Below are 72,089 nucleotides of genomic sequence, written 5' to 3'. Positions count from 1 at the left end.
GTAGTCTGTATCCGGGGAACAGACGTAGTCATAGCTGTTGAAGGTACACATCCTACTACTTGGAAACACTTCTCCACTAATTCATGTGGCATGCATCACTTTAATACAGCATGGAAAAATTCTGTGTTCAAAGCTTAGCTGTATTCTGTTTTTTAATTATTCTCAATCTTTTATTAATGTGCTGAAGCGAGTGGGAAAATGCAAATATGAAATTACTGACAGCACATTTGCAAGTATTTAGTGGTTCATTTTGTTAAACAATAGTTTAAGACGTAAAATTTATAGGGTTTGGTAGTCCACAAAATATCTGTGTAGCAGTAGTAATGTTTTTGTATTCGACTTCTTTGTAACATTGCAGATGATAGGAAAATTTTGCAATGAAACTAAGGATCTAATCTCTCTGGTAAAATAAAGGGATGTTCCTCACAAACTAAGATTACAGGTATTAAAGAAATTTACAATTATTTTATCCTCTCACCACCCTCCCCCCCACCATTCTCTTCTCGATTTAGAGTGAAGACTTGAGTGCTGGGTGCAAAAAGCTTCATTTGAACTAGCCTGAGTAACTTCTGTGTTCATCATTTTCTTAATTGCTTTCCACTGTCTTGTCCAAGGAAGACTTTGCAAGGCATAACTGTGTGGGCTATGATGTAATGAGATCTTATTAGTTAAACAAGACCAGACCTCAAGCTTAAGCAAAATAAATTCAGATAAAGTCTCTGCCCCTTGACCCAGCTATTTTGCAGTCTTTGAACAGTAAAGAAACTTGGAATCTGGTCACAGGTACCAGTGTGAAAATTCCCCTGGCTGAAGGGAGACTGTCGAATGGTGTAAAACCAGAGTAGCTGGTTCTCACTGCTTCCTGCCTTGTCCAAAAAAAGCTTCTTAAGGGAAAAAAAAAGCTGAGAAATTCAAAGGGAAGATGAAGTATATCTTTATTGTGGTGATTTCTGGCCAGAATGTGGTCCCGTAGGAGCCAAAGCCAGCATCATAAATTACAAGCATATCAAGTTAACAAACTTACTTTATATTGTAACTTCAGCTGAGGAGCCAAACAAGGCAGGACAGACCAGACCAAGAAAGAAGAAACTGTAACTAGTTCTGAAAGACCATCCAGCATTTCCTCTGAGCATATTTTTTAAGAGGAGCAAATTTGCCCTTCTATGAAGCTTTTTGCAAAATCTGCATTGTTGGTCCCCAAAAAACCTACAATAATAAATATATTTACATATATGCAATACAGATATATACAATATACATATATATATGCAAATATACATAATAACATGTATCATAAATAAATCTGAATAACACTGAAGAAAATAAGGGGTACAAAATAGAAATAAAGCCGCACATGTCATGTATGCAGTATTTTTAGTAAGAAGTACAATTAACCTATCCTTTTCTGCCTGCTGAAGGTTTCTTTCTCTTCTCATTACTTAATGCTTTATTTGAGACAAGTTGGAGGGATAGTGAATCAGTGGTATCTTGAGATTATCTACAGCCTCCTTACTTTAAAGATGGTACAGGATATTCCTACTCAATATACCTGTAAAATCTGTAATTTTGTGCACCACTAGCTCAAATAGCATTATTGTCTAAATACTTCACTTTCAACCAAATCTTACAGCTTAAGAGGTTTTTTGACAGAACTTTAAATTTTACATCTACTTTTCAATTAAAACTTATCATATTATTAACCTCTATGGCTAAGAGATGAGAAAGGATGTTCTAACCAATAGCTGGGATTCAGGAGGATTAATGTTTACTCTCACATTGTTGGTTTGACACCTACTTTGCAGAAAAAAACATAGTTTGAGGAGATTTAATTGGAATTTTTAGAATTGCAAGGATAATTTAAAGCTATTTAACCCAGTCTTTGTATATGCTCTCATAATACATGTATTATTACAGTATCAGTGGTGGGTTAATGTAGAACAAAGGAAAGAAAATTCATCTTACATAGCAAGTTCTTGAACTGTGGTGTTCAATACCAAAAGATTATATTGACTACCTTTACTTTGAAAGGTCTTTCTTATCAACAGTAATGTGCAAACTTATAACTGGTTGAAGGAAAGCGACAACCTTCCTTACTTACCTCTGTGGTATTTCCTGTTTGTTTTCCATCTTACCAAGCTGTGCCTGAGAATAATATCATTCTTATGGGAATATGTTTTGGAAGAACCTTCCTCCACTAACTGAGCATTAGGGCCCAGGTGATTCACCAGAGCCAGGCTATCAGTGCTCCTATTTGAAAACAAAACAGTGACTGGAGGAATGATCATTACCAACATCAGGTAACCAAATCCCTTGTAAACAGTACTGAGCTTACTGTGGCAGATACGTTTAACATAACTTAAAATCTAAGAACTAGCATTTCAGCCTGTAGTTAAGAGAGTTCTGGGAACCAATGCTTCTCAAAAAGAGTTGAAGATCAGAGTTCATAGTCATCTGGGTATAATTTCCCAATGTGACACAGTGCACAAAATGAGCTTAATAAATAGGCATCAGAGGAGTAATGAATGAAGATAGGTGTCGAAAGTTATTATGCGACTATTGTATTTAGCACTGATGAAATCATTACTGTAATATTTTGTCCAGTTCTGGGGTCCATGGTTCAGGAATATTGTTGAAAAAGTTCAGAGAGGAGTCACAAGACTGACTTGGGGACTGTTAATCATGATTCAGGGTAAAAGACTCAAAGAGCTCAATCTGCTTAGTTTATCAGCTGAGAATACTAAAGATTGATTTGGACCTAACCTCTAAGCTGTTACCATGGGGAATTATACAGATTTGATTATGGACTCTTAAATCTATCAAATACATGAAATTAGCAATATAAGGAGGTAAAATAGTAGGAAAATCTGGACAAAATCATGCTAGAAATAAAGATGAGTATTTTTGCCAACTGAAATGAGCAACTTCCTATGGTCTGTGGCAGATACCTTCTCAATAGCAATCTTTAAATATTTTTCTAAAAGATAGTTTGTAGCTCAAACAAGAATTAATGTAGGCAGCTCTAACAGCTTGCTTTATACCATAGTACTTCTGGTTTTATCATCTGCAAAATTTTGAAAAGACAAGGTTGAAATACTGAGCTTTGGGACCTTGCAGCCATCAAAATAGAAGCCTTCAAATGTATCTGTACAAAACCTATGAGTCTAAAGAATAGAAAGAAAACCTCTCACTGGTCGTATATTGTTCTTAGAACAAGACTTTTAGGAGATACTACTCTATTAATAAAAAAAAAAATTAAAAATCCCAAATTAAAAAAAAAAACAAAACCAGAAAAAATTCCAAGAAACTCCAAAGAAGTTATAGGTATGGCACTGGAAGTTGTTTTACAAACATTAGACTAGTTTGTCAAGTGTATACTACTGTATAAAGTACTAATAACTCTGTAAGTAAAACCTGGGACTTTCATATGACTTTCCAGCAAAGAAAACCCATAGACAACAATTAATGAGTCACATCACTCAGGAATGCTGAGAAGTTAGTAACTATTATTATTTATATTACATAGAGGACAAATTGAGGGACAAAGAGAGACCAAGATCAAAGAGGAATTCTGGAAAGGAAACAAAAGATTTTTGAGACCTGATCCTGGGCTGTAACTAATTTTTTTTTTTTAACCAGGCAAACTGTAAAGATCCTGGCAGGTGACATTCCTGTTCTTGTGTCAGTATCAACCCAGTGCTGTGTCCGGTGCAAGAAGACACACTGATGCTGAAAGTACCATCTCTTTCCAATGACACATAGGAAGAAAAGTCCTGAGCATTTACCCTGTAATTTATCCTCACTGCACTCATGCAAGGGAGAGGTGATACTCATTTTGGTGTCTTTTCAAAACTCCAGTTTAGGGCATTAGTTTATTCTTACTTAAACTCATTGAATTTCTCTATGGATGATACTTTTCATAAACCTCCTTACATAAAAAAAAATCTGTACTAAAATTTTGTAGTATTAAATGAACCAAACTGCATAGCTATATAATATATTTTACACAATTTTTGTAAAGAACCCTGCAGGAAATCAATTAATGGTGCATCATTGATTTGAAAGGGGTACAAATAAAAATAAATTATTAAATTATATTTTTATGCAAGACTGTTCCGTGCCACCAAATCTAAAATACATTTTTATGCCTTTTTTTACAAAATTTAGGAATTGCCTTCATGTTACCAATGTCCATTCCTCTGGTTATGTTATAGGTGGAAGACAAATTCAAAGATAAGTGGTGAAAAGGACACAACAAATTAAGCAACAATCAGCTTACTGCACTTAAAGCAACAAAAAAATGGACTTTGCAAGAAAAAAACCAAGTCCCATCTGTTACTAGCATTGAACAAAATCATCATAAAATGAACCAACAGTATTTTGGCCTTTGATCTCTTGGATGCTTTATGACAGAGGTTATAAAGCACGTAATTATTATTTGATATCAAGACAGCTCGAACTAACCTCATATTCCTAAGGCAGTGAGAGCCTTCATCACAAGTCAAAATCTGCTTGTGTGGAATAAATTACCTTACTGATGGAAACAAATCCCTTTCCTCTCAGTTTAATCCAGGCTTTTGAAAAGTTTTTGGTGGTTCAGAGATAGAAAACGTCATACTGAAATTCACCAGATCATAGGCATTTTCTGTTTGTTTCTGAAAGCTGTAGTTGTGATTTGTAAATCATGTCATCACTGAGGTTCCAGCTACTTTTAATTGTAGACTTCTTCCTTCCTTTTGCTCCTCTTCATCAATGGAGCTCAGCTCAAGATGGCTCTATGTTTTGGCTGCTGAGGTCCAGGAAAATTTGTAAGGCCTTTAATTCTGACATTTCATTCCTGACATTGATATGAAACAGCCTACATTTGATGAGCTTCAGAAAACACGGAAGAGAAAAGTACACACTTGGATTTTATTTTCTCCAATAGGCAGTATTGAATAAGACTGGGCTTTGGTTTTTTACCTCCTTGAATAGAAAATTTTCAGGAATATCAGTGCTGCTTTTTTTTCTTTTAAACATTTTAAAAGTTTTTACTGTAAATTGCCCAGAAGGAATGATGGGCACATCATGATTAAAACACCTTATTTTTATGTATACAGCAGACAATCATTTGCAGCAGGCACTGTACATATATATTGTGAAAAACAGGCACACAATAGAAGTTCTTTCACAAAAGAAATGTACTTTTCCAAAAGAGTAATGTACCTGTAACAAAAATATAGCAGCTAGACTAAGAACATCAGATCCAGGTCACACAGAACCATGACCAATATTTCAGAATTTCGAGTACAAGAACAAGAAAAGAAGACAATACATAAGCTTCATAATGAAAAACATAACAGAATAAACAGAGAAGATTCTTTTACTGGCAACACTTGGAGCTGAAAGGCAGCTCAAAGGGAGATGGGATGGGTTTTGTGCACGCCCTCACAGGATTAGGTAGCTCATAGAATGTTCTGTGTTTGAAAAAGTTATGTGTAACTGCTGCCCAGGTAGATGGCAGGTCCTGTTTTCAGGCAGCCCTTGCCCTGGTTTTCCCACTACCAAAATGAAAAGCTAACAATAAATACAAATTTGAGAATCAGGAGTTTTTTTCTAGTAGCATGCCACTTTCACTCTGATCAGTGTCTTCATGTGGCCAAAGACTTCTTTGCTGCACTCTGCTTTTTGCTCTATTTATCACTATGCCTTAATGGTGCACAATTATTATTCCACGGCTTTTTAAATTCTGGACTTACAATAATAAAGATGACTGTTCAGATTTCTGAGTACTTAGCCAGAATTTTATAGACAGATATTGTATTAGGTACTCCCATGATGGGCACAATCAGCTCCATGGTCTTGTGTCCAGCTGGATGCTACAAACTAGACCTGGAGCTCAAGGGAGCATGTAAGCTGTGCTTCCACTCAGACCAGAGCTTTGAGCTCTGGCAGCAACAGGTGTACCCAGCAGCTGAGGTGCTGTGCAGTCAGAGCCACACTGAAACAACCCTTCTGTTTTCTGCAAATTGCGCATTTGTCACTGTCTTGGCATTTGCAAGAGATTCTTAGGATTTGAGGAAGGTTTCTATTGCCCTTTCATTCTGCATACACACACAAAAGGTAGGGACAGACACATCTAGTTCACAAAAATCCAGGCTACAAGGCACTGACTGTGAATTGTACATCTAATAACTTGTCTAGTGCATGGGAAATGAAGTCCTAACAAGTGAGCAAGCACAGTTCACCATTTTCATAACTGAGACAGCAAAAAGTTAGGAGATTTTCTGTAATATTGAAAGCTTAGTTCCACTGATTTAGATGGGTAATTCTGCACTGGGATCATCATCACTACTTCATGAGTCAGTGTTTCTTCCTCATAACAAAGAAAGTGAAAGACAATGTACAGTATGGCACAGGATCAGGTATCAATCTCATGCAGAGATACGAAATTATGAATGAAATTACATAATTGGATATATATATTTCATCATGTAATGAAATTATATAGAAAAGATATGCAAATTATAGTATATTATAAATTTTATTATAACCAAAAGGAATGAAAAAAAAGACGAGATTTCTGAAAAAATCTACCATTACTCTTACCTAGACAAGACAGCTTCCTTTTAAGCAAAGTCCACCTTTGGCATATTAGTATAAATTAGGGTGAAAGCCCCTGAAAGTATTAGACATATTATTAAAATCTGCTGGAAAACACAGTAAAATATGACTTAGAAGTAGAGTCATGGGAGAATGTAGCAATAGCAGTTCTTTCATATGTATTAAATATTCTGAGCAGGCTGACATTTATTGGTATAACTTCTTGAGTTCCCACAAATCTTCAGAGGGGTGTTTGCAAGTTCTTTATTCTGCTATGCAAGCTATGATAGAAAAGAAAAATAACAATAAGAAATGTGTACACAGTCTGTGTTTGAGTCTGTGTAATCGTATATCCCAATGTGGAGTGTGATGCACGAGAACATGGCTTCATGCCAGATTTATGTTCCCTTGGAATTGTGGCTGACCCGAACATCAAGTTAAAATAACGTGTCCTTTATGTAAGTTGCATTTGGTACAAGTAAAAATGAAAGTAAGGGAAGCATTGCTTTCTGAACAAAATATGTTTGGCTCATCTTTATCTATCTCCTCAATAAATACATTTTTTTTGTAAGGTAGGTTGCAAATATTTGAGAATGTCAGATGACCTCAGGCTTCTCAAAGAGATAAATCCTGGGGTAGGCAGTGTCTCATGATTAGAATAAGTAATTGCCTGAAAGACCAATGTAAAGTCCATAGAAATCAAAAGAAATCTATTGACTTCAGGGAATTTTAGATCAGACTCTGGAAGAACTTGGGGGTATAACTCCTCGTGCACATCACTTCATTCATCTGCTCAGCAACTATAACATACCTACACATGTTGTGACAAGTGAGAGTCTGTCAAGTAACTCCCACAGCATTTTCCCCTTTCATCCTGTAAACTCCTTCATCAGTGATAAGCCTCTGTGCCCTGGCATCCATGTACCAGCTGAAGGGAGGAACCTGTTTGTAAACCAGATGCTTTGACATAGCTGGGACTTGGAAGGGAGGCAGCAGTACTTGGCAAACAAACTTGTAATAAGTGCACTTTGCTTGAAATGTTTATAATTTGCTCTTGAAAAATATGCTGAGAAGATGGGCACTAGACATACTGCTCAACTTTGAAGTTCAAGTTTGAAGGTGGGGATCCTGAATACCTCCCAATGAACATTTGAAAAAAACAACCTAGTGCTCTATAAAGTAAAGAATGTGCTTGAGGAGAGGGGGCAGGGAACGCTACTAAGTCCCATTGTCATGCCATCTGCAGAGAAATTACCAAGATCCAGAGAAAGGCAGCTTCATTTATGAAGCAACAGGTTCATATGAAGCCCTCCCAATTTGCTGGCAGATCTTTAATAGGAAGCACACAGGTATACCAAACATCCCTTCCAATCCATTTGAATACTTTCAACTCAGCAACACACTCAAAAATTAGGCAAGGTTGTAAGCAGAAAAAGAGTCTTATTTTTTGCCTCTTGCTCTCTTAAAATTAGACATATAAAGAAGGAGTTAATTTGCTCAGCTGAGATGTATGACGCCTACTTATGATCCACAAAATGCCATTACCAAGGAAAGATCAGCAGCTAGAGGTCCTCCAGTAGACAGGCTGATCAAGGAGGAAAAAAACCCCAGGTGCTCAAAATGTGAAGACTAACCTGAAGGTTTCTTTCCTTTGACAGTCTCATTGTTCTGTGGACAGAGAAGAACTGTCAGGTTACCCTCCATTCTGCAGGTAACCTGAATAATTTTCTGAAATCAGCAAACTTACTGACATTTAGAATTTGGCTAAATAAAAAGGGGGAAAGGCATGGTGCTTTTATAGCTCATATCTTTATGAACAAAGATATTCAGCTCAACATAGATCTCACGCTTGCAGGAGATGCTACCACATGAAGGGAAGTTGAGGGAAGTTCAAAACCCTCAGGAATGTTACATCCAGTTCACCTTCTGTCAACTCCATTTCTTTTCCCTCTGTTCCTACCTTTCCTGCTTTGCTCTCTTTTAATTGGAGAAGTCCTCTCTTTCCTGTAAGTCCGTAACAATTAGTGTGAACCAGAAAGGAGAGAGACATGGAGCTTGTATAGCAAGTGGCTATCCAGACAGCAGATACCTCCTCAACAACAAAGGTGGTTGGTTTGTGCAAGAATCTGTCTTTGAAGATGCTGTGAAGCTCTGGAGGCGGGTGGAAGGCAGGAACCTGGCATGAGCAAGGTGAGTTGGCTGAGGCTGATTTGGTGGGGAAAGCAATAAAGGAGTCCAGACAGCTGCTCTTGGAAGGTGACAGGATCTGGGGTAGGGCAAGGTTGGAAGGCTGGACTGAGGCATGTTAGCTGGACCTTTAAATGACGTTTCCACAAGGAGAAACAGATTCTTGTACTCCAGGCATGGTCAGTGTGGCTGAAAGTTGGGGACCTAAAACCCCACAGAAACTGTAAAGAGCTGAACTGAAGTGACTCAGGAACCATTGCCTTAGAGTCTAAGTCAAAAGATAGATAAGACAGAAAGAGCCAAGAAAAAGGATACCTGGGGATTAACAATTGCATAAAAAGCAAAATAATAATATCACAAAAAATGTCTGTGTTTGTTGGGGTCCCTCCCCTGCCGTGTAGCCCTGGGAGAAGGGCCCTGAGGGCACAGACACGGGGTTCCCTGTCCCTGCTCAGCCTCGTTCCCATTGGTTGGTTTGTGTCCCCTGCGCGGGGAGAAGGACCCTTGGTCCCGTGACTGGAACAGTTCCTGGGCAGAGCTCCGGCCATGCGGCTGGAGAAATAAACATCTCTCTGAAACAGCTAGCAAGAATCTGTCTGTATATATATATTTCCTTTCCACGGGACTCCTGGTTTGATATATGCGTGTTGCAGGATCCCCACTGCAACAAATGGTGGAGATTTGTGAGCAGAACGATCCCCGATCCCTAAGCGACTGATTTGTGTGAGTAAACCCTGGAAACTTTGGATTCCTCTTCTTGGTCTTGCTTTGCTATTCCATATCTAAACTATGGAGGAACCTTGGGAAGACTCTTGGCTCTCAGAGCCGCATATGGACATTTATCTTAAACTTAAAATGATTCTTGAACAACGATTTGTAAATTTTAGCTTGATTCAAGCTCAAAAAGAACTGAAACACTTCCTGGCATGGTTGTTTAAGAACTTTTTCTATGTTTCTTGGGATTTAATTATTACCAAGGGCTTTTGGAAAACCGTTTGGACACAGTTAATACTAGAGTCAAAATATATGCCGATGGAAGAATATTTTCGTGAATATTATTTAGTTACTGAGACTGTTGAGCAATGTCAGCTGTGTCCTGGTGAAGGGAAGCGTGGCGCAGGGACCGTGCGGCCCAGGCCACGTGCACCGAGCGCTCTGCGAGCAGCAGCGAGGCAGTTCCCGCGCGCGGGCGGAGCCACGCGAGCCGCAGTGTCGGTGGCGGAGCGGGGAGCGGCGGGACCCGGCGGGACCCGCACGGCGCAGCACAGCGCGTGGTGGAGCGAGCCCTGTGAACGCCCGGCCGAGAGGGGCGGCACGCGGGCAGCGGCTGGTGGCGATGGCGGTGGAACGGAGCCGCGCCCAGCCGAGACGCGCGCTGGAGCAGGGCGCGGGGGAGTCCTCGCTCGGGGGCCCGGCCGAGACGTGGGTGCAGCGCCCGGCAGCGGCAGCGAAGCTGCGACCAGAGGAGGCGACGCACGGAGAACTGAGCGGCGTGGCCCGGCCCGGCCCGCGCAGCCCCGAACGCGACCCCGGGAAGAGCGCGCAAGCCCCAGCAGCCCTGACAATTCCAACACGGGAGCGACCGAAAGAGAGAGCAAAGACGCAGCGAGACAGAAAACAGCAGCCACTCGGAAAAAGGAAAAGATCATAGCAACTAAGACCTTAGGGATAGTAAAATGGTATAATGTTAAGCAAAATTATGGTTTTATAACAAGGTGTGACAACCAGCAAGACATATTCGTGCATAGAACTGCTATTAAAAAGAATAACCCTGAAAAATGCATCCCAAGCTTGGGAGATGGAGAGATGGTGGAATTTAATATTGTACTAGGGAGAAAAGGGTTACAAGCATCGCAGGTCACTGGGCCTGATGGTGTTCCTGTAAAAGGCAGTATATATGCAAAAAATCGTAGTCATGTTAGACAATATCTCTATTGTAAGCCCCCCCTACAGTTTCCCTTTCCTAATCCCACCTTTCCCTTTTACCCTATGTCCTATTACCCCCAGTGTATTCCCAATCCGTTTTTTCACCCATGGTTTCCCTCACAAAACCATGCTCCTGCCTCAGTTTCCCCACAAAGCATGCTCAGAGTTCTGTCTCCCTTCTGTCAGCCCTAAGATGTTCCACAGAATCTGTTTGGACATTTAAAGACTCAGGAGGGTGGCTTGTTTTGTTTTGAAACTGTTCTTGTTATGTTTATCCAGTTGTTTTCATTCTCCTTTTATTAAAATAAAACGGGTGAGGTGTTGGGGTCCCTCCCCTGCCGTGTAGCCCTGGGAGAGGGGCCCTGAGGGCACAGACACGGGGTTCCCTGTCCCTGCTCAGCCTCGTTCCCATTGGTTGGTTTGTGTTTCCTGCGCGGGCAGAAGGACCCTTGGTCCCGTGACTGGGACAGTTCCTGGGCAGAGCTCTGGCCATGCGGCTGGAGAAATAAACATCTCTCTGAAACAGCTATCAAGAATCTGTCTGTCCATATATATTTCCTTTCCACGGGACTCCTGGTTTGATATATGCGTGTTGCAGGATCCCCACTGCAACATGTGTTAAATTAAGCGTGTGAATACTTTCAGTGATACCTAGTGGGACTACATGAGTAAAAATAAATACACAAGATAGAAACCTAAAATAGGAAATGGAGCATAAAACTGGGAAGAATGAATACAGAATAGAAAGGGCTGAGGAAAACAAAAGTGGAGAGAGACAAGAGAAGGGCAAACATAATTTTTAAGGGAAGCAAACTAGATTTCAAAAAAAAGACACTTTATTGATTATTTTCTGTTGATGGTTTAAATACACAAAAACATATTTAATACTGATAACGCTTTTAAAGGCTCAACTTAGAATATATTAAAGAAAGTATATTCAGCTTCCTTGGATTAGTAAGCCAGCAAGATTTGCATTTAAAGTAAGTGTCCAGATCGTGCACCCTCTCAGGCAAGGTTAAACCAAACCAGAAAAAATGGCAGGGTCAGGGCCAAGGCAGCTGCCTGCACGCCTGTTATGTCTGTCATTGTTTGTTTTGTCTTTCTGGACTTGTAAGCCCTTCAGGCCTGGAGCACTCCCCATGGGGCCTGGGCAACCTCCACTGCCTTTGGTGGGCACCGAGGAAGGCTTTGTTTGTCCAGCATTTGGCTCAGGGCTGCCTGGCTAAGACTTGTAAGTTATAGGTTTAATAGCAGCAAAATATCATATACAGTCACTGAGATACGGCTGTGCTTGAATGCTTTCTCTGATATTGGGACTCTGTGCAGCCATGAGGTTGCATCCATGTAGAGCAAGGCAGTTTTGGATTGACACCATTATGATGGGTGTGATTGTGATTTCACCTAGGACAGGTGAAAAGGCAGTTTAAAAGCTGCTTTAAAGGCACGTATTATTGTCTCTCAGTAGTGGTGATAGGAGCTTTGCTGGCACTGGCACCATAGAGCAGTACTCAGAGGAGGAGGGCATCCGGTGACTCTTGGTGGACACAGATGACTTGCTGTCCTGTTTCCACGTGCCAAGAACTAGTATTACAAGGGCAGAGAAGAGCTATAAAAGGTGCTAGAGAAACCTTCCAACACCCACACCCGCACCCTGGCGCTGGTAAACACTCCATTCACACCTGACGGAAGGAGCAGTGAACGCGCCTCGCCCACGGCACCCTTCAGACAGCTCTTCCCTCCGCTCAAAAGACCTGCTGACGGGTTAGGGTTAGCGTGGACCGGGGCCGGGACCCGCAACCGCCGGGGTCTCAGCGCGCTGCCCGGCCTCGCTCCGGAGGGGAGCGCGGGGTGCGCGGGCCGCGCAGGGAACGCGGGGAGCGCAGGGAGCGCGAGCAGCGCAGGGAACGCGGGCAGCGCAGGGGGCGCAGGGAGCGCGGGCCGCGCAGGGAACGGGGGGAGCGCAGGGAACGGGGCGAGCGCAGGGAACGCGGGCAGCGCGGGCAGCGCAGGGGGCGCAGGGAACGGGGGGAGCGCGGGGAACGGGGGGAGCGCGGGCAGCGCGGGGAACGGGGGGAGCGCGGCCAGCGAAGGGAGCGCGGGGAACGGGGGGAGCGCAGGGAGCGCGGGCAGCGCAGGGAGCGCGGGGAACGGGGGGAGCGCAGGGAACGGAGGGAGCGCGGGCAGCGCGGCGCTCTGGTGCCCCCGCGTGGCCGGCGGCGGAGCAGGGAGGGGGGAGCCGCCCGCCCCGGGCCCGTCCCCGGTTAGTTACTCCTCACCCTGCGAGCGCAGCGGCGTGGGGGTGTAGCCAGGTTGGGCGTGTGCGGGGCATACCGGGAAACATTACAGGATTCAACAGCACTTAACAGAAGAGTTCTTATTTGGTTTTTTTGCTTGGTTTAGGTTTGAGTTGCTGCCGTTGTCCGTTCTGTGTAGCTAACAGGGAGCTCCGGGGCGGGGCTCGGCAGCGCCGGCGGACGCGGTGCGCGGGGTGCCGCTCGGGGGCGGTCGCTGTGCCGCCGTTGCGGTCCCCGCGCAGCCCCCGGGAATGCGCCGCTCCCGGAGCAGATGATCCCCGGGCAGAGGAACAGTTTCGCGTGCAGGAGGTTCGGGGCAGCCCGTGGTGCCTGGAGTGCAGCAGGCCGAACTCAGCTTCTTTGTCTACTCTTGGTTTGGTTGTTTGGGTTTTTTTTTTTTTTCAAACTATGTGTTCTCAGGACATATATGTTAGAGTCCTTAGGTGCAAAATTTCTCTTGACATGGTGCCGGAGATCATGAATTGCTTCTAAAATGTTACAAATCTAGAGAATAAATTTCCAGGTAAATTTTTACTTCTGGAGTTGGAAGAGTCTTGATGTGAATCAGGTCTGTGCCACCTTATTGGGTGTTTCATCTAGAAGCCTTGGACATAACGTTGTAATTTGGCCAGTTTCTCTCCATTCTATTAATTGGAGCAAACAGTGTCTGAATAAAGTCTATCAGAGAAACTAGGAGTAAACACAATGCTTGCTGGAAGGGTGACCCCTTATTTATGATGTATCTGCAAAAAGAGTAGCCAAATCTCACAGTGCATCCATTCACCTATTTGGCCCAGTTTTTCCCCTTCCTTTGTGGCAATTACCATCTGAGGAGCAGTATCGACCTCCTCTTCACAGTTAGGGCATGCAGAAAATCCTGTGGGCGGGTGGTTAAAAGACCAGAGGGCCCAGAATACTCTTCATTGCAGACTCTATTCTTGGACCTTTAGAGTTGAAACTTAAAGTCTGAGTTCCACTGCTGGAAGTGTATTTCAAGTGTTACTCCCTGTGTGCAAATATGTATAATGTTAAGTGTAATTCAAGGTTGCCTTTACTGGATATTTTTTAGGCTTTTTTTCTTCTTTTTTTTTTAATTGTAATTTTTCTACTTCTAAGGTATACTTTGTGGCTATGCTCTAAATCTATGCTCTGAATTTAAGAAAGCACACTGCAGTGCTAGAACTAACAGTACAAAGTACTGCTTGAGCATTTGGACAGTGGTCTGAGGCACTTGGTGTGATTCTTGGGGTGTTCTGCACAGGGGCAGGAGTCGGGCTCGATCCTGATGTGTCCCTTCCAACTCAGCATGTTCTATGATTCTATGAAAGTAAAACTTGCTGTGAGTTCAGTGATAAATTTCCTCTGTGCCCAGGAAATTCTGATTCCATTGAAGGCAATGGCAGAAATTCTAGTGTTTTCTAGAGTGTGAGAATTTCCTGCTATCCTTTGTTTATATAAAATTGCTCAGAGAGAGTGACAAACATTGCAGAGTTTATAGCTTGTCTTGGAAATAAATTGATCAGAAATCCACAGATATTTTATGTGGTCCTGTGTATTATTTCAACTTATGAATCAGCTTTGGTACTGCAGAAAAAGGCTTTACATGCTTGATCCTAAGGTTAAAGTTGATGTATAGTAGTATAAAGGCCATAAACTGTGTAATCCATATATACATCTAGTTCATGAACAAAGCCACTTTTTCATAGTGGTGGAAAAATGCCTGAGAAGTTTCATATTGGAAAAAAATTCAAAGATTGCAAGCCAAGAGAGAAAGAACCAATACCATGTATTGCCTCCAAGTGGAAGACTAGGACCTGTCACATTCTGGAATTTAGTGATGACCCATCTTGCATATCTGAACATCTTGCACGCTATTTAGAGCTGGCATTAGCTGGGTCACTTGCTACTTTCAGTTATAACTCCCTCACAGAGAAGGTATATTAGAAGAATCAATAGAGAAATCAATACATTTCACCCAAGTTATCAGATGTGCTCCGGATGCTTAAGTTGCTAGATAGTATTTGATTCAAATAAAACGAATCTCACATCCTTTCTATTAAACTGAGAGTTGGCATATATTTCTCTTCCCTCCTTTTTCCATTCCCAGTTGAGAAGCATTTGCACTCTGGCACCAATTTATGTGGAATTCCAATGTGGTTTTGAAATAAAATTGATTAGCATTTTCTCTTCTGAAAAACTGTCTTAACATCATCCCAACAATTATGGGAAATTAGATTGTATAGTATTTTTACTTTTAGTTTATTTCCCAAATAAAGTAATAATGCAGCATAACGAGGGGTTGCACAAGGGATCTCTAGGAGTACTTTGAAAAAGCAACAGTCAGTAAAGTGGAAAAATGAGGGAACAAAGACTGGATTTCACAGCAAACTGTTTCCATTGGATTTCATCTCTAGATATTGCATTGATATTTTATGTGCATACAAATTATGTTCCTTGGGAACACTATGGGGTAAATTAACAATGCATTGCACATGGATTTAGGCATGCAAATAACAAAAATGGGAGATTAGTACGAAGAAATTGCGTCCCTAAACTAGCATGTACTTAACTCATTGACAAACAGGAACATCAGGAAAGAATTTTAGGACATACTACATTTTGCAGGAAGACACACAGCTTTTGGTAAAGGTGCTGGTAATGCTCTTATTTTTGGTAATGCCCTTATTCTTCAATTCTCTTACAACTGCATTAACCTTTAGTGTAAGACTGATCAGCTTTTTTTTTTTTTTTTGGCAAACTAATTCTTATGGTAGATAAATGAAAAAAGCTAAATCCAGGGACTGCATGGTTTCATGGTGATAATGGGACATATTGCATCTCATGTAGGTTAGAATCACACCCTGGCACCCTGTCAGTGAACTTCCAGTGAAATGGGAATTGCAGTTATTTCCAAAGCTTCATAACCATGCCACCAAAGAAATCCACCACTACTATTTGCAAAAAAGACAACCCTTACTGACAGTTCTAAGCAAGTGACCAATGTTTGAAGCAATGGAAGCACTGGCACTGTGAAAATCTGGGGAAAGGATGAGGTTATCACACTGCATGTGCCGTTTCCCCATGAAGTGTGAATTGTATCTGTTTAAACAGACTTGCAAGAGAGCTGGAGAAGGACTGTTTACAAGGATGTGGTGACAGGACAAGGGGTAATAGCTTTAAACTGAAAGAGGGTAGGTTTAGATTGGATATTAGGAAGAAATTCTTTGCTATGAGGGTGGTGAGACACGGGAACAGGTTGCCCAGAGAAGTGGATTCCCCATCCCTGGAAGCATTCAAGACCAGGTTATATGGGGCTTTGAGCAACCTGGTCTAGTGAAAGGTATACCCTCCCCTGACAGGAATGTTGGAATTAAATGATCTTTAAGATTTCTTCCAAATAAAATTGTTCTATGATTCTGGAAGATATTCAGAGTACGCTGTTAGTTAGATTGTTGTTGACACAGACTGCCAGCACCGCCCAGTATCTTGTTTCAGACACAGTCAAGGCACAAAAGGATTTTGTCTTCCATCTCAGTTTCTTGTGTCAGTCTTGTGTCACTTGCCTCTATGAAGAAGACTGATATAAGGCACAACTTGGGATAGCAGGATGCTACTAATTCACTAGACTCAACCAGAACCTCAGAAAGATTGACCTAGCATCCCCCCTTCAGACCCATTGCCAACCAACTTTCTGCCTCTGAAAATATCTCATTTTGAGCTGAGTATCACTGCTGAGAGGACTGAAAAGCATGATTGCACATGCTTTAATTAAAGGTCACAGGTCTGACAGGCTGTGACATTATCTAATATATGGCTTTTCCTTTAGAGTTGCAGATCACCATTTTGTGAGGCTGTACATTTTCTGAGTTCTGAGCACTGCTCCCAGTTCACTGACTAACACCATTGATGTGACGGATCCAAAGTAGTGATGAAACTTTGTGAGAATGCAGTAGCTCAGCTCCTGCTTGTGCCAGGTCACTGCCACTCCTCTTTTATTTACATTTCCTCCTGAGTGAACCAGGTTTTTGAGAGATAGCTGGAGTCTGTGATAAGCCAGACTGAGCAATCTCTCTGATTCAGGAATGAAGAGACTTTATGCCAGAGCCTATCCCTCTTCACCCCTTTGTCTGTCTTCTCCCTATTGAACAAGTAGCCTTGTCCCTTCCACATGCTCAGTGTGGTGGCTTCATCTGTATAAAACCTTGTTTTTCAGAAGTCCTGTTGGTTCCCACAATTCCTCTTACAGTCATGTCAGAACTGCAAAATATTAAAAAAAAAAAAGAAAAAAAGTAGAAGCTTGTGGAGCCTTCCAAATCCAAGTCCAAAGTAAAGAGAATTCTCAAAGATAGCAATTCAAAGACAGAAGAAAGAGGAAGGGCTCTTCCCCTTCTCAGGGCCTCTTTCTGGGCAGGTAGCTGCCAGAGAAAGGATGCAGGACTGGAGTCCTGCCATGGCATAGGAAAATGCCACAAAAGGCCAGAAAGATGCTAAGTCAGATGATGAGATAAAATAACGGAAAACTTTAGTGAGGAACATGTACCCACATGCTGCTGTTGCCTTCTGCATCTCTTCACTGCAGCATCCTTGGAAAGAAACATTAAGCTTGACCCTCACTGGCTCCCATTCTACAAATTTGGGAGCATTTCTTTTGTTATCAGCCTTCAGTAAACATGCTGTTCTTAGTTCTCTTTCCCTCATAACGTGTGTCCTTTTGACTCCTCCAATCAATCAGTGTCATTTGATGCTATTAAAAGATTCTAACCTGATCTGAAATACCTCTAAGAGGCTGGGATAATAAACAATTGCTAGATGATCTGCACTGAACCAGGGCTAACACATTTTGAATTCTTCTTCTATTCAAAAATGTGGTGTTGGCACTTTAGGAACATGGAGATGGTTTATTTCACTTGTCAAATGAAGTATTTGTCAAAAAGCCTGGTGTATTGAATGTTTTGGATAAATTTCTGCCACTTAGTTAAGAAAATAGACAGTTCAACATAGCGGGTGCAGAAAACCCTGTATTTATTCTGTCTCTCTTCTAAGTCACAGAACATAAAAATTCCTAGAAGTGTATTTGAAGTTATTGTCTTCACTCATATAGCCACAGAGGGCCATATTTTGTGTCAGTACTGGCTGGCACTCTTCAGTAAATCCTGGACACCATTATTTTGCAATAGGTGTACATAGGTACTTTGCCTGGAAGAGTCAATCACTAGTCTGGAAAAGTCTTAGGTATTTTGTTATGATACTACAGAGGAGTTTACCATTCTGCAGACAGTTGCTGGAATAGTTTTCTGGAAAAAAGTTACTTTTAAAAAACTTCTGTTTTCCAGCAGAATTAAAGATTTGTTTCTTCTTTCAATATTTGTCTCTTGTAGTGTACTATTGAAATCACAGCATAAATTCACAGTAATATCCACTGACCATGTTAGGGCATATTTCTTCCTTGGTCTTTCAAGTGGCAGTATTCTGTTGAAGCACAGTTAGAGAAATTAGCCATTCCAGTTGCTTTTCATGTGCATACATCAAACTGCCATTCTAGGAAACTGGCATGTTGGATTCTGGAAAGTTGCCTTTGCTTTTGTTTGCTAATAGATTACTTTATTAATTCCAAAGGTTTAGCAGGCACCTTGGTTTTTTCCAGCAGAGTTTAATTCCTCTGTTTTCGCTTTATATGATTAGATGTCTTCTGGTCACTGAAACACAGGACTTCACTTTAACATTCATTCCCCATACTAATTATTTGAAATGTTTGTTACCCCAAATATACAAACTGTCATTGGTCTCTGTGGAGTTTGTCAGATTGCACATTGGTGCTGGATTTTAAAAAAGCATTTGGGCATGTTCTGAGTCTGTAAAACAATATATTTGTTCACTGTTACACATTGTGCCTGTTTTCTACTGCCTTTCACAGTCATTGACATTGGCACGAAAGTTACAGCTGACTTTCGTAAGTTAAGATGCAGGCTATTAAGGAAAAAAATAAACCAAAACCATGTATTTGACAAATGAAATTCCAGTTTGTATTCTAAGAGTTATGATGACCAAAGTGGTTTTTGTTGCCTTTTAAAAAAATTTTCTATTGTTTAGATTCTTTTCTTAACCAGCTACAGTGCTACAGTGCTCAAACATTCAGAAGTCAGGTGCCTAGAAGATCAAGAGATTGTCCTGAATGGTGTACATTTTGACTATATTCTGAAACAAAGAGGAAAGAAAATTGGAGAAAGAAGGGAGTCTGTCTTTGTGAGTTTATGAAACCCCTTTGCGAAGCAGAGGGAGATCTCTTATCTGGCCCCATACCTATCATGTATTTGGAGTGAATAGAGAAGGATGTGCTGCAGTAGGGACTGCATTTTCAGACATCCCTCCTTGCAGGAAGCTGCCCTTTCCTGGGCTGTAGGAACATACAATATCCAGTGTAGCTTTCAGTGACTTTGTGTTCCAAAGCTTTGCAGAGGGAACAGCTTCTGCAGGAAGATAGCATGCCTGGGAAATATCCCATGACCTGTTGGGTGGTGCATCTTCCTCTAAACTGAGGTTTAAATCTTTTGGATATAAAAGGAATACAGTTAAATGCTTTGAAATTGGTGGAAAACAAATTTTGATTTTTAGTTTAAATAAATACACACCAAAAGATAGCACTATTTTTTCATCCTACCTTGAGGTACAACAGGTTTACCAAAGTCTTTATGTCTCTATGCTTGTGATGCACAGTAGTCATCAAGCTGGCTGCTGAATTATTTCCTTATAAGATCATTTAACTTCAAAACTTCATATTATACAGGTCACATGCTCTGGTGATATTCAGAAGGGAATTGTCACTTTTAGACAACTAATATCAGTCATTCTTCTATCTATATTTGGATTGCAGGCTCAGGAAAGTGTGATGGCAGTTATTAACTGCTCTCAAGAAATCCACTTGCAAGATGGATTTATTTCTTGATTAATGATGGAGATTATTCAAGTATTAATTCCAGTTTTTTATATCACAAACTTGATATCATCCTTGTTCTCTCCACCCTTAAAATTACTATGATTACTCTAATTGTTAGAAAGCTATTATTTGATTCCGATTTGCAAAGTAATTATCAGCTAGTAGCACATCTGCCATTTCTCACTAAATTTTGGTATGTATTGTTGTATCTCAATTAACAAAAGATCTACTAACTGAAGCATTGCTGTATGAATTCTAGTAAGGCTTTCAAGCATGACATAAATTTTGTCCTGATTGATTCTGACTCTTACTGTGTGCTCTTTAATTTGTTGCTTTGCATTTCAGAATTGTCTGTGAACCTGGTGCTTGATGTTTTAAACAATGATTTCTTCATCTGCAGCAATCAGATGTACATCTAGAGGTTTTAACTGATGGAGTATCCTTTATGACATTGTTTCTACTTCTGCTTTATGAGTTGTATTCTCATTACCTTTTTACTTTGCTTGTGTCACAGGCTACGGGGATTAAACAGAATTACAGTTTTTAATCTCATTTTTGAGTTAGTACTACTAAGATAATGGGATAATTATCTGTACGTATCTAGCTTTTCTGTCATGAATATGAGGAGCAATGAAGGCAGCCAACATACCAGCTATTAATACTGAAGCATCATTAATGTGCTTTTTACACCCGTTGTACCTCCTATATAGAGTTTTCAAGTTGTTGCAAAGTTACACCATTTAAGGGTGAGATTTTGAGCACTCATAAATATGCGCAAGTGCTTGTGTGCACACCCAAACAAACACACCTACTTCAAATGTCTGAAAAAGTTTCTGCATTAGATAAACAATCTCAACAGCCTACTATTGAGCAGCTTAAAAGGTGTCTTGTACTGAAAATATGCTTAGTTCAGTTCATGTGCAACATTGCTTGGTTAACACTGTAAACTCTTCTGGATTACCAAATTCAGCTGACATATGTTTTCTGTAAAAACACTCCCATGACCTTTTTTAGAAACTCTTGTTGAGTCAAGTTTACTATAGGTTGAGCTAAGAAATCTGTCAGGCACACTGGAAAATTATGATGGTATGGTCTTGTGATAGAAATAAAGTCTGCAAGCCTGAGTTTTACTTACTTTATGGTCTGTTGCTTCCAATGAAATTAGTTATTTTTGATGGTTGTTGGTAGAATCAGAATCAGTAGCTATAGCTTCTTTCTACATTGTTCTTTCAGGAGTTAAAGTCTTACTCCAGTATGTTGACATAAGCTTCATTTTGTCAGTGGTGAGCTGGTAACATTGGGATTCAGGGTTCTTCTCTGACAGTGTTAGCTGAGCCATACATAAGAAAGTAACAGAGTAGGGCCGCAGGAAAGCTTGAAGAGGGAAATTCAGATTGGAACTGAAAGACAGCAAAGGAACACAGATGCAGAAAGACAGAGTAAATGCTGAAGGAGCACGAGGAGAAAGAAAGGGTGAAATAATTAATGCTGATGACCAGATCCTCAGTTGTACTGGGAACAGATAAGACACAGAGGAGTCATTCATGGGCATCATATCTAATGTCCTATTAAACATAGTGTAAATACAGACTAAAAGAGTTTTAAAGGTCTCAGGAGAGTCTGATCTCCAACTTTTTTCAGTCACATCATCTATGCCAACATATCACAGGGACAAGGTGGTCTATGGCTGCTATGGTGGCTTTCAACCACTTCAGTAGGCTCTCCTAGGACATTTCTCACATGCTGGGATGCACCTGGTCAGGAGTCAGTATTGGCAAAGAGGTTCAAAACTTGGTCTGTGGTACAATAATTGTGTAGTTTGACTCATGTCTGCATGATCCATTTGGCATGACATTACCCCTTACAGAGAAAGAATTAAATTTGTAAGTGGTTATCACTATTTTGTGTATAATATAGATCAGGAACATTTTTTACATTTTTTTCACATTTTTAACATACACAGATCAGATTATAACAACCTGGGAAGATCCTAATAAAAATTACATTTCAAAGAAATTAAAAGAATTAGCTACAGGAGGATATATTTAAATCAATCAACCATATCTGTGTCCTTTATTGATCCTGAATCATTTCTGTGTGATTGGGACATTTTCATTTTCAGAATCTCATTTCTGATTACACCAACACTCAAAGAAGCTTTGAGTGTTTCCCCTTTTTTCTTTTTTTCCCTCACGGTGTCACTACAGGCCAAACCTGACAAATCCTTTATGCATCCATGTACATGAGCCACAGCACAATGGATGAGGAATTTCTGTTCTGCTGCCTCCAAAGGTTGTCTTCTATAACCTGTTCAGGGAGTACAAGAAATGGGTAACTGTTGGGTGAGCATAAGTCAGTGTGCGTAAGGCTGAGTGGCTAGAGGCCTTGTAGGCTTCTCTTTCTACAAAGTTTTCATTTGTGCCCCTGGACAGCAGTTATTTTCAATATGAAAGAGGGTAAGTCTCAGAGTCAGAAGTCTTGCTGGGCAGCAAATGTATCAGAAATTAAACTGTATACTAACTTTCTGTGCTTAGCAGGCCAGAGCTACCTTATAAAAGTTTTAGAATAAATATTTGTATAAACTGGTGAAGGTCAACTGCAAAGTTGGTGTTATTATCTGCCTTAAAATTGTTACCTGTATAATGTTACTTGAATAAAATGTTCTCATGTTCAGACCCAGTTCTCTTACTGCTCCTTATTAAGGCATAGTTTATTGAAAGTGTTAGCAAATATATGGTTCAAAATTTTATTTAGTGCAAAAAGAAGGTGAAAGCAATTGACAATTTTTATTTGTGAGAGCATATGTGACCTCCATCCTAGCTATTTATGTCATACACTGGCATTGCATCTGTGGACTCCTAAAGTAGATTTGCTGTGAAAAGATGACCTCTGTCTTATTTATGGGTATAACAGAGGATAATAGTCAAAATGCTAACATTTTGACTTCCTGACATTTTTATCAACCCCAGTAATACATTTCAGCTCGAAAATGCTGAAGCTGTCAATGTGCAGTCTTTAGATATTGTGTTTTTGTTGGATTTTTGTAATTCAGCATCTGTAACTGTTGGTTTTGCTTCTGAGGGAGTCTCTTACACCATAAGTACTGCCTCATAAATTCCTGTACAAGCATGTAATTAATCTGTTTAATTTTCAAGAACATTTCTGTCTTCTCATTAAATGGTAATTTCCTGTATCAGAAATCTAATGTCCTCTCTAATTGGAGGATTATATTTCAAGATCAGATTTTTTTTTTTTCCTATGCTAAGTGTATTTGGGGGTTTAGAATTCAGGTAAAATACACAACTTGATTTTTTTCTTATTGCTTTGAAATTTTTACTTCAAGTTGTTTGCAAATTAGTACTTTGACATTTTCATCACAAAACTAATGAAATGAAAAAAAACATTTTTAAGGTTGCAATGCCAAGCTTTTAGAGACTAGGGCAGGGGAAAATGGCATCTTGTTTAAATAGTGTATTCATAACTTGGCCCTTACCTCAGTTGAAGGCATTAAAATATTGCCTGTAGTTGTATGAAAAAATCTGGTGTTTACCATATTTCATATCCAATGTGGACCTTTTTTCTATGTTAATTAAAATCATGCAGTGAGGAAATTATGGGTATTGTTTGTTAAATAACTTCAAACTCTGTTGGGGTTTACAGGAAGAAATAGTGTTTTCTATATCATGGCAGTTGCAGCTTGCCTTGGAGATACAGATTTGCCTTTTTCATCTGCTGCAGGACAAGTTGTCAAAATAGAACTTATGAAGATGGTCACTTGTTTCCATGTTGCTTTGTGTCTTGGAAATATTCTGAACACTCAGAGCTGAAAGCCAGGACAATGGGAGCTCATCTGCTGAGCTTTGAGAACAAAAAGTGCTACACAGTGATGTCACAAACCTGATGTCCAAAGTGAATGTGTACATTTGACCTCAGACTTTTAGGTCTGTGCTTCAAGGTGTTCCTCATCTCTTATGTTATTTTGCAAGTAAATTATATTATGGCTTTGGAGGATGATAATATAATAGTGATTGAGTAATTTTGTCTTCAGAGTAGTGAACTATGCACAGTTAGAAAGCAATGGATGCCCACTGAATGATGAGGACAAAATAAATAGTTGCTTATTACTTGAAAAGAATCCTCCTCCAATGTGTCATGCAGGTGCTGTACAAACAAACAAAAAGTTAAAACTCATTGAATAAAACAAAAAACATAAGAAAGCACACTGACAGCTACATAATCATAGTGGAAATATCTAAGATGGGAGTTCTCATTCTATGGTACGTGTATCACTAGTGGTATGAAAACTATTTCAAAGTCATCTTCAAATAAAATCTGAGCATCTGAGCAGAAGAATGTCTTCTCCTTTATATGAGTTCCTATTACTGCATTCCCACAGGAAACTGGAACGAAGATCTGGAAGCATGCCTAGGGACTGGTACGTGCCACATTTCCACTGTTGTCACTAGTCTGGTAAAATACAATTCTTTTTCCTGAGCAAACTAAAATGGTTATTTCAGGCTTAAAGGATAACCTAGTAAGTGATAGGTCACATTAGCTCAAGCAGAGTGTCATGTTATACACTTTAATACCCTTCTCCAACTCTTATTTAGCAGGGAGGATGAAGTCAAATGACACTGTGTCATTCTAGGAATATCCTCAGGTGTATTTCACAAGCTTTGCCAAGTAAGCCCAGTGAGAACAAACAGGAGTAACTTGTTATCTTGTATAATTTTAAAGTAATTTGCTGACAGCTAAAGAACTATGAATATTTAATTTTATCCAATACATAAACTATTGCAGGCAGAGACTTTTCCCACATACTGCTCATCAAACCTGCCCTGATTCTTATCCCCAGCTTTCATTCTTCTCTGGTTATAATTGCCTGGCATTCACAATATCTGTTCCTTAGGCTTCTCACAACATGTTGATCTATTTGTCTGAGCTCCTTGTCCAACTCCAGTTATCTCTGTTTCCTCTAGCCAGTCTCCCCATCCAACCAGCCCCTTCATCCCACCTTCCCCACCTGTGTCCAATTCTCTTTGTCCACACACAACGGAATTTCATGACTGAGGCACTGCAGTGCCTTAATCTGCATTTTCTGTGAGCAAGTGTTTCAAAGGAAGTTCTTCTAGTTTTATAGTTTAGCATAGCTGGGTTTTTCACAGTAGTGCGTGTTACACTTCCCCGTGTGAAACTTCAAAAGTTTCTACTACCAGGAGGTTGCTGGATAGATACATAAATTTAAAAAATGTATTTAGGTGAGCACTTTATATCATCATATACTCTGTAGCTATGTACATAACTATGACTATGTAAACTAAAAATAGAGATATAAGCCTAAGCAATAGGGGAAAATATCCAAAAAATGAAAATTTCTTAAATGGATTATACCCAGCTAATGGGTAGACTCATAATTAGTAGTGTTGCCTTTAAGTAATCATTTAAGGGGGTAATTAATATGTGGCCATGCATTTAAAAAGCAGATTTGAACTCAAAAACATATTTTACATAATATTGTAATTCTATTTCACTTGGAATATTTATTAATCTGAACAATTATTCAAACAAGAACAAGTAACTAACAACATTTTAAGATATATAAATGTACAATGATTTTTTTGATCAATACAATGCATCAGAATTAATAGTGCCAAGTGAGTACTAACCAATGTATAATATTAAATGAGTAGAAGAATAATTCAGTATTTTCAGCAGTAGGGGAGGTGACAAGTAGCATTTCAAAGACATTCTCAAATGACAAAGGAAAACTGTATTAATTCTTCCTATTCAATATAATGTAAAAGTAAATATATGGTCATACATGTTTGAATATATAGTTATAAATACACATATATGTGTATTAATTTGAATCCAATAGAGCAGTAGTATACAGTAATATGATTAATACAGAACAATTAAAAAATAATTTCATTGGGCAGTCAGTGTGAATGGATTTACTTTTATACTAAAGTAATCTATGCATGGCCATTGACTAGCAGATTTATTAGAAATTCATTGTTATGGTTTCAAAGCTAAAACACTTAGGTAATAATCATGGAAAATCACTAGCTTATGTAAGTAAGCAAGCACTTCTGCTGTCTTTAAACGTATACGAAAGTTCAAAACTGTGCAACATATATCTTGACGCAGTCCCAAGCTGCCTGTGAAGTTACTGCATTTCAAATACTTTCTAGTACTTACAGATGTGTCTGAATGCTTCACTTTGGTGCTGTTTTTGAGAAAAGAATAAAAGGGAATTAGGGAAACTCGGCTGAATATTTAGGAAAATATTCTGCTGCATAACTGAAGTAGCAGGAGATCCATAAAACCAGTCCCCAGAAGAGCTGTGTGGTTTTTCAGTTTGTAGTTGAGGTGAAAAGTTCCTCATGATTAAATCACTGTCAACATTCCACTTTTGGTATTCATGCACAAACTGTAGTCTGTCAGCATACAGAAGTTTCCACAGTGGGTCCGGAAAATAGTGTGTTTGGTAAAGCCAGCCTGGTGCTGGGCAGGAAGAATAGTGTCTCCATGGCATGAAATAATTCACAGCAAGGCAGTGCTCTACCTCCTTTTGGTGCCCTCGCTTTCGTGACCTTCGATGTTGCCTGAAGTCCCCGTGAACAAAGTCATTTAAGTTTGATGGGTGGATACTCCAGTAGTTTCCTTTGCCATCCTCACATCTTCCCACCTTGATGAAACAATCATTTAGTGAAAGGTTGTGCCTTACACTGTTCCTCCAACCTCGACCTTTATTCCTGTAAAAAGGAAAATTATCTTCAATGTATTTGTAGATAGCAGCTAAATTCAGTTTGTTTGTGGGGGAAGAAAGTATTGCCTTTGCAATCAAAGCTATGTATGACAGAGGTGGTTTATCCAGAAATCTTCCTTCATCTGCAGTCACAGGAAGACCCTTTTTGGCATGTACGTGAGAGCTGGAAATTCGGGGTGTAATCCCTTGAGCCAGTTTTCCTTCTTCTTTTTCTCTTACTGTACAGATGTCTAGACTTCCTTCATTGTTTTCAGAAGAGTCTTCACTCATTATAGCAGCCTGAAACCCAGCATTTATTTTAAGTGTTCTGATATTTTACTGCAAGTAGCCAGTTGAATTATTGGTCCACTGAATATAACCAGCAGGAGAAATGAAAGTTGGACTTTAAATGTGCTGCTCTTATGTACCCAGGTTTCTATTTTATACTCTGTTAAGTCAACATCCTTAACAATGAAAACCGAACTGCCTATGTTTACAAAAGTCAAGGTGCAAGTCCTAGCTGAATGAAAAAAAAAATACAAAATAATTATACTATGTTAAGTATGAAGATAAACAGACCATGACGTTAGCCTCTCACTTCATTATAATCTGAGAAAACACCTTTCGGTGTTCCCCATTGAAACATAATGATTAATGAGAAATTTATGGTGCCTAGATAGAGTAGCGAAAGGATTAGACTCTCCAGTGATATGCAGAACAAACTGAAACCAACATGTTGGTTCCTGTGTTCTACACTTAGTCAAACATGTTGTATTTAGTACAATAAACATTTGTTTTACCTGCTAATAGAAAGTACTGTGTGAAAGGAAACGACCTATCAAATTTTATAGCTGCAATGTAGCTATTCTTGGTGAAATCGAATTAAAGCAAAAAAAAAAAAACCAAACACAAATTGCTCCCCTTTTTTTCTTATCCACTCTCTGATAGCAACCAGCTTTCATGCTGGGTATGCAAGTGACCAGTTCTGCCAACCCAAGAAACCACTTGAAGGAGCAATTACCACTCAGAGTCAGAGAGTTCTGTGCTCTGTCACTCTCAAAGCACAAACTGTCGCTTGAAGTTTGACACGGCCCTCAGCCTCCTGAGGTCTGTCACTGTTAAGGCAAACACAGTCATCTCATCTTGGAAAAGGTTGCCGTGAGAAGTTGTGGATGCTCCATCCCCTTAAGTGTTCAAGGCCAGGTTGGATTGGGCTCTGAGCACCCTAGTCTAGTGGAAGGTGTCTCTGCCCATGACAGTGGGGTTGGAACCCCAAACCTTTCTATGATTCAATGATTCTATGAACTCGTGAGATTAGTCTAGGAAGGTTATTAAATATGTAGAAATATGTTCTAAAGCAAAATAGAACAACATGGTGGAAGCTTTGAAAGAGGATGTATTTTCTTCTTTTGGGTCACTTTTCATGTTCAAAATATGTATTCACAAATGAGGTCTGTGTTTTGAGGCATCAACAATGGCATCAAAGATTTAACTTTACAAGGCTGAAGTGGATGCTGTTTTTCAGGCTCTTATGCATGATGAAAATAACCCTTGGTTGCTCCCTTCAGATTCTAGTTCTGTCAAAGAGAGAGGGACATTAGGATATCCATTAAAATGATTCCTTTCCTTCTGACTTTGAAGTTCATATCCTGACTGATCATCTTGACTGGGCACTTGTAAGCCTTGTCTCAGGGTTTCACATTGACCAACCAATGTTTCAGTTGGTAGCCTGATGTTTTTAGATTAGAAAACAAGGCTCATAATGCAATGCTATAGGTCACATGGGTTATCTAATATTTCCGTGCCGGAGTAGAATTGCTACCTGCTTGCTTGCAAGATTTAATAGAACACTTTTCCAGTAATCATTGTGAATGGGATGTACATGGTATTTTAACAGCCTTGATGGTTCAAAATTCCTAGTGATGACATGATGAGCTGTTTAACTGTTTTTTCTTGGTCTTCAGTCTCAGCAATCACTTCTTTTGAAGGCATTCATTTGACCTGCTCTATCCCTACTAGAAATTGCCTGGAACATCCTAAAGTTGCCATCATCTTTCTGTTTCTGTTACTTCATGACCTTCTGATGACTAATTTACCCAGTTTGTTCTCCTCTTCTCTTATTTGCAGCTGAATGGTTGCCAAATCATAGCAGAAATTATTGAGATAATCTCTATAATGTGTGATCTGGCATGTTAGACTACTTATTACAATCATGCCATTTCTGTTGCAGCAACTTCAAGCAGGTTATACCTAAAGGGGTTCCTACAATAATAGTAATATAAAAAATTCGATTTCAATTCAGAATAGCAATTTTGCTATATTAGGTTATTTCTACTGAAATTTATGTTTTTATGGAACAGTGCAGTTGTAGACTGGAGAACAAACTGCTCATTGTGACAAGGATTGTGTGTTCCTTTCCCCAAAGCTCCAAAAAAGAAATGCAGAATCAACCACATGTTCTGCTATTTCAGTAGTGACTTTGTAAATGGAAGGATTTTAAAGAAGGACAAGGCACAGAACCCAGATTTTGAGTGCCTACAAATACAAAAATTAAATTAAGAATAAGGAAAACAATCTTTTTACAGTTTTCAGTTTTAAGGACAGGTTTTCAGAAACTGAGGAGACTGAAGTCACTAAAAGGAGCCAGTCTGATGAATTAGAAATTTAAATGCAGTACATGCCCAAAAGTCAAAAGCATGATACTTCAACTCAAATCTTAAATAAGAAAAAAAATGGTGTTGAAAGGACTTTATATCTGAACAGATGAACAGTTCTTTCAGTAAGTAAAGAAAGATTCTACAGGGAATGAAAGATAAAAGGATGAGTAAAAAAAACCCTACATTTGGCAGGCTGAAAGTCCTGATCTCCAAGATCATGATTTTTGCTTTTCAAATATACCATAAAAGAAAATATTAATCCCATACTTCTGGGTGTCTTGCTTGTTCCTTCTTTCTCCACATTATTTCTGGAGTTAGCTTTTATTTTCTTCTGAGTCTTATCATTAAAGATGAAAATTCCTCTCTTTGCCCAAAACAAGATTCCTTTTAAAAAAAGTTCTGTGTTTTATCCTTATTCTTTGTGGGAACACTCTTGTCACTGTCTGAAATGTTTGCAAAGCTCTTACATTAGAGGAACAACCTTCACTGGCTCAATGTCCAGTTTTATCTGAAAAGAAGAATGAGAGACAGGGAAAGCATACTGTGTATTCTTACTATGCAGACTTTTTCCAGCCCAGGGAAGCAGATTCCTCTTCAAATGTCTGCACACACCTTATTAAAGCATAATTTTTGTTTCCACATTCTCTACAAAGCTGCTAAAACACTGCATGGTTAGAAATCTGAGATTTCCCACAAAGCACCAGAAAAAGAAGGGACTGGCTTTATCAGCCAGACTAGTTAAATAGTTTATCCTGTAAATTTGTCAATAAATGATGTATTCTTGAAAAGATGAATAAGGATAACAGAGCATTTGGAAATTCTGTTCCAGTAATGTAATCTGTTCTGAATTTTCACTGTACAAGGATTGTTTTTTTCCTCTGTCCTTAATTTAGGTTAAAGAGAGTTTTTTCAGTGTCTTAGCTTTGAATCCAGGCTATCCCTGTATAATAATTCTAATGGTTTTTTTCTATACATATATTTTGAAAGCCTGCAATTTTTCTGCTTGTCACTGTGAAAACAAGCACACATTTTAGGGAGTGGTCTGGTTTCTACTTTGAGTCACAAAGTAGACCAGTTGCAGTCATAGGACAAAGCTTTGTTAAAAAGTCTGACAGTGCAAACAATCCATAACGAAGAGCAGAAAACAATTGAAGGCAGCCTTTGTCCTCACTCAGCCTTTATTACTGATATTTAACTACAGTCATATGGAATTTAGAAGGAAAATGTTGCTTAAGTGTAATAATGTCTTTTCTTCCTTAGCTCTACATACTTTCAGAATTGATTACTCTTTCAAAATACCTCTCAAAATATGCCATCAATATTTCTTTCTAAAGTATATCACCTTTAAAATATTTCTTCTACCTCTGGTTCAGCACTTTTGACCATTCAACAGTCAGCTAGAATCGTGTTCTCTGCAAGGAGAAAATGTATTTATGCCTTATCCTAATAGATTTATTTAATAGCAGTGCAGAAAGTAATACATCTCATACTATTTGCTGAAGAAGTGCAGTTTTCTAGAGCACTGGGGAATACACTGTTAGGAAGCCAAGTGGAACCAGATTTTATACTGCTCATCTTTAGTCCGTGCTTAAGACATAATTGTTTTCCTCTTGATGCAGAAAGGTATAGCCTCTTTTCTTCCAGTTAAGGCAAAGAAAAATCAACTAGTCAGTGCTAATAATAGATGTGACAAAAAATTTGACTGTAGTTTTTGTTGCTCCATTGTGGGTTTATTTAGGTCCAAAGCCTCCTAATTCTGTAATGTTTTTTCCCTCTAATGTTTATTATGCTGTTCGGTAGAGAGGCTAACCCATACAGAGCTGTCTTATTTTCTACACATTCTTAATTCTACTTGTTGTTTCCACTGTTACTTAAACAGTGTTTAAGGACACCTGGAAACTATTTGTCTTGATTCAACTTTTGGTTTTGATGTGTTCAAAACCATTAAGGAATGAGGCTTCAGTAAAGAAGTCATTAAAGAAGTTGTCCCATTAAAATGTTCTAAAATGACCTTCTGCTGTTATACTTTGAAAGGAAGTATTTACTCTGTTGTCTGATTTCAGTATTTTAGGAGACCATTTTGAAAGATGCAGAGAAAAAATGATATTATTTTTCATTATATTTGAACTGAGTGAATGGCAAGATGGATAGAGAGGTACAGAATAATATCCATTAATTAATGTCACTGACAGCACTTGATTTAAACAAAAATATGTCTTTGAATATAACTTTGTTTTCAGAACATTCTGCAACCTATCCTTCCTTCCTAGGTAGTCCTTGTCACAGCATGATGGAATATAGTGATTTGTTTGTTAGCTTGGGCATAATATCTAGTGTAATAGCTGCTGAAGCCAATGGAAGGGTTCTCCCTGACTGAATTGGTGCTGGACTGGGCCAAGACAAATAGATGTTTGGTTTCAGCAAACATTAAGAAAAGAACAATTACAACAAAAGTAATCAATAAATCAAACCCGTCTTTAACCAGTTTTTAAACTATTTTCATGCAGTCTAGAGGCAATACTGGTTTCCATGAGTTTTCTTTTCCTGCTTTTCTCCTTCAGTTTTCAACTAGAAATGAATCCATTCTCAAAGCTTGCCTTGGTCCAAGATGCGCCCAAGCACAGTAGATTGGCAGCCCTCCTCTTGCCCGCACCTCTATTCTCCATGTCCCACCACGCCTGACTGGGGAAGTTATCTTCCCATTTGCATTTTTCTGTGTAGCTTTTTGTAAGAAATATACAGAATACAAAAGAGGAAACAGCTTTTCACAGAAACAGGTGTAACCAATAAGTTAACAGTATCATAAATAAATTCTCCTTGTTTGCATAATTACTACAGTAATATTTTCTTAGATTATGTTGACAGAAGAAATTGACTTCCCGTTAGAGTAAGAAGTCTCATTTTCCAAATTGTGCCTAACTCACACAGTAAAAAGTCAAAATGTGCATGTAGCAAATCAGCTCTGAAGCTCTGTGCAGAGCCATAGGTGGGAGCAGGTAGACATGGTGCTTCTGGGGTCCCACTGAGACAGACTTAGGACTCTTCTGTGGGGGAAGTTCTGGAGATCTCACTGCTTTCTTAGACAGTTATGAACTTAACTGGATAGCACTACCATCTGTATTTAAACAAGAAGTCTTGAATGTTTTTACAGTTGACCCTTGTTAAAAAATACAGCACTGTAAAGCACTAGCTCAAAGTCAGTAACCTCCCTGGAGGGTAGGAGTTACGCACTTTATGGTAGAAAGCTATTTTTAAAATCTCTTCTGATATGCCATTTTCTCAAAGTATGATTAGGGAATTAGGAATGTTTTTACAATAGCAGGTGGGATGGCTATTGAAGGGTTTTGACGGAGCATTGGTAAGACCCGGAGGTGTTCTCATGGTGCGGGGGGGATGCTTCATCAGAAAAAGATGAAGCAGAAAAGGTGATTCATGGTAAGATGCAGTTTACCTTATTGTCTGGAAATAGACATACCCAGATGAGCTTTAAAGTTACCAGTGAGACTATAACAACAAGGGGAAGGATTCAATGTGATGATGCTACTAATGCTGTCAGTCTCTGGCATAGTTAATTTCAAGATAGTCTTGCTATATATCTTAACTTGTACTGTACTATTAGATTACAGTGTAGGCTTACCCTTTGAGATAGGCAAGGGAAATAGGAAATGTTAAATATGTGATGGGAAAAGGTGACATTTTGAGTTCAATATCTTTGTTCTATAAAGACTGAATCTTTCCATGCGTGGAATGCCATAACAGTGAAAGCCAAATCCTAACGGAATAAGTTGATTAAGAAGCCACTGCTTCATTTCTTATCATGGGAAGATGTCCTGCACGAAGGTTGAACTCCCTTTAAGAAGTGTAGTGTCTTTCTTCCTCCTGTTTGTAGCTGTGTGAAACGGGTTTGTGTTTCAGAGTTGGCTTCCTAAGTTAATTCTTTCAGTTGCTTTTCTCTCCATTTGGCTGGATGATGCTCAATGCAATCTAGAACGAGATGATTTCATAATCTAATTAATGGTGAACTCAGCCATATTTACAATGGTACCTTACAAGTTTATTTCCAGTGTACTCACCTGTAGATACAAAAGTGCTGCTAGCGAGGATTTTCTTGCTGTTTTCTGAGTCTGTGAGAGACTTTTCTCTCACGGAGAAGAGGTAGCAGGGAATGTAAACAACCAAGCCACCTGCAACCTTGAAAAGTCTTGTTTATGGTATAGTAGAAAAATATTTTGACAATGGATGTTTTAGGATTTTAGCCAATCACCCCCAGGGGGTGGCTGATCCTTTGTCCAATTGGACTGTGAAGAAAAAAGTCTGTAAAAGAGTTTGTAAAATAAATAAATAAATCAATCTTGCTGCACAATTCCTGCCTGCTGGATCTTCTCCTCCTCCTCCTCCCTATGGCTGCGGGACACGGTGATATACTGTAGGGCTCAGGACTACGGTAATACTCACCTCAATATTTTATTGTATTCCTGGTTCATTGAAGTTGTGATGGCCAGTCCTTAGCTAGAAGAAGCTGGCATAGTCCTAGTATCTGGCTCACTGAGTCAGCACGGTATAAAGTTGGGGCAGAATGTGACATTGCATTTTATATTTGAAAACATTGCAAAAATGGCCTTGACAATACATATAGGAATATTTTATCAATATAGAAACTATTTACATGATGAAGTATACATCCTAATCAGAGACGAATAGCTCCTCATTAGTGCAATATGTTGAATTTTTTGTGCAACGTAAGTTGATCATCTTAAAATAGCTCTGTGCAATTTAACTATGCAAAAAAGTCAGTTTTTAAATGCTGTTCTTCTTCTGACACAGAGCCACATAAAAATAGGGAATACAATATTTGAAATGTATCATTGAAATTGTAACATCTAATACTGTCAGATGGAGAAAGGCCAACATAGCTTGCACACCATAGCACCTATTAATAGACCTGACTCCCTTTTGCAATGTCAGCTGTAACATTAATCCTTGTTTTAAATCATGTTATCTCAAATATCAGCTGCTACTAGTTGTACAGTTCCCTTTCAGTTTATATCAGAGAGCCCAATGGAGTCTTTTGAAGGACCTAGTCAGGTTAACAGGGCTAACTTATTGCAAGTCCCCACTGGAAATAATTCCACTTCAGAGGACGAAGATGTTAATATTGATATTAAACTTCGTTTCTCACCACGTCCCCGAAGACGGAGTTCTTCAGCTTCAGAAGAAGAAGAAGAGGTAGATACTCCCACCAACATCTCAAGAAAAGTTTCATTTGCTGATGCATTTGGGTTTGATCTTGTGTCTGTTAAAGAGTTCGATACCTGGGAATTTCCTAATACAGGACAAGAAAATGATACAGAAGATGAAGTTTTTCCTCAGGATGAATATTTTTTCTCCCAGCAATTTACATTACCTGCTTCTCAAGAAGAACTTTTACAAAAAGTACGAGAGCAGAAAGTAATGTTGGAGTCAGTCCTTCTCCTGCCTGGGATTACCTGTATGAACGGCATTATACGAGTCCTCAATGTGTCCTTTGAAAAACAGGTGTATGTTCGAATGACATTGAATAACTGGCTCAGTTATTATGACATCCTCGCAGAGTTCATGCCTAATTCTTGTGGTAGTGAAACAGATCAGTTTTGCTTTAAGATTTCTTTGGTGCCTCCTTTCCAGAAAGATGGACTTAAGGTGGAGTTCTGCATACGCTACGAGACATCAGTTGGTACTTTCTGGGCAAACAATGATGACAAAAATTACACACTGATTTGTCACAAGAAAGAAACTGTGGCCAAGGTGGATAATAAACCCCAGAAGGAGGTTACGGATAGATCTCTTAAAGGCTGCTTAAAGACAACACAAAGAAGGTGAGGTTACACTTTAATTTTTGGTAATTTAGAATGTAGCTGACTAATTCTGACTTTCTATGTGTGCTTACTCAAGTCAAGACTGCCCATGTTATTTTCTACTATTTTACCTTTTTTTTCTAAATGAAAAATTAGACCGAGACTTGTTTTCACTAAAGTGTTTGTATATATCAGCCAGTGGTTTTCTGCAGACAGATTAGTTTGGGATCATAATTTTATGCATGCCATTAATTTGAAAAATAGTGTGAGGGTCTGTAAACCCTCTGTGGGCTGTGTACCAGTTCTGATCTCTGTAGGATATAAACTGAGCTGACATCAGTGGGATCTTTGTTCTAGACCAAGGTAGCTGTACAGTTAAAATACTTTGCATCCACTTCCTTTGTAAGTCAACAAAAATTTAAAATCAAAACAAAAGCTGGGTTTTCACACAATTTATTTCATGGTTCTTTCTCTACATGCAATTATTAAATCAGAAATAGCACTGGTGGTTCTTCAAGCAGAAGTGGATAACTGAGAGAACAATCCAGCAATTACAATAGCTGGTACAAACTTTCCAGCAAGTCATTGGGCTATTCTGCAAGTTGTATATTAGGGCTATAATTCCTTTTCCCTGCCACAGGTGGATGCTTCTGTTTCACATATGGTGAAATGAAGTATGTTTTATAAGGCAGGATCAGTAATATATTAAAGAAAAAAATACATAGAATTTACCTTGTATATACTGTTCTGATTAAAAGTAATATGTTAATTATAAAGTGGCAGTTGTTAACTTTTACTTTAATCACATATAAAGAGAGACACTTGGGAATAGTAACTTTTGGCTTCCTACTGTTTTTAACTATGTTCTCTCTGTTAGCAAAACAATCTTGCATGCAAAAATCTAATTTTCAATTATTTCCCCCCCCCAAATTTGGGATAAATCAGTTGAACTTCTGCAAAACTAAATCTGTATTTTACCTGTAATGTCCTTTGCAATACTTGGATGCCAGAACTAAGTTAATGTTGGGTTTTTGAATTTATGTTGGCGTTTTAGTTCCTATTCTTTCCAAATAAGACAGTGCTGTTTGATTTTGCCGGTGCTCTTCCACTGGAATGAACTGGTAGGGATGGGGGAACAGAACTGCAGTGGTGGTGGGAGCTTAAGGAAGAGGGAGACAGCCAGGGCTTCCTCTGTGCAGAACCTTCGTTCCCAAAACCAGACTTGCTGTGCTGGGAGCTTCTGCCAGCCCTAATCACACATTAGCCTTGTGAAGAGAGGTGCACAATACGGCTTAGTGCCTGTATCCACACCACAGGGTAGGAGCCGCCCAAAGGCTAGCCCGAGGCCTGGTTCACAGCCAGTCCACAAAGCTCTCCTGACAACTGTCCCTTGGGCCAACTCTGGAGCCCTCATGATCATGCTTCCATGAAGGAACATCCCAGTATGTCAGAGCAGAGGGAACGATACTTTTACATGTTCTGCGGTCAGTTCCTGACATTTGTGTCTGGTTTTATACATCAGTTCTGTCCTTTAAGAAGCATCACATGACCTGTTCTGGATAAGTAAGATAGCCTGAGATACCCTGCAGCAGGGCTGTGATATCAAATACCACAGGCATGTGCAGGTGGTATGACTCCAGCCTGAGTTCAGGTAGCCCACAAGGAACAGAGGATGGACATGGAGACTTGAGTGTCAATTTAGTGAGCCCTGGGTTTCCAGATGGTGTTAGGAATAACCTGAAAATTTAGATACCATTGGCATCTAAAGTCAAATGACTCCTAAGTGTTTAATTCCCTAAAGTTTGTTGTGATATGCATAGTGCTAGCAGAAGCTGTAGAAGCCTTCCTTCTGGGAGATAGTCTTTTACATGGATATGCTAAATGATTTATGTGTAAATCACTCAGAGAGCTATTTTAAAAAATAGGAAATGAGATAACGTCTTCTTCTCAATATAAAATTACTTTGTCTCTAATCAGACTATGAAGTTGTCTTCTTCTATGTCAGACTGAAGAGGATTGCATATGTGTGCATGTGTTTATACATACATACGTATGGATGGATGGATGTATACATGAATGTGTATATTTGTTCATATAGATACATATACACATGTATGTTTAAAATATTTAAACCAAAGTGGTCAGATTCTTGTCTGCACTAGGATCTGCTACACGTTTCTGTCAAACAGTTAACAAGCATGCACTTTCAAGATCCTCTTAAGTGGCAGAAAAATGTACAGAGACCTTACAGTAAATGCAAAAATGAGCTGAAAGTATCTTTGGAATATTGTTTCAGTGGTCACCAAGGCTTCTGAAAGACAGTTCTGGCAGACTATAATCCAGGACTAATTTTATGCTACAGGGACTTCATTGACTTCACAAGAGTCACAGCTTTTACCAGTGTAAATGAGGTCAGCATCGGGGCCTTTTGTTTCAGAATAACTAAGATGCCAGCTTCCATTGCTCACTTGTTTTTCAAAGTGTCTTTGTACATGTTGCCCCTTTGAGTGAGGAGGAACACCCTGCAGACATCTGCAAAAGTACCTCATTATTCTCCTTCAGACCCTCATTAAAACTCCTTTGCTTTGATATCTCAAAAAAAGCACAAAAGAAACAAACCCTTCAAAATTGGCAGTGAGGCTGCTGATGTGCTGTTACTCCTTCATCTCCTGTTGAGCAGTGCTGCCCATTTACCAGCTCTCCTCCACCAGCCCGTCTCTCTCTCTCCTCTTACTTTTAGTTTGGATGATAAACTCTGCAGCGTTTATATGTGCTATGCTGGGTGGTTATAGAACATTTAGCAAAGTGGGGGATGGTCCTTGACCATAACTAGCTTGTCGTTGGAGTTGCAGCATTGCAAATAGATAGGAATAAAAGCAATTTTATCTATGATTCTCACAATAAAGTGACAGGTAGGGAACATTGCTATCCGTACCCATGAGTTGGACATCTTAAATTAAAGACTTCTTCATAGCAATCTGAGTAGAAGGATAATTTAAAAGGACACTCATTTAGGCCTCTGTTTCAAATTTAGAAACCTGTAATAGCATTTTTTTTTTTTTTAACTCTTGGCTCTGAGATATTTGTACTTTCTCTTAAAATGTGCAATTTACCTCTGCAGTTAAAAAATAAGACATGAAAGGGTCATGTCTTTTAAGCAGAGAGTCTGATCCACTCTAGGGCATACTTGTGCGGCTCATTAAATGTCATTAGCAAGGATTAGTTGTGTTAGTTAAGTGAAAGGAATAATATGCACTTTCAGAGAAAAAAAGTTTTGTATTTTAGTGGGGAAACACAATAATATGACTATTTCAAGTTACCCTTAAGAACATGGTCCAGGACTAAGTTGAGTGGATGAGGGCAATAGGCTGACTTCTGACACCATTATTAAGAAATATATAAAAAAATGGACTTAACCCTCAAAAGTTGCACATGAAAAAAAATATAGTAAAAAGCAAAATTGCATCAAATAATTAATGCTGAAAACTGTCTATATTTGGATATTCAGAACCACATCACTTAAAAGTCTGCCTCTTCATTTCATGTTTCATTTGCTTTTGCTTCCATGTCTAGGTATGAACAAATAGTCTTCTCTTAAAGTTTCAGAAAGTATTTGGTTCTAGCTGTATTTTAACAACCTAAAATTATTTCCTCATAAACTTTAACAATTTTTGTGGTTTTCAAAAGTCTTCAAAGGATTTGTTCACAGGGACAAAATACAGTTTGGGAAAATAATGTTTAAATTAATTAATTTATGCTTTGGTCTATCTGAAAGTGTTTGCTTAATTTGTACATAGTCATAAATATACTTCAGGAGAAAAACTGACCCCTAAAATTTTAAGAGTGTCACTGGAAATGAAAAAGCTTCTATCAATAAACAGGCCTAATTTCTATCCTATTTATGTAAATGTATATACCTTAAAAAAATGTATTAATATATATTTATATATATAAAAGAAAAATGTAAATTAATTGTATCAGCTCCACTCCTTTCTCTTTTTTTTTTTGACTCTCATGCTTTTGGGATATGGATCATGATTCCAAACATGAATTTTTCCTGGTCCTCAGATTTGGACCACGTGATTCTATTGTGGGCACCAGGCTCCTGCCTTGGTCTGATCAGACAGGAAGTGGTTGGGTGTTGCTTGAGGCAGACTCCTGCAGATCATGCTGAAAGGTGCAGTGATAAAGTTATGGAAGCCATATCCCCTGTCACTGGTGGTGCTACATCCCATTTCTGTGCTTGGCCCTGGTTTGCCATCTGTCAAGGGCAAAAGAGCCAGGAAAATGGCTGATCAGCATGAGAATTGTTTTACAAAAGGGTATTGTGTATTTGGACTCCTGTCCTTCAACAAGGAAGGGGAAGGCTAGTATTTTTGTAATAACTGTTAGAGTTATTCCCCCTTAGCTCTCTGAGCCCACAAATATATCCCTCTGAACTGATCCACAAGTGTATCACTGTGATCCAGCTGATATTGATCCTATGCTTTTTTTTGTAATTGCTAGACTGTACCTTTTTTTGAGTAGTAGTACACCAATTCACTTCCCTCCATAATGCCACTTTAAAACACAACACAGAGTAGGGCAATGGCTCTTACAAGAGCTGTTCTATGTACAGTGCACAAGAGAAAGAAGAGATTAAACCCCCCGTGTCTGTGGGCCGCCAAAGCCAAATTTGACAGCATAAATACTAAATGGTTTCTAAGCAATTGCCAGTGAGAAAATTTCTTCTGTGCGTGAGTACTTTTTCTTCTTCAGTTGCTGACCATCTCCTTCCTGATGGGAGGCAAAGGAAGTAAGTTGCTGAAGACCCAGCTTGGCAGGATGGCACCATGCTCAGTCAGTTTTCCCAGGCAGATGGCAGACCAGTGCCTAGGCTGCCCTGAGAAATGCAGTTTTGTTTCAGCTCCGCTTGGCCTTTCCCACAAGCTCATGATGTGATTAAGAAATGCTAAGGCTTCTGACAAAGATGCTTGGAAATAGTCTCTCATGCACTTTGCTATGAGGAACAACTGTATAATTCCTAGCTGGTCTGTTTAAAGTATGGCATTTAAATTATGTTTCCTTTTAATCCTTGCTCTTTTGATTGTGTGTCACCACAATCAGGAAGGGAAAAGAAGAGCAGAAAAGGTGCTAAAACACATCTTCTTTCTGTACTTCTGTTTAATCTCAAGGTTGTTTCTGGCATTTTAAGTCGTGAGTTACATCTTGATCAGCATACAGATATGGGATTTGACTAAAGTTTATTGCTATTAATAGGAAGTGACTGCAGTCACTGTTTTTACCAGGAAAGCAGCTGCTAGAGAAGCTATCCATTCACAGGGAGCCAGCTAAGAGGAACACTCCTCTCTCTGTGTTTAATTTGACTTAGTATTCCCAGACCTTCTCTTGCCTCCTGGTCATTGCCAGTTTTTCTCAGTTGTAGAATTAGGTAGGATTAGCACCAAAATAAGACTTTTCCACATACTTGAAGACTATGATTATGAGGGACACAGGGTAATTATTTAAGGTGCTCTAAAATATTTTATTCAGACAAGTAGGGTAAAAGCAAGCTTGGAACTGAGTTTGAGTATTAGGAGTTGCTTTTTAATAGCAATTCTGGAGTTATCTTTTGATGAAATTGCTGCAGCCTTACTCTCCAAAGTAATTTAAAGTAAGCTAAGATAAACCACTTGAAAAATATTCTGTAGAGAGCAATCCTACTTGGCCAGAAACTATGCTCAGTGGTTTTTTTCTCTCTGTTTAATCATAATATTTCAAAATCTGGGCATGCATACTATTTGAAATATGAAACTTATTAAAGACTCTAAATACAGATATTTAGGTGAATGGCTTAGGTCTTTGAATGCTATCACAGAAGTGTTAAAGAAACAGGTGGAAGATATGGATGTGAATAGTATGCGCAGACAAATAGACACATTCTTCCTGTACTTGTGGTCACCTAATTGGAGAGTACCTGAAAGCTGAAAACATGTCACATTTTTGCTTTTGGTAATTGTAAACTGTGCTACCCATCTGCTATCCATTTATTGCACTAGAAATATTAAAAAAAGCTTCTAAAATGTAAGGGAACAACACGTGAAAATAACATGTTGCTGTACTGACAATCCTAGCATAGTATTTACTATGGAACTTATTAGTATTGGTGGTTTCTCGTTCATTTCCATGATCTGCTTTAGAAACTGCTCTTACCAATACTACAGAACAGAAATTTGTGTTCTAATGTGTGGGAAATATTGGTCGCTATAAAGCTTTTTCAGTTGTTTGCATGAAATCATATAAAACCAGTGCTTTGTAATCTGGGTGTCATTTCTCAGCCATGATAAGTACTTGTATTTTACATGCATTGCTTGGCTTTACACTTCTAAGATTTTTTTCAGTTGCTACAATTTCATCAGCTTATTTAAATATGCCAATACTGTAACACTATTATGACTGACTCTTAGAACTTTTCAATTCAGCAACTGGCTTGATCCTGAAATAGGCACAATAAATAATTTAATGAACATCAGGAGTCTCACTGAACTTTGTAGAATTCTTCATGTGTAAAACTATCCTTGAATGTTAATATTTACAGGACCAGATGCTCTTTCAGATTGCTGGTTAAGGACCTTTGGAAAAATAGAACTACATTGTTAAATGAACTCCTGTATGTTCAATGATTCTTTTGTTTAGGAAGATATCTATTTTGCAAATTGAACCAGGCTGTAAATGACCATTTCAATACTCTCTCCTGTCCACCATTCAGGTACTACAGTTCATAAATGTTCAGTTGGAAAAAAAATTGTTCCATTACATTCAACCTGACTTTGCTAAATGTTAGTCTTGAAAAGATGTTTAAAGTTAGTGCAACATTAGCTGAGAGCACTGGAGTCATATTTAATCATTGCATCGACTACCAGTGTCATTTGAGCTGTTTATTCTGATTATGAACTTCAAGCTGTGATCCAGTCCCACACCACAGCTCTGAAATTGAAGCAACAGATTCAGCAGCAGTGTAAGTCCAGAGAACTAATTGCCCATGGTATTTTTAAGATAAAATGTGGATTATCTTCTCATCTACAAAAGGTGGAAAAAATTGTCCAAACGAATACTTTGAAAGTTAAATTAAGTCCCTGCCTTAGGGCAAAGGAGGGGGTAAGACCTTTTAAACACCGTGGGAGAATGTTAGAAGTGGCTATTTGATCCCTAGACCTTCAGTGACACGCACAAGAAAGTATTAGTTGATATGCCAAAGCATAATAGGGGGCTTGGTTTTCTGAGTCTTTCCACTCTCCTCCTGATTTGTGAAACCAGCTGATATTCTAACACTAAACCTGAAGATTTATTAGTGCTGGTTACTAACTGTAGTCCTAAAGGGCACTGAGCTACACAACTGAACGTGAACTAGGCAAAGCTGGCAGGTTTTTCCTACCTTGCACTTAGGTGCACCAAGTGGATTGGCATTTACATTTTGTTTTGACACACAAGTGTTGTCCCTGCAATAACATTTATAGATGCTGGGTGATAAACATAAGATATACTAGCCTGAAATGCTTCATGTTGTGGTAGAGGGCTGGGGAGTTTGTCAGTCTCCACAGCTACCCTAGTAAATCTGAACCAGTGTCTCCTAGGTTTTTTCCATGTCTTCTTGATGGAAATATTGATACCTATCACACAGCTGCCTTCTTGCTGTGTGGTAGTAAGCAGGTGGAAAATGAAAATAAGGTTATAAAAGTCTCTTGTCATGATAACACCTGGGATTTTTATCCTATTGAGATACTTATTGAATTTACAGCTGCTTTCCAAGGTTTAGATCATAGTTGCCCTCTCTCAAGAACAACTGTCAAAGGCTCATTTTTGTGGTCACCCTTTCTGTTCTCCTCCCCAGGGTTGCTATCTGTGTCTTAGTCTCACCTGACTACCATCTACCTCTCTACAGTCTATCTGAGGCACTTACCACCTTCTTGCATATGTGCCTCAGCATACTGCAGGCAGCCTCTAGGAAAATACTCTCTTCTGACACACCAGGAGGAGACTGCTCCTTCTCTATTTTTCCCATGTGAGATTCAGAAAAAGACCAGGGGCCACATGGGTTAATGTTTTTCTCCTCTCATATTTATCCAAAACAGACACAACTTGAAAGTTTCTCTCCTCCAATCTTTTAAAGCAGTGGGAGAAAGAAGCAAGAGAAGAACACAGGGACACTACCCCCAGCTCCTTTCTACACCACCATTTTGATATTTGGTCATGCCTCTTCCAGACAAAATAGCAACCTATTAAGCATATCCTCTGACATTAGACCAAGCCCAGCCCTCAGGAAACTTGACTCCTGACTCACCTTTTCCTCTTTTTCAGCATCTCAATAGTAAGGTCCTGCATTGCTAATTCACAATGGATCTCTCAACAGACTTTCTAACACTGCCCTGGAGAACATTTTTGAAAGAGGTTCTCTGTTTATGAAATACTTTAGCCCATTCTGTCAAAGGATTCAATGAATTTTCTGACCAATGCGCATGTAAAACAGCTGTGTAACACGACTTCTGAACTGGTTTTGCTTCAACATTGCTTCATGGATATCATAATAAGGTGCAACAATCATGGCAGAGCTGTGAAAAGGTCTCAAAAAAGTGGCAGTGTTCCTGTTTATGATTTCTATAGCTTAATTTGAGGTATAACTGACATTATGCAATGGGCTCTTCTGCAGTCTTCATACCTACACTCATGAGATTTGGGGATAGACAATGCAATATTAAGGGTTTGAGCCTGGCACCAAACTGGTGTTGGGCTCCTGGTTCAGACTGGATGGCACTAAAATCTTCAACTGGATGGATATACATCTTTATTTTTAAAAAATTGTATTAATGTTTTGCTATTAAAACTCAAGGTCTTTTTTAATGAGCTAGAAAATAAAGACTAATTTCTTGGGACTTTGTTTGCTTTGAGGCAATGATTATTCTCATCCCAAGTCAGGCCAATGCATTTTGTTCTGTGCCACCCATGTCCCTGCTTCAATCATAAACTAAGACTGAAAAATGAAAATATTAGTAATTGGAAAATATAATCCCCTGGATAACACCAATTCAATAATCTTAATAAAAATAGATTTATTACAAACATTGTCTGAATCCTACTGGGAATTATCTTTGCAGAAAAAAAGCTAGAATTCCCTTACAGCTGGTCTCTTGATCAATTTTCCCCCTTGATACTATTAATCATCATACCATATATCACTTATTCTGAGCATCTTTTTCAACTTTGCTTTCCAAACTTCTATTTTTTCCTTGTGCAGAAATTACTGACAGTCCTTTATTGTCCATATCCAGGCTCACCTTTTCTCCTTGTCTTGTGACAGCCCCTTTTCTTAGGTGAGAAGACAAAAACTAAGGGGTATTTCCTCAAGGTGGAGAAATACCACCTTGGTTAATATTGTCTTCCTCAAATTTCAAACATTTAAGTAGAGGTTCTTTGTGGCACTGTTTTCATTCAAAATGCTTGAGAAGTCTGCTTGACTGACTCTCCTGGAAATGCAATCTTCTGTTCCCAGGGTAGTTTCCAAGAGGCTGCTGCAGTGCCATCCTCTTTTGGCAGCCAGCAAATGCCCTCACCTACTGCTCTAATAATGAGTGTACCACATCCTCTCCTGCCTCTGCCCTGTTTCCTGACTATCCACAAGGAAGCTAATTAGTGTCAGTCCCATTTGTTGGGTGACACCTATTTACTAAGAACTAGATTGAGCCTTCTCTAACACTGCTGATAGTTGAAGGTCATATAAGAAAATCAATCTTGCCTAGATTTGTAATAAGGGCTCCTATTTTACATACAGCTTCATTTTAACAGGATAGGTTGTAATGGCAATATTTTAGAATATATTCAGTTATTTCTACTTAGTGTTCGCACAGCTGTTCATTTATAGATGCTGATGTTGTCTGCAGTTTTTGCTTCTGAATCTTTTCCATTGTGGTATCAATCAGTTTTGAATTTAACATTGTTTTAAATTATTGTTTTCTGCATTGTTTACATTAAATTATTTTTCTGTTGTGCTTCTATTTTTTAAATACCTCCTGAAAAAAATTAAACATATAAACAGAAAGCCACGATACTGCCACACACAACCTATAATAACAATGTTATGGTTCAGGCATGTATAACATGACATCTCCACAACGAGGGATCATTTGAAGCCAAAATGCTTTTAGGTGGGAATTTGCCATATTTTCAGGTAAAGCCACCTAAGAAGTCAAAATTCAGGAGTGTGCATTAGGAGTGCAGAAGCGAGGAATGGTGGTGGCTGAGCTTCAGCTGTGTTCTGTTTTGTTGTCAGCATGGATAGCAGTTCTCCACACCATGCTCTCTGCTCTGTGCAGGCTTAGTCTGTCTCTAGTAAATGCAGCTGCTGGCTTCTGCTATACCTGAGGTCTAGCTCCCAGGACTCTGCCTCGAGTTTTGGAAAGAGGCAGTTATATCCTGCTGAGGATGCAGCCACTGCCCAGACCCACAGCTCTTCTGCCTCTCCAGCTCTTCTCCCCAACACCTCCCTGATCTTCAGTGCTGTTCCATCAAATTCCAATACAGCTCTGACACCCCTACCTAATATTAAGATCAGCCTTTTTTAACACTATGTAAAAGCCTGAAAAAGACCTAAGGCATTTCTCTGAAAATTGCTTTAGATGAGTACTTAGCTTCTTTGCAACTTGCTTTCAGAGCCACTTTACAGCTTCTTCCAGCTTCCCCTGCCTAATGGGTTTGGTAGCTTAGAATTCACACATGCTGCTCACACCAACTGCCCTTTGTTGGCTGCTACCTTTGCTCTGCTGCTCACTCTGTCATCTCCTTTAAACCCTTCCCAGTTCTGATTTTATGTGCCCAGAACCTCTGCCTTCTTGGACAGCCATAATTCTGTGTCCAGTTATTTAGAGCTCTCCCTAGGGTCTAATATTAGAATCTTATTTAATTGTCTTTTATCCCTATGTCTTGTCTTAAAAAAAACAGAGGACTGTTTAATATTCTCACACAGTAGTGTCAATTTTCTTGCATTTTCTTTATATGTATAGCACAGTTTATTGCAACACATCTTCTTGCTCATCTCTTTTTTATGCACCCTAATCTTCATATACTCCAAATCTGGTTTGAATTATTGAAATTCTTTAGCAATCATAAATAACCTTTTTCTGTATTTAGATGATTTCTAAGAAAAAAATGTATTCCCTTAATTTCTGGCAAATTCTTATCAATACCTTTATATACAAGTTGTTATAAAGATTAGCTATTCTTATCTAATTGTTTCTAGGAGTTTAAGACGGTCTCAGCAGGAGTTGCTGAGGGATGAAACTTCTAATGATGATTTAAAGCAGTGAAGTGTGTAGGCTGAAACTGAAATAATTATTGCTGTAACCCTCTAAGCACTCCAAGTTCCTCAAGAGAAAATACTTTGTTCAGAACAGACCCTGAACAACAAAATGCGAAGAAAGTAAAATAATAAAAAACCCTCCAACCCTTGAAGCAGGATGATAATTTAGAAATAGAATCAGTATAAAGTGAAGATGTTCTCAACAACTGCTCACAAATGCATCAGACATCACAATTAAAAGGGAATAATAATTATGGCCCCATTCTAAAGTATGGAATATTCTATTCCATTCAATAAGTCATGAACACTTTAAAACCATCAGTGTAATCTACAAACCTATATTTACAACATTAAACTGGATGTTCTGCCTTTTCAATAACTGTCATCTCATCTCTATTATTTTCACCTCAGACTCTAATTGTTTCTTTTATAGGAGCTAACCTACCAGTGTCCTTGGCAGTACAGTTTATGGCTCATGCATTTACAGTAATTGTTTGGGCAATTTGCCACACAGTATAACAATCTTCACATCACAATCAGTTTTTACAATAAACAGCATTAGTTGTGAAAAATACAAGTGATGCATGATTCTTATGGTAGATAAAGGGCACTGAAGATGCCCTTTAGAAAAAGAAAAGAAAATGCTCAAGCCTTGAACTACTTGAGAAAAATACTGATGTCACAATAGAGCTAATTAATTTGATGGTACAAACAAGAGGGGGAAAGGGCCTTGCATTCATTAGTGTCAATTCCAAATGAGAGCATACCATTCATATAAATAATTTTCTGCCTTCATTTAGACAAAATATGCAGGTAAACAAATAAGAAATAAGCACCAGCTCTGGCAATAGCGATGATTTTGCTCCTTAGCTTTATCAAGGCTCTTGTTTTTCTATAGACACAGGGAGCTCAAAGCCCGGGCAGATACAGCTTACAGGTAGAACTCTGGATGAGGCCAGATCCTACTGCCCACCAGCTGGTTTGCTCCAGCGTGGCCAGCACTGCCAGGCACTACTGGACACTGTAGCCTCTGTGTATAGTAGTGGTCTGCTCCTGGGAGGCTGAACATGTGCTTAATGGCTTCTCTCCATAACACACAGGTGGTGGCACATAAACATGTCTCACTGCACGCGTCTCTGCTGCAGACGTTTTGTCGCCTCTCAGTTTTCAAGTGTCCTAAAATAAGAGGTCAGTAGTGAGGCCATTGGACACACCTCCAGCAGGCAGTCTTCCATGTTAGAAATTCTCCAGAGGAGAAATAATATATTTGCATTCTTATGCCAGTGCATAGACAGGGTAATTCTCAACCTCCTTGTCATCTCCACGCCACATTATGGACCCTGGGTGGTGCAGAGGCACAGTGAGGCAAGGCCCCAGAAGGCACAAAGCTCGCTTCAAGCCAAGTCTATACCTCCTCTTCCTGAGCTCAGCCGTGACTTCTCTGGCAGCACCAGGGCTTGAGACTAAGAACATGTGATAATAAATTGTGGAGTGGTTGTATTATAAAACTGTAACTTCAAATTCTGAGAACACAGACGTCAGTTAAAATCAGTAGGGAGACTTGTCCCTGTAGCGAGTTTTGGACTGAGCAATATGGAGGCAAGGAATGAGTTTGTCTTTACTCATTAAATATTTAGTTCATATATTCAGTTAGTGAGATAGAATCAGATTAACTCTGGAGACACTTTCACGAAAGAAGTCAAAGTCTGCACTTTGAAGGTCTGCATCAGGACCCTTGGTAGCTCCCGAACCAAAATGAAACATATGTTTTTAGCTTCCCTTTTTTTTTTTTTTCTGTATAGTACCAAGGTTTTTTTCCCTTCTTGCATTTTCCTCTCAGCATGAATCTGTTTCGGAAATATTTTCTGCCCTGTCCAACTGGTATTTTAGGATCAACACAAATGGAGCAATATTTTCAAGCAAGCCAACTGTTATGGGGGTTATGTTAGTAAAAAAATATCTTGAATTCTTACTCTTCTGAGCCTTACAAAAAATTGAATAGAATTTTAAAGCTCTGCTTAGAACTTTAGACATACAAAGTCTTTCCTAATCCTTTCCAAAATGACTTCTTCCTGAGAAATTCATTCTTGCTGCATGTTTGTGGATTTTGAATGATATTGCATACAAGACTACTGAATTTTAGAATTACGTGTGGAAAATCCTTTCTCTAGTTTCTCACCCAGGTCTTCAAAACATTTTACAGGCTTTCTGATTTTGATGCGTACATAAATGTTTTAAAATAATTTTTGTTGTTGCTTGTTTAAATGCAGATATTTCCTTCTCTACTTCCTTCTGAAATTACATCTGCTGCTAATGATACAAAAATAACCAAACTAAGCTGCCTGCCCTTCATTCCCCATATTCCCTTTCCCAGCTCCATGGGGTTACACTTCTGTGCAGGATTGCCTGTTTGGCTCCAGTGACAGCTCAAACATGAGTACTTAACTGCACTAATTTACTTTTTGCTCTTCTGCTTCTCAGTAAAACACTGCTGACACATGGAACTACTTCATTTCAAGGATCTCACATGTTGTTTACATCCCAGTGGCATCATTCTTCAGCAAGGCTGGGTATTTTTGGCACTAGATCCAAAAGCACTAGTTATATTGAAGGCTGCTTTTATATGAGGTTACTCTGAGGCTTAGAAATCTGTCCTGAAATTAAAATATAACTACTGTTTGGTTAGCAACTTTAGTCTTGCCAGCTCTTTCCATGAGGACATTCTAGCTTCACCTCAACTTCAACTACAATACATTATCTTCAGGGTAGAATTTTGATTTGTTTTGATTTTGAATCTACAGTAAAAATCAGAAGCATGAAAGCACCTACAAAACCTAAGACTATTTTTAGATAAAATAATGTTAAAAACTTTTTTCCCTTTTACGTACTTTAATTAAATATTTGAGAAATACATTCTTTGAATACTTTAACAACCTCATGCCTCTCTGAATTTCAGACTAAATAATATAATCCCATGTTTTCTTTTAATTAGGAGATAGTATAAAATTGATCAGGTTGCATTAATTTCAGAGTTGTTCAGGTACATTTTCATCTTTCCATACTCTGTAATCCAACAATTTTAGCCTTTTTCTCACATTTTTAAAAATAAATATCACATGATTTAGATAGTAAGATCTAGCATAAGTGGATATATCACAGAACAAAGTGAATGGTACTGTGAGTTATACACACATACAGACACAACTTTAGCCAAATATTGGTGTGTGAACTAAAATCCTGACAAGTGATAACCCCACCTATTATGATGGAGTTTGCTGCTCCTGGCTATAGTCCCAAACCTATTTCAGGCCAGACCAAAGCACCTGCTGTTCCATAGTGCAAACGTGCACTCCTGCAAGCATAACTCTCAGGGCATATAGCTGCAGAGGAGCATTTGAAATAGGGCTGGGTTGCGATCATAGGATCATGAAGTCTCATCCCTTGGGAAATGTGTTGCATAATCTTGTTCTCAAAAATATATTCATGTTTCCATACTGAGACCTTCTCAGTTTCTTGTGTCTGATACTTGCACCAAAAAAATACAAGATATACTTTTCTAATGCTTGCAGATCTTCTTTTAAGTTTTCACAACAAATGTTTTTGTGAACTCTTTATATTAATCCATTAACAGTCTTCCTGCTTTTTCATCTTTTGGGTATTTACCCCTTTGCTATATCAATAGAGGGCATTTATTCCTCCTCTCAGACTTTATTTTGTTATGCTGAAAATAGAACTACTTGATCTGCCTCCTTGGTTATTATATATTTTTCATCCTGCCAGCCTTCCTCTAGTCCTCTTCTGAACATGTTCCAGTTTGAATCAATTTTTCTTGGACATAGTAGATAAATGTTCTAGAGGAGTTCTTATTGGTGCCTGGTGCCACAACATGAACATTTCTTGGAATCTTTCATAACTGGGAATACCTTCTCTGAGACATTACCGCTGAACTTGGTTTGCCTTGATATCGCAGTGTCTATCTCATCTCACACCAGCACCTTGGAAATGGTTTCTGACAAAAAAAAAAACCCTCAGATTTTTCTTGTTCACCCATTTCTTCCAACTTCTGAGGCCTAGTTTTGTGGCAGAAACTCTTTCTAGTCCCTAAATGTATAACCTGGCACTTTCTAATTTTGAATTTCATCCCTTATCTATTATTCTGATCCTCCAGGCCACCGATTTCTTTCAATCCTCCTCTGTGTTGGTGATGTCTCCCAACTTCGTCTCTGCCACAGATTTAATTTAACTTTGACTTCTTGTGCTTTGGTCTGTAATAACATGACTGAGTAAGTCTGATTGCATGACTTGTCCTCTCCAATTCCCCAGCGATGCCTGCTAGCTCCACAGCCCAGCTCCTGGGACCCTGCTTGGCACCGAGCCCCTCTCCCACCGCCCAGCTCTTCTGCTCATCTCTCTCTTCTCCCATTTAATTAATAAATTTCCCATGTGGCTGCACAACAAATGCTTTAATGAAGTCCAGATAACTGATTTTTAGACAAGGGAAATATAGTAATCTTATCAAAGACAGATATTATCAGGTGAGTCTGGCATTTTTATGCCGTTTTCCATTTATCTATGTTTCTTCTCTCATTTTTGTTCTAAATATATTGTGAGAACTTTTTGAAGACACCTGGGCCTGTAGTTGCCTTGACACTATTTATCTTCTTTTTCCTAAATATAGCTAATCCTTTTTCTACTCTTCTGATAATGTTGCAGTATAGGACCAATTGAATAGGTCTGAATAGGAAAGGTTTTAAACCAATATGTGTTTTCCTCTGTTGGGTCTCTCTGATTTGGGTTGGAGATTATCTGCTTCTCTTAATTGGAGCATATTTAAACAAAAAGTTCTGCTCCCAGACTGGATGAAATAATATAATTTTCCAAATCGCTCTTCCTATCAGTTATGGCCTGCAAGATTTCTTTTCCTATAAGAATCTGCCCCACCACTAGCACCGTGGTAGAAGAATTTACGAGAAGCCTTTTGGTTGTTGGGTTACGTGTAGATTATGTGAAATCTTGATGAAACTTCACTTATAAAAATATTCTTATTTAGCTTAAAAAGGCTAGTTCAAAAGCCTTGACATGTCTGAGTTTATTCCAACCCTTCATGAAGTCAAAGAAATATTGTTTATTGGCTATTTTTTCTTGCCACTTATAATTTTCTATCTACTCCACATCTTTAGGGTTCAAGTTTAACATTTCCTGTCTGGGATCCCAATTCCACATAACTTGGAGACTTCTGAACTCCTTCACATAATGCCCATCACATTTTCAGTCCTCTCAGTCCTACTAACTAGCCCCTGAACTTCATATTTGTTCTTTCTAATGCAAAATTACAATGATAACCTGTTTTCAGTCCTGATTTATTTTTATAATTCAATACAAGTGAATGATAATTTCAAGGATGAATCATATGAGCATAGGTTTTGGGGTTTTTCGCCTGCTAGAAATTCATAAGTTCCTGGTGTACTTTATGAAGATGTGCTCCATTCAGTTGAATGAGAGAAAGCAACAGAGCTTATGCAGGTTTACAGGTACTTATGCTGGAGTGGAATCACATCAGCTGACATAATGGATTTTTTTCTAGCTTGCATTGTTGTCAGAATACCTGGATCACTTAAAAATAAAAGTAAACCCTTTTTAACAGAACACAAATATTGTGTCTCTCATCATATAAGGCAAGTTTAAACTATCCTTCACAACAAAGTGCAATAATTAATTTCTGAAACAAAAGCTTAATTAATATTCTAATTTAAAAATCTGCTCATGGAATTCTGATACTGTGCTAGGACATTTTCAGAGAAATATGGAGAAAAACTTACCAACTAGACAAACACCTTCTAATTGCCCCTGTTTGATAAAGCAGCTAATTATTATTGGGTTTTGGGAAGTATTTCAGTCCTTAGGATATACATATATGTTTGAGATTGTTCTGTAGTTATATGCACCCATAGCCTCAACATCTTCATATAATTTCCTAAATTGAAGTAGTGGTTTAAGTTACTATTTTTTATGCTCCTCGTGATCCTCAAATACTGCAGTATCAATATCCTCAATTTAAGCCAATTTTAGATTTCTCCCAAGAATAATTATATGAGGACAGATATTTCTGATATAAAATTAAATTAAGTAAAATAAGTGTTACACTGACATTCCCTGTGCTCAGGTATTTGCAGGGCAAGTGTGCACAAATAATGGTCTAAAAACCAGAAATCTTTATAAAATTCAGTGCAGTAGGCAAGAAATTATGCTACAAGCCCTGCAGTGTGTATCCTAGCTGTGAGGCTGTGTTATCATTGCTATTTTTTACCTGTGTGGCTGTTGTGAAAAGAAACTTGTGTGCCAAGGCTCCAGATGCTACTTGAACAAAAGTTAAGGAAAAATTCAACTCCAATCACAGCAAAAGTAAAACGGACCTTGCCTGCCTACCTTGAGCGTTACATTCGCAGCCACTAAAACTCCATAATGGCATTCCAGTTTGAATTTATAGTTACAAGGTGAGATTCATGGAGCTTTACATAATGGCTGAAACTGTAGGTTCCCTTTATGGTCAGTAAATAAGGTCTACCTTTCAGAGGTAGAGAAGCACCTTCGAAGGATCCATCACTCCATCTTACTCATGATGCCCATGTTAGAGGGAATAAATCTCCTTTTGGAAGTGTTAATCTCTCACCACTGCTAATAGGAATGATATACAGGACTGCCTGAACACAGATGCTTAGAAGAATAAGGCTAGATAAAGTAACACTATCCTGGCACACACCCATAATTATCCAGCTTGAAGCATCTTTATACCTGTACGTTTAAAGGTTTATAAAATAGGTACTCAGCATTCTTATTCAAACACTCTGTCTATATTTTTACACTGAAAATTTGTTAACCAAACCCAAAAATATTCACTGCATAGGAAACACAGCAAGCGGGGGGCAGAATCCAGTTTCTCCTTTCACCAACATATGACATTTAAGCTAAAGAAGAAGGATCCTGCTTGCACATCCAACTTCATTAGGAGGAGGCAAATCTGCCCTCCAGTTTTCCCCCAAATGTTCTGTATCCTGATAATCTGGGTATTTTTTGCATGAATGATGTGCAGTGGGGTTTTTTATCACGTGAGAGTGTGATAGAAGCTGAAAGTGGCACTGCTACTTGGATGCCACAGTAGCTGGATGTGAACTCTAGCTACCACTAGAATATTATGCTAGATATAGGCATTAACAACTCCCCTTCTCCTGGGAATGCTTCTTGAATTAAAAAATTTGTCGAACTCTGGTTTCTTTACGAAGTAGAAGAAGAGTCCCTTCTAGCAGAAAATTATGCCATCCCTGCTTCCCAAGAGTTGTGGCATCCATATGGCTGAACACTGCAGGTAGTCAGCTACGTTCAAAGAAATGTTGACACTTTAAGATGCTCTTTTTTTCCCCACTGGAAAGCAGTGGAAGGTTTCTTGCTGGGCCCATGTGGTTTTGGGATCACACTTTTGGGGTGATGATTCAGTTCATGTGTTATACATGTCTTGGTTCCTAATCTGGGGCTTTTGCAGACACCCTGATAGCACCTAAATGTTTTGATGCATCTGTATCATGGTTAAACCCCAACTTACACATTTATGGAAGCAGATGAGTGAAAAAGATGCAAAAGGGCAGAAAAAACTGGGAACTAGATGTAACGCTAAGACAAGCCTTTGAACAGTAAAAAAACCCCAACAAACAAACAAACAAAAACCAATCACCTTCACCAAAACCTTATGTATAAACGATAAGCTCTAATGATTTACCTTAAAACCTCCACAGATCAACTGAAAAAAGGTGGATCTGCCACCCTTTTCAGAATGAAATGCAGATTATAACAACTGCTGCTAGGGGAAAATACAACTCAGTGTGAGTAGAAGAGTGAAAAACACATGGAGGTTATGCACATACCAGAATTCAAGAGTGACATGACATTCATACAGATTGCAAGAATATTTAGCATTATTGCAAATAATGGTGGAAAAGAATTGCTGAGAGAGCATTAAATCTTGTGCTTCAAGGACAGCTTCTAATAAAAAATGGCCAAGAGGAAATTTAAGAGGGCAGTGCAAATTACCCCAAGTATTTTCCTACAAGAACTCTACATCTTCCCCTGAAGTATCTGATGGTGGTCAGTGTCAGAGGTCAGATGCTAGACTGGCAGGATCTTCTGTCTGCTTTAGTCTGGCAATCCCTATAAAGACTGGTTTTTAAAAAGTTGGTGACAGTAGATGTCTACATTCTTTTAATAGAGTATAAATTTAGCATCCTCCTTCTGAATTAAGCATTTAGGTGGCAGAGTTAATGTTATATCAATTCAAATGAAAGACACTAGAAGAAAATAGAAGGGGAAAAGATTAATATTTGAAAATTAGAAAGTAATTTTCAGTAACAGAGGTGGACGGCTGGTTGAAAATCACATAAATTAAGACCTACAGAAAAAAAAATTGCTCCTCATAGAGGAGTCATTAGGAGTGATATAATAATTTACATTTTACATAAGTGACATTCTCTTAGCGTTTTTTTCCTTTTCCACTAAAGGTTAGATCCCTATAAGCACGATTCGAACTGCTAGGACTTGGCAGTTCGATTGATATCAATTGATATTGATGAGGACTGCAGGCACTCAGCATCTCTCTGTAGGTGTTTTTTGTGTTGAACCTGGCCTTTGTTTTCACAGCCAGCAAAGCAACAGAAAAAATTGCACTGGTTGCAGGGAAGCAGAATTCGTTCCTGCCGGCCAGGCATAGCTTAGCAACAGGATTTATACTGTACGCAAGCAGGGAGGATCTTTTGATTTACTTAAGGTAACAAACATGCCTTTTTCCAGACATCTCTGTATACATACAAATATTTGGAAAACACAAGCAAGAGAGAGCCCTGGCATCTTGAACACATATATCCTTCCAGACCCTTGCCTGACCCCAAAATTATGCTCTCCTGTCACTGATGCATCTAATCACCTTTGTGCTGCTTTCTCAGAAAAGGCCTGGGAAAACCCATCAGATTTGCAATGTAATTTGAAGGTCAACATATTCTCATTTTCTTGGCCAGTTCTTTCTTATGACCAACTCTTAATAGGTCACTCAAAAAAGCTACATTTTATGTAGCTGTTTTCAGAATTTCAAACAGCATTCAAAATGTTGTGTAATTAACTAGTAGTCTTTATATTTGGGTCTAAGAGGAATAAGAACAACAATTTTTGCAGAATAACACAAGAAGTTTCTTTTTGTTTAACAGAAAAGAAGAAATATTGGCAACGTCTGATGATGGCACATGGAATAAGTCAAGGACTTCAGGTACAACACCCAGTTTAATTAGTTCTTCCTTACTGCACATGTTAATTAAAAATAGTGAAACAACCAACCTCATGGAAATTATTGAACTATGTTTTTGTTAACTCTTCAGACACAAACATCCCAGAGATTGTTTATTCACAAGCAGAAGACAAAGACACCAAACAAGCTAATGAAAATATAAAAGAGAGAAATGCAGAATACAACCAGGGTGATTACAAAGATGATGAAAAAGAATTAGAGTTGCTGGTAAGTGTTATACAATTATATCTACAGTATTAAATGATTTGAATCCATTTACGCTTCAAAGCTGGTGAAATGCCCCCTTTTAACAGAGCTGACTGATGTACTAATTTACAAATGTAAAGCCTTGGTCTGTACTTACACTGAATCTCTAACTGATTCAACAATAGAAGGTGCTTTGATTTCAGTATAGTGCATCAACTTTTTCTGGTCTTAAATTAATGACTTCTCCCTTTTGCTTCTTTACCAGAGGCTCTAAATGACAGTTCTAAGGAATTAGAAGGGTAACATTTAATAAAATCTCTCCTCCTAGTCTCTAGGATGGGAATATTTTTAAAGATATGCTTTCTATTTGTAAAATTTTTGTACTTGTAGTATGTTTACTTCTGAGATTTTTGAAATTGTAACTATATGAGTACAGTAAGTATATATATATTGATATTGGCAGATTTTTCTATTTAAGTATTTTACATTATATTTTTTTACAATGAATTTCACACTCAGTGAACATTCAATTTATTTGGATTTGTGTGCATGCATGTGTGTGTGTGGTTTGCCTTGCATTTTTCAATATGAAAGAAAAAATGGCAATAAATGAGACACATACAGCAATCTATTATTCCCAGTGTCTGTTCTCAGCTCATATCATTTGGGTGCACAGATTCATAACCATAGATTATAATAGCTATCACCGTGAAAATGTGAATGCTGAATCAGACAAGAGAGGAAGATGGGAACCGTTCTTTTTTTCCTTGTTGATAGAAAAAATTCCTCTCATTTGAACATAAATTTTTGTCGTCTTTTACTTTAAAAAGTTGAAAATTGTTGCCTATTGTGAGACCTTTCACCGCCTGAAAGTCAATGTTTTGGTTTTTTTTCCTTAATGGTGAAACGTGCAAAGGAGGACCTCTAAAATCCCTTGTTGTTCTCAGTCCACGCTTTTACAAAAAAGAGGATCAAATATAACTATTTGTTTATCAATTGCCAGACTTGTCCGTACAATAAATGAAGGGGGAGCTATAATTTAGATGTTAATTTGCACTGTGCGCTCTTTAATGAATTAAACAATGAAGGCTTATAATACATGGAAATACAACCAAATCTTTGAAACACACAGGCATTGGCTCACAAGACAGCTGTGCAGTTGACAAGTAACATGAGCCTTATGTGAGAAGAAGGGGAAATCGTAAGATTTGCATATAATTATTGAGATCATGCAAATGTCAGTTATGAGGAGGGAAAAAAAACACAGGCATCTCACTGTTAAATCCTGACAGTTGGCATCACCGAAGAACTCAAATACACTTGAGCACTGGTTGGCAGAGGGTCATTAAAACAGAATTTGCAGAGACATTAGCTCCCTCACTTTTCTTTGAGTGACGTTTTGCTATTAATAGTTTGCAGAGGCTTTGCAGAAAACATATTAATAAGAGAAACTGTAATGGGGGTATCTACAGCAAGTGCAAATGTATAAAGGGGTGCCCAAGAAGCTAGCCTCTAATTGATCAGCTAGTGCTATCAGTGTGACTCTGCTAAAGTGAGAAGAGAGTGCAATGACAAGCAGGCATAGCTGAATAATACAATATGATATTTGGGAGCTGGGAGGGAGAATGATTAGTTTCTGGCCTTTTACTTTGCTAATCTCATTTCCAACTCATGTCTTACCAGATTGTCTAAAACCAGTCTGGTTTGAAGCCTGTAAAATGGTCCCTGAGAGAAATGAGGCACAGATAATCCTTACAGTATTTGTCAGTGTGAAATGTGTCTTTGTTTTACTGGACAATACTGTACATAACCAGACACTGATGTACTGTATCAATGCCCTCATTTGAGCACCAATCCTCCCCCCTCGCCCCATAGCTTCCTCTCTCCAAACCTAGAATCAAATGTACAGAGGATGAATTAGCCTGCCTTTAAGGGAATATTCTCTTCAGATTTAATTTGTATAAAATGCACTAGCAGCTTACTGAACTCATGAATAAAGAGAGAGGGTTCGGAGCACTATTTTATTTCCTGCTCCTTTCAGTACCACCATAAAGCTCATTACCTATGTTAAAAAATACATGCAATGCAAATTTTGCAAATGGTTTTGAACATGTTTCCATAAAAGCTTTGTTACTGAAAACAAAACTTTCCATAATGAAATCCTGCCTCCTTCATTTGGCATATTTTTGCAAAGTACTTTTTGATCATTCTTTTCTATTCTATTGTTTCAGTTAAATCAGCACTTCACAGAAGCTAGAGGTACCTCTTCCAGAGATGAAAGGAATTTATACACAACAGAACCAATTAATTTTCCAAGTGAAACTGAAAGATTGGTGAAAAAGCTAACCTGTATAGAAAGAAGCAGTGCCTTGCACCCTGTGCCTATCAGTTCCTCATCTGAAAACACTTCACATGCAATAGGAGAAGAATTAAAAGATAAAGTTAAGTATTCTGTAGGAGATTATAACAGTCAGCTACCAGGGAAGGAAGTCACTGCTGGCTCAGTAAACAGCTATGAGCGCTCTTTGGAACATACTGGTACCAGTGAAAGCCTTTTATCGGCAAAACATTTTCCTGTGACAAAGCAGAATGAGGCTATCAATATTATGGCTACTGGCTCAAGCCGACAAGGAGAGAGGCACACAGATATTTCAAAAGGTGAAATAGATAGTGCCTTGGGAAGTAAGATGACGGAGAGATTATTCATCAGTGAGGATGCTGCTGGTACCTCAAAAGGGGCCTGTGAAACGAGACCAGAAACCATTTCGCCAGAGCATGATGAATCCGTGCAATTAAATGTATGCATAGCAAGGACGCTGGATGGCAATGCTAATCCAGCTCTGGAGCACCAGGCACCACAACTGTCTCACCAAACTGTGGATTCATTGTTGTCAGATGCTGACAAAAATGAAAATGAAGGAAAAATCAAGATGATTGAAAGCAAAGTTCAGGTACATTTAAGAGGAGATTTATATGCTGGCACTTTTGCACATGCTGGTGTCTCAACAGATTCCACACACAAAAAAGGAATTGGTGAAATGTCAGAAAAGAACTCTAACACTGGTTTAGCGAAGGAGAAGAAAGTCATTGAAGTAGCAGACTTGGCATCAATTGGTGAGGAGGATGCTTCCAAGCCTTTCAAGTCACACAGGAAACACAATGCCAAAGCCCTGAACCCAGTACCTCTGCCAGCTGAGAACAAGCAGGCACCCAGGGACACCAGGGTGGATGAAAGGCAACCTGAGGACACTCAGGAACACAGAGGATTTAAGAGGTTAAAAGGCAGAGAGAAGCCAGACAACGCAAATAAAGGGAGACCAATTGGAAGGGAAAGCGAAGCAAACTCTGCAGAGCAGAGGTGGCAAGAAACGGGGAGTGAGATTTGGTGGAGAGTGAGGGGGAGCGTGGAACCTCAGAGCATGACTTCCACAAAGGAGTTGTTTACCTGCCAGGAGGCAGAGAGTTGTGAAAAGTCTTCTGTCTCTGAGCAGGGTATTACAGAGGAAGCAGAGGCAGGTACAGCTTATATAATTAAAACAACATCAGAAAGTGCTCCAGAAAAAATGCCTGGCAGTGAAAAAGCAGTAATTGCTAAGCTACCTCGAGAGACTGCACTAAGTGACAGGCCCACAGAGGAAAAGGAAACAGCGTTTGATACACATGAAGGGAGAAATGATGGTTCACATTATGCTCTTTGTCAACTCAACACAGTGGGTGTATTATATGACACTGAATTTGAAAAGGAATCAGTTTTAGGTATTTATAATGCATGCGTACATGAAACACTGCAAGGAGAAATGAAGTCTGTATGCAGTAGCAGGGAAAAATGTGCCAAAGCACAACCAGACAATATTCTACCTGTAGGAGAAGCAGTAAAGGCTTCTGCTACAGAAAAGAAAGAAGATTTGCAGCAGGGTTTATGTTCAGATGTACCTAAAAGTCCCCTGAGCACCCAGAAGCATCTATACTGTGAGAAAGCAGAAGAGCTCTATAGGGAAGAAAGCCATGTTGATACACTTTCCTGTTTATATTCTAAAGCTGAAACAAAAATGCCACCTTCTGGTACAAATACTGTGCCTAGTTACCATTATAAAAGCTCTTCAGTAGCATCTTCAGAAGGGCCCACAGTGGAAGGAGGTATGGAGCACCTGCACAGGCACTTTGAATCCAAAGTCATTGAAAAGGTTGCTGCTGAGTCAGGGTACAATTCAAATCTAACAAACGAAATTATGTGTATTAACAAAAACTTCTCTTCTGAAGTTGAAAAAGGAGAAGTACCTTCCACTTCAGACACAGCAATTTCTGGAGAAGGACGAGGCAAGAGTACAGGTCAAAGTTTCCATCAAGCAGAGCTCCAACAAGAGAAGTCATGGAGGCCAGAGGCTTTAATTAGTAAGTCTACCAAAGAAAATGAAGGAACAGACTCTCGATCTGACCATTTAATAACTGAGGGGAAAACACGAAACTGGCTTGATGACTCGCAGAAAGAAAGCCAACACACTTCTGATTCTGCAGGTATTTCTAACCAGAAGAGTGAAGCACTCAAGTTATCTAGTGAGTCTCCAGGTTTAAAACATACTGCTTTCAAAATATTTTATGTCTTCTTGTTTCTTCTATTTGCTGGAACACTCTACCACTATGATTTGATAGTCTGTCTTGCACTCTACCTGTTCTCCTTGTATTGGCTGTGCCATGAAGGAAGAAGAAACAAGGAGTCTGTCAAGAAGCAATAACATTGACTGCCAACAGTGCTCAGGATCCATGGTCAATAATCTCCGATTCCACCAAAGCGTTTTCACTGTTAAAGAGTTTATTCATTGTTAGAACCAAAGCAAGATTTCCACAGCAGCATCTTTTATTAAGAGATTACACATGAAGCTGAGCCTTCATATAAGTAATTAAACTATGCAGGACCATTATATTTGGATCATTAAATACCTATATGAGTATGAGTTCTGAAGCACGTCAAGTTAAAATGAAGTGCAGCTGTTGCTTCTTAGCAGGATATGAAGAAGCAATCCTTCATGTCTCTGTAGTACTTAAACCCACCATTTACTTGCTTTAATTTCTTTTGCATTAAAGCTTCATATTTTTCTGGGAATTTTTTCCTAAGATTATGTGTGGTACATAATAAGACAAGGAACAATATAAAACCTAAGTCAGTATTTTGGTGCGGACATTGCAGTTGATAATCTGCTAGTGTAATTAGCCAATGATCTAAGCAATACACCTGTTGATAGTTTAATATAATTTTCCAAATTTTTATTTCATTATTTTGACTTAGAGCTTTGGTGGTAGCCCTGTTTGAAAAACGTAGGGCTTTGACTTCCGTAACATCATGTAACTTCCAGGGTGTGACTGTGTAGCAGAATAGATGAGCTGTTTCCACCCTGTAAATATTGAAGGCCGCAGCCACAGGCCTCGTACTGATCACTCACGTGCATGAACATTTTTGGGTTCTGTAAATCTGGACTGAGTAACATGACTGAGAATTTCACTGAACTGTTATCCTGGGCAAAGCCTGTGAATGACATTTTTCATCAGTATTGCTTGAGCATATCTAAAAAGTATTAAATAAATTTTCCAAAGGAATGCTATGACTGTGTGCAGCGTGTCTGAATTAGATTTACAGCTTTTTTCCTATGGCTTGCAACCTAGAGCTAACCAAACACCAAGAGAAAACAACGTACACGACCCTGGCGTACTGTGAGGCTGCTTTGTGTGGTTTGGGTGAGGCAGAAGAGGCTGGTATCTGCCCTAAGGAGAGCCCAAATTGGTTCTGTGCAGCAGTTCTGTGGGGCAGACACACTGGTAGCTTTGCTGCTCCAACGCTGTGGGTGTCTCACACAGGCACATGCCCAAATTTTGTCCAGAAGGAAAAGAATGGACAGGATATGATGCTCTTCAGCCATTTCCCAGAGGATGGTCACAAACGTCATCCCAGGTATAGGATATTAAAAGAAGCATCGAGACTGCATAATGTTGCTGAAACCATAGAAATTAAAAAGAAAAAAGAGTTGTTTTTAAGCTCTGTTTGTTTCACTTTCCTTACTGCCACTGTGAAATATCATAACTCTGAAAGTCCTGGTTGCAATATATGGCTGAAGCTATGTAATAGCAAAATTAATAAATGTTTTAAAGTCCATGTAAAACTTATTCACATGTTTCAGGATGATAGGACACTCTGCTACAGGAGGCACCTTGTCATTCGTGTTCTGCAGGGGGGTAAAACTTTGAAACATTTTGGGAGTAGTGCATTCAGTGGGGTGAGCAAGTATGTGCATGATCTATTGCTGATATATGTTTTGATGGCTGGATACCATGACAACTTTTGACAGCAATCCATGACTGAGTTATAGCGATGGACTAGAGGCATTAAGGAGAGACATGGAAGGCCGTGTCCAGATGTTCAAAGGTATATATGAGCAAAATATTCATTGAGATAAAGAAATTAATTCAATAGGCATTAGGAGATGAATCCAATAAAAAGCTTAGGCTTAGACTTAAAGCAGGATTGCAGTTAAATCAGTGTAAGTCCAAAGTAATGATTGCAGACCTTCCTTTACCAGGAGACAGCAAATGACAGCCTTTTCATGATGTTTGTATACACTTCTCCAAAAGGTGCAGCATTGCCTTACTTCTCATAGTTCACTCCCTGCAGTGTGACAAGTCCCTGGCCTAAGTGGATCAGAATTTCAGCCTCACTGGGATAGAGACATCCAGTATTGCTTCACTTCCCAGTACAGTGGAAGCTCTGAAATAGCATCTAATATATTCTGACAGAATCAAGGTCCTCAGATAAAGGGATAAAAAGTGAAGAAAACATCCCACACTTGTCCTGCTGAAAGTATCATAATGCAGTCAAGTACCAGATTCCTCAGGTGAGAGAAGTCAAGGACATTGGACACATATCAATTTTATAGGTAAAACAACCATGGCAGAAATTAGAATATTTTGGTTCACTTAAAAGCCTCTACAATCTAATTTACCATATAGCTCTTTAAAGCAGAATTCATAAACTTCAGAGCAAGGACCAAAGTCCAGGTTCCTGACCTGTTAGGTAAAAGCTCTACACACTAAGTCACAGGATTCAAACCCATGTTTGAATATATTCAGCTTTACCAAATCTGGGCATTTCATCCATCAGAACGTACTTTAGCCATTGGAGGAGTATTATTGTGAGGAGGACTGTGGTCACCAGGGTTTGGCAGTACCTCTGGGCATAGATGGGTTCCTAGTTTCTCAACTTACTTAAACTGAAAGTGGTTCTCTGCTCAAAACAATAGATTCTTTTCCATTTGAGACTAAAGACTCATTTGATACTCCCATCAGAGAGGGGTTTTCTTTTCCCAAACTTGTAATGTCCATTTTTTAGAGAGGTCTTAATCTCACACAGTCTAAATCCCTAAGCACCTGAGATAGTTAAAGAACTTTAAATGTCTTGGACACATGCCTTATTTTAAGCAGAGCTGAACAGTTCAGCCACCGTGAAAGTGGAAAAGCCTGGTTGTGTTTTTTTATTGAATCTTGGAGACTCTAAGCAGTGTGCATTTTAAGGACCCTTTTGCTCCTTCACATGAAAGCATAGACATCCTTGAGTCATGGGAACCTTTGTGTGGTAGTTGCCTGTATGTAATCTGCAAGTTGAAATTTTTTTTCTCATGCATTTCAACCCAAAATATTTGGTTCATTGTCAAAGGCTCAGCTCAGCTGATTGGAGAGCAAGAAGAGGGGTCAGGGATGATTGATGGGCCCAGGACCATGGGTGGAGGAAAGTTCATGAAATGGATCAGTCTCTGGACAAAGGCAGAAAAATGTTACAGAGAGCTCAGGAGAGTCAATATGACCTGCAAATAGAATGCAAGGGACAAATAGAGAGGATCTATTAATACAGGCACTCATTAAAAATTAGTGGGCTTTTACTGTGTGTCATAATATATTTAAACCAATTCCTAAATATCAGCTAACATTTAGCTAAATTACTTCAATCTCTACAGAAAGTGTGCTTTAAAGAGCTGTATTCCTGTATCCAACAGGTGAAACATCTGGGTTTGCCATTTTAACACGTACAGTCATTCAGAGTTGGAATTTAGGGTAAATATTTGAATGTTAGAATAAGCATATTTCATCTACACACAAGTGGAATACTGTTAGCATTTCTCAGATTTGGATTGGGATTTTATGTTCTATATTTAAAATATTTAATCAGCATATCGTACCTTATGATTGCAAAACAGGACTCTAGACTGATCTGTGAGCACAGGTGCCCGAACTTTAAAGTATGTATGTGCTTAAAACAACAAAGCAAGTAATTTTATCTTTTTTTTATTTATCATTTGATAAGCTATCTTTTAAAAATCCTCTTACTTTTGTTTGTAGTATGGAAGAAACACCTTTATAACATTGGCAAAATACTGAGTTTTACTTACTTCAGGAAATAAGTGGTGTGTTGTGCTCTTGCAATGATTCATATTCAGCTTGCCTACAAGGCCTCAGTAACATATTTCTAGTTAATACTTTAATTTCTAGTAGCTTCTAGTTATTTCTTCAAGCTATGCAACAGAAAAAGGGTGTGATCCTACAAGGCAGGGTAATCCTGTGGTCACAAAGAGTTCAACTCTGGTACAATATAGTGATTAAAAATAATATAATTGAAAAAGGCTTCCTTGCATTATTGCAAGGAATATGAGGTGTATCTACATTCCATACCATGGGAGGTATGTCCCATGGCTATTATCCAAACTGCACATGTAACAAATAAATTAATTTTCATATTGCTGCATGTCTAATCTGTTGAATTGCCTTAAATATAAATTCAGGGAAAAAGAGAGAGGAGCAAGAAGAATTTCTGCATCCAGATACCTTGCCAGGAGATAGTCAGAACAAGCTACATCATTAATGATCTTAGTACTTGTTGTTGCTAATTGCTTGCTGATTCTTATCCATCTGTGACTTCTGGCTCAACAGAGGATAGGCTCTGAAACAAGCTACAGCCTTTAAAGACCCAGTTAATATTGGAAATGAAAAAATAAAGAGGACAGAGTATCAACTAGATCCCTAAAGGAAGGTTAATATGATAATGTTCTGAGTCACTATACTAAATTTTATATGCCCAATGGTATATACACCCCTGAATAAAACACCTAAACTCTCTAGTCATTGAATATATGAATGAGAATCAAAATAGGCAATGTGTTAAATATGGAACTGCCAAAGTTTTCTAATAAAAAGCCTTGATGGCAGAGTTAGGTCTTACACCCTTCACCTGTCAGAGGGATTAGTTACTTAACGCTGGGTGGCAGGGACATTCTTTTTTCAGGTCAGGTTCCATATTCTGCAGCCCTCTCATGCACTGAGGTACCTAAACAGCTGCCTTCAAAGACAGAAAACTTTGCAGAAAACAAACCCAAAGTTTTGGGACTGGAGAAAGCTTAACCCCTTAAGCCATTGCTTGGAGGGAAATTTGGATATAAACTGTTCCAAGATTAACTTGTGCACTCTCTTTAGGTAAAATACAAAACTAATACCAAGACCTTTATGTCTCCTCAGTGAGGTCTACTTCTTCCTTAGACTATAAAGTTACTTTTCCAGGCCTACATCAGTGCCTCATGAACCAGGAGTGGAGAATTGTTCTAGCCACGAACTGTGAATTTCTCTCTTAAACCTACAAAGATGCTTGAATCCCAGCACAGTTCCACTTCAGGCAACCATGTCCTTTTGTGACTCCCAGTTGAGCTTTCCAAGACTTGCAGCTCTTCTGAGAACCCTGTCTGCAAAGGAGACCATAGAGCTATATGGATAATGAGAGGACTCAGTGTGCTTTTTTGATCTAGGAAGTCTTGATGCTGCTGAGGATTCATACTGTAGGTAGGTGTCAGGAGAGGTTTTTTGACCAAAACTACACATGCCTGAATGAGGACAGTATTTTTCAAAACCATGGGGAGGTTGAAGGGAACAGGTAATTTCTGCATTCAGAGTAGGCATGAGCTTGGTGAGCTACTTAACAAGTGTGATATGCATGATTTGGTGGTACCTATGAGATATGTGTGTGCATATGTGTATGGGTGGCTCTAGGAAAAGGGAATGGAAAGGTGAGAACTAGATTTCATAGAAGAATGGAAAAGAAATAGTAAACAGAACATCTAAATGGAAAGTCTCTGAACAGCTTTCTCTAGAGATGAGAAAGTTTAATAAGTTCTGAGTAGGTTGGACAGATAACACAAATACGGTATTAGCTATATAAAGAATAAAAACTGAAATACAAGCTAACTTCTTTTGTAACTTATCAACTACTGCTTAATGGAATTATAGTGGAGAATATCTTACCCTTGACCTTAATACTCAATGATTCAAGATTAGAGCATTGCTCTGAGGACTAGAAACAAAAGCTCCTTCTCAGGACATTATAACCCTCTGGGGGGGACAGCCTCAGGCTGGAGCCACAAACCTGCCTCATGGCTGTTTATGCAGGTCAGTCCCCAATGACATGAAGCTATGTGTGTCAGGAGAAAACAAGAGTACGTGTCAGCCTGTGCTTATTAGTGCAGAAATATAAAACTATCTGTAAATAGTTCAGCTCCCACAATCCCTGCGTTTTCTGGTATAGTTCAGAGCCATGTAGGAGCTTCTTTGATTTTTTAATAGTATACATGGCTGCAGGAGGACATTTAGATTCCTAAGGACTACAGGGCATGAGTATGTCTTGCATCTATGTGATGACAGGGAGATCATAGAACATACAAACTCATATAAGCCACTAGACAAGCTGTATCTATGTGGAAATTTCTGATCATTTCCACCAGTGATCTTTCTGGGGCTGCCAACTGCTTGTGCTCCTGGCCCTACTTTCTCCAGTGGAGGACAGAAGGCAGCTCCATACTGCCAATTTTCCAGTATCTCTGAAGGGGAAATGAGAACTGCTGAGGAAAAGACAAAAAGTAAGTCCCCTTTAATTAGGGAGGAATAGTTTCCCCTCTCAAGGCAACCATGGACAATTAGGAATGGCCTGAACACTTTAAAGACAAAAACAATGACCAGCTTGGGTGAAAGTCCTGATTAAGCTCCTCAGCAACTCCTTATTCATACAAGCTATGTGTCTGTCTGTCCCTCTGTGCTATGAATGAGCCAAAATCCATGACTGATGAAGGACAAGGGTAGGAGGTCTCTTGTGTAGGTTTCATATCTCCTTAAATGGTCTAGGCTGTTGAATGGTTTGGGGCAGTTAGGCACACTGAGCAATGCCTTGACCATCTCAGAATTAGACAAACCTATGGGAAATGTCTCAGCAGCCACAAGGGGTCTTGGCTTGTACCCATCCTTATTTCATGTTTTGGCAGACAGAAGTCAGGCTTTTACAAGACCTTTATAAGATTAGGTGTGAAAGAGAAATACCGCTTGATAAACTACTGATTTATCCACAGAGAAGTGTTTTCTTAATAAAAGAACCTTCTACGTACTAACTAGAACGGTTTTATACAATTTTCTGATATAATTGTAGTGTCGAATCCCTTTATATAATGCAGCATTTTTGTAGAATTATGGCAGAATTACTAATAAAATTTACAGAATAGAGGGAAGAATGGAAGAAAAAATGAGCTGGAAAAGAGAGGAAGAAAGCAAGAAAGCAACCAGGCAGCTATGTGCCTGCACTGTCCCATAGTAGACAAGAGATTCATAAACAGGAAAATTATCTTTTTCTAAGTTCAGGTTGAGCTTGTGGTCACCACATCCCTGTTCTCTAAGCCATGCTGCACTCCAGAAAAGGGCACAAACACAGACAAGTCTTTTCATTTCCCCTCCTTGTATAGTAGTAGCAAAAAAATCATCAGTATTAGAAAGCCAACTAATAAAGGCTTTGTTCCTGGGGGAAAAGGCAATGAGTCTGTTAACCTTGCAGGTGAGGTGGGCAGGCTGCTGTAAACGCAGTGTTTGGATGGTGTGGCCGGGACGTGCTCGCAGTCTGCTTTGCTGGGACTCGGCTCAGTGCGTTTCACATACACCCACTCATGTGGCCATTAGAAACCACTTCAGCTACCTGTGTCCTTGCCTTCAATCTTAAGCTCGTGTGCATGGTAAACTGCATGTACAGTAATTCACTGTGTTATTATTACATTCTATATAATTTGGTGTAAAGTAATGTTTAAATAAGCTGTTATTACCTTGAAATTATCAAACACTGGAAGACATACAATGTAAGAAACTCAACACTATCCACTGCAGTTGTGACCTTTTAGACTAACTGATCTGAACAGACTTACACCTGTAGCTGTACATCATCCTTTAACGTAGACATCTCAAGTGAGAAGCAAACATGGTGTTTTTTCAAAAGCGTGTTGTCTGATACTGCATAAGGCAATAGCATTACTTGCCAGGTACTTTCCTTTTAATTCTGAAAAAGTCAAGAACTTATACATGCAATAAAAATTGATTATAAATTAGATTAATGACAACTGTAATCTCATTAATTATATTTTTAATAAACCAATGCTGAACCATGTTTGATTGCGTGGATACAAAGCTACATTTTTTGCCATGCACTAGACATCACAATTTTCATGTTTGTTTGTTCCATGTGATATTTAAGCCAGTCATATTGTTGTGGGCAAGTTTTCTTCACAGTCTTGAAGCAATGGAGAGCACAGGTGCCCATCATCTGGAAATGCAACCCGGAGTCCTGAATAAGGTTTCTGTGCTCACAATCCAATGCAATGGAAAATGAGCTGTTTCAGAGTGGCATCTCAGAAACCTACAGATGTGGACTAATCCCACTTTTGAACAGAAAGGTACTTGGTGAATTTAAATAAATTCAGAATTAGGTAGAAGCTGCAGTCAAGTGTATGTAGTGTGGCTGATGTGCCAATACTGTGGTGAGTTTTATCCCCAGAGAGCTTTCTGCTCTGAACTCCACTTTGGGGATGACAGGGCTGCCCCACCACTCCTCTGCACATCTGCATTTCCTTCTCTGCGGTCACTGAGAGAAAGCGATATCACTATATGCCAGGTCTCCTGATCAGGGCAACCAGGAGACCATAACTTGGGGCACTCCGTGGACCCTGCCTTACATGATTCACTGGATTATGACTTTGGCTTTACATTACTCAGATCCACTTAATTCTTGTTTTAAGCACTCAAGACCTTTATTATATATAGGCTAACATTATTTGGCCTCAGTGCATGAGAAGAGACAATATTTTGAAAGAAAATTTAACAGTAATCTAAATTAAAGTAGTAACAAAAACATGTATCTACCTTTCAATACCTATCTTGTCTCTTTCTTGACATTATTGCCTCTTGTCTGGAATCATAGCTATAATTAAGAGAACTTCCTATTCAGATGCCCAGGTGGTGAAAGATGGCTGAGGATACAATTAGAGGAAACCAAGAAGTTTTATTCACATCCTAATGGAAGTTATAATGGTGCAGTTATCATAGGGTAAAATACAGTTGCTGGTCCCTGGATGGAATGAAGTTGGCATACTCAAAACCTATTCCATTGTGATTCCCCACACCACAATCTGCAACCACAGGACCTGCTAAGGGGGATGGAATGGAGGATGGAGCAGAGTGGAGAGTCTGTGGGCAGGCTCTGTAGGAATCCTTGCAGGGAGGTGCTTTGCAGATGGTACTTTGGAGCTGAGAAGCTGCATAACACCCTGTCAACCAGGGGAGATAGGAGATGTCTTGGTGTTGAGCCAACAACAGTAATGAAATCACTCATCTCAAATTATATCCTAATTGTAATATTAACACACACCTTCATCCCAAAGTTACACACCTCCAAGGTATGACCACCCCTCACTGGGCATGCTCTCTATATTCTTTTTGACTGTATCTTTTACACCCATTAGTAAACAAAGAATTTATGACTAAAGTCATTCAAACTCCATCTAAGCATAAAGAAATAGTATACAAGTAAGTTGACAATAAGGTGAAAAGTTAGGGAAGGCTCCATTGCAATTGCTGAGATCAGTCAATGGGGTGAACCTGTCTTCTTCCCCATAGAAGAGGAATCTATCTGCGCTAAGTAATTTTATTGAGGCTTGTCCGTGTATTGCTTTGAATGCATTTTTGCATTTTTTGCAGTCAGCTACTATCACCAACAATCCTCGAACCTTAACCTGTCACAATTTTATATTAAAAAAGAGTGTTACTCTCAGTGTGAGTCCTTCATGAGCACTGGCAGTCGCTGGCAGGGGGTAATATACTCAAAGAGGAAGACCCACTGCCGAGGGGTCTCCCTTACACTATTGGTGTGTTTCCCTAAGTCAGTCAAACCACCCTCTGATCCAGCAGGACTGCTCAGTGAAGAGTCCCCCTAACAGAATGCTGACAATCTGGTTGGGCACAAGGTTCTTGGCTTTCCTGACAGACAAATTAAATACTAAGGTTCATGTAAACCTCCCCAAACTAAGGGTTCAGGAAATCTCCCCTTTTTGCCTGTTACCCATTCTTTAATACCTAAGTCCTTTAAAATGTTTGTATTCCACAAGCACTCCCATTCAATTTGACATCAAGAAAGACTGCATTTGTCTTTTTTACTTCAGCTTAGTACAAAGGCATATTAATGCAAAGATATGGCAGATAATTTACTTATATGCAAATAAAACCATACCATAGTACAAATTACCATTACATTAGTGGTAAGCAAATCATGGTCCAAAGTGGACAGCTGCAAGATAAACTGGAGCCGGCAGACAGTCAGACAGAGCTCTGCTATGGTGAGTCTAGATAGAAGTGACTACAAAAGCAGAGAATTCAAACTCCTGACCCTAGAACACCTATTGAATGGATTATCTTCTGAAGATACAGTCCTACAGTTGCTGAAGTTTTTAAGGAGAACCTCTCTAACTGCAACATTTAAAATTGCTATCCCCTTTCAAAAGCCTACCTTGTTGTGTTCACAATACATTTCCTCCTGTCTGGCATCACAGACAAAGTTGTTTATTAGTCACACTATAATTCACCCTCTTGGCATGAAGTGTCCTACAGCTGTGCAGGGACATAGGTGTGTCTAATCAGTGCATTGCAGGCAAGTGGAGGCTTGGTCTGCTCATACTCTGGGTCATCATGAGGCTTCTCTCCTGATGGGCAGAGGTGGCTGAGCACACTGCCAAGTTTGATCAGTGAGCCCTCCCTGGGATGAACCACTCTGAACTACTCAGATGGGAAAGCAGTCTTTGGTTTGCACAAAGTATGGCACAATGAGCCCCCATCTGCTTGGAGGAAAGGAAGAAATAGTTCATATATTAACTAGGTAATGGTGAAGGAGCTGAAGAACTGAAGGTGGATGGATGAATAAAGTGAAGCCAAGCAAATTACTTCACAAATCCGAGTCTGAAATACATGAACTTTAGACAAATTCTTCACTTAGATTTGCTCATAAAATCTTAATGATTTCATATAAATTAAGAAAAATGTACAAAAATTTAAATTTCATTGTGTCATTTTGCAGTGCCACAAATGCAATTTCAAGAAATTGATGAAAATTTCACAGTGATGCTTAGAATTGATTTACACAAATTAATGTTGGAAAATCTTTTGAGTAAAAATCTGGGGATTGGACAGCAGTGATAAAAAAAAAATCTCACTTAAAAACCACATTTCTAGGACACAGTCTGTGGAACAGGTTTGTGTTACCTGAGGGTGACTGGAAGGTCTAACTAATTGACCTGTAGGAGGCTTTGGGTAATTTTGGCTACAGTTTTTGTTACATGCTACAGTGATAATCCATTTTGTTATTTTTCCCATGTTACCTGACCTTGCTTCCACTGGGCATACACCTTCCTAATTTGCTTTATTTCCAAGAGAAGAACCCTGTTCAGCCAAGCTGGGCTTGTGCCTCTCCTGCTTGACTTCTGACATTTGGGAATTGCTCGCTTCTGTGCACATAGGAGGCGATGTTTAAAGAGTGACCGCACAGATGGACTTCAGCAAATGCAAAAATCTTTTCCCAGGGGACCATAATTACTAATTCCCAGAGCAGCCTGAAGTCTGGTCTCCTCATGTCCAGAAGCAGAAGTTTTGCTTCTTTTCCTCCTGTCAAAAGTGCTTTTAGACTCAATTGCTTTGT

The 72,089-nt window shown here is 39.0% G+C and overlaps 2 protein-coding genes and 1 long non-coding RNA gene across 3 annotated transcripts; 2 read left to right on the top strand and 1 right to left on the bottom strand.

Annotated features, from left to right (window-relative positions):
- The first annotated feature begins 12,221 nt into the window (after positions 1-12,221).
- Positions 12,222-13,692, top strand: LOC125324994. Its single transcript, XR_007203166.1, has 2 exons — positions 12,222-12,453; positions 13,093-13,692. It is a non-coding gene; the product is annotated as an uncharacterized LOC125324994 (long non-coding RNA).
- Positions 13,693-25,440: 11,748 nt separating this feature from the next.
- Positions 25,441-27,069, bottom strand: LOC125325193 (forkhead box protein D5-A-like). The gene has a single exon (XM_048302016.1). It carries the CDS (start codon positions 26,960-26,962, stop codon positions 26,111-26,113), a length of 852 nt encoding a protein of 283 aa, XP_048157973.1. The 5' UTR covers positions 26,963-27,069; the 3' UTR covers positions 25,441-26,110.
- A 7,317-nt stretch (positions 27,070-34,386) lies between these two features.
- On the top strand, positions 34,387-61,617 carry PPP1R3A (protein phosphatase 1 regulatory subunit 3A). The gene is made up of 4 exons (XM_048302735.1): positions 34,387-35,183; positions 55,737-55,795; positions 55,905-56,041; positions 58,252-61,617. The coding sequence occupies exons 1-4, from the start codon at positions 34,387-34,389 to the stop codon at positions 60,751-60,753; spliced, it is 3,495 nt and encodes a 1,164-aa protein (XP_048158692.1). The 3' UTR covers positions 60,754-61,617.
- The last annotated feature ends 10,472 nt before the right edge of the window (positions 61,618-72,089 follow it).

The sequence above is a fragment of the Corvus hawaiiensis genome, chromosome 4 (genome assembly GCF_020740725.1).
Source record: "Corvus hawaiiensis isolate bCorHaw1 chromosome 4, bCorHaw1.pri.cur, whole genome shotgun sequence".
NCBI classification, from domain to species: Eukaryota; Metazoa; Chordata; class Aves; order Passeriformes; family Corvidae; genus Corvus; species Corvus hawaiiensis.
Note: the sequence above shows the minus strand (reverse complement) of the source record. Positions and strands in the feature narration are given on the sequence as shown.

Excerpts from the sequence above, each read along its gene's own strand:
- PPP1R3A (XM_048302735.1), top strand. The coding sequence starts at position 34,387 with ATGGAGTCTTTTGAAGGACCTAGTCAGGTTAACAGGGCTAACTTATTG. Across the intron at positions 35,184-55,736 it reads TTAAAGACAACACAAAGAAG|AAAAGAAGAAATATTGGCAA; the intron begins GTGAGGTTACAC and ends TTTGTTTAACAG. Across the intron at positions 56,042-58,251 it reads AAAAAGAATTAGAGTTGCTG|TTAAATCAGCACTTCACAGA; the intron begins GTAAGTGTTATA and ends CTATTGTTTCAG.
- LOC125325193 (XM_048302016.1), bottom strand. The coding sequence starts at position 26,962 with ATGAGTGAAGACTCTTCTGAAAACAATGAAGGAAGTCTAGACATCTGT.